Source organism: Meleagris gallopavo, chromosome 3 (genome assembly GCF_000146605.3).
Source record: "Meleagris gallopavo isolate NT-WF06-2002-E0010 breed Aviagen turkey brand Nicholas breeding stock chromosome 3, Turkey_5.1, whole genome shotgun sequence".
In the NCBI taxonomy this organism is placed as follows: Eukaryota; Metazoa; Chordata; class Aves; order Galliformes; family Phasianidae; genus Meleagris; species Meleagris gallopavo.
This window is the reverse complement of record NC_015013.2, coordinates 54,288,719-54,348,827: the sequence shown is the minus strand read 5'-3', so window position 1 is coordinate 54,348,827 and position 60,109 is coordinate 54,288,719. Positions and strand designations below refer to the sequence as shown.

General features: G+C 40.6%; 1 protein-coding gene across 1 annotated transcript; it reads left to right on the top strand.

Moving 5' to 3' along the window:
* Positions 1-6,682: 6,682 nt before the first annotated feature.
* KLHL14 (kelch like family member 14) lies at positions 6,683-31,785 on the top strand. The gene is made up of 7 exons (XM_019614016.2): positions 6,683-6,786; positions 14,527-14,616; positions 19,047-19,125; positions 25,013-25,203; positions 25,428-25,586; positions 28,244-28,401; positions 29,069-31,785. The coding sequence occupies exons 2-7, from the start codon at positions 14,529-14,531 to the stop codon at positions 29,207-29,209; spliced, it is 816 nt and encodes a 271-aa protein (XP_019469561.1). The 5' UTR covers positions 6,683-6,786; positions 14,527-14,528; the 3' UTR covers positions 29,210-31,785.
* The last annotated feature ends 28,324 nt before the right edge of the window (positions 31,786-60,109 follow it).

Below are 60,109 nucleotides of genomic sequence, written 5' to 3'. Positions count from 1 at the left end.
AAAAAAAGAAATCCTTCAGAGCTGGCCATTTAACCATATAACATCAGTTATTTGCCTCTGCTTCTGAAGTCACTAATTAATTTTTGCAGCCCACGAAGTTTGATCCCCAGAGCCCTGAGTTCATCCCTGGCATTTGGGAGAAGGCTCCAGCGGGCAGAATGTTCAGCAGGGTGCTGGAGCTGCCCATGGATGCTTGTGGGCTGGGATCCCACTTCTGGTTTAGCAAAGGACTGGAAAGTCTTTTCTTCATCATGGAAACATAGCTGTAGATGTGGCTCCAAACTACTGCAAGATTCATGAGTGCACATGCTCTGGGTACAGGGAATCTCCATTAAGAGTGCAAGTGTGATGAACTAGTCATTGACTGGTTGGTTTTCTGCTGCCCAAGGAAGGCGGACACCAGAGCCATCTTCTGAGTCCCCAGCTGGAACTGTTCTGGGTAGGCAGCAGGGACTGGTGCAAAATTACCAGGAACAAGCACAAGCTCAGGATAGTCTGAGCTTTTAGAGATAAGAAAAGTGAACTGCATGCATCAAATTGTGAAACCTGTGGATGAAATGTACTTAAAAATTATTTGGAGTGGCTCACAAACAGATACTAAAAATCTGGAGATGAGGATTTGATTTGACCATGTTGATTGTTCCTATGTGCCTTCATAGCATGTGGATACAGCACCTATTAATTAAACTCAGGCCCTGGACCCACTGGGACCTTTGAAACAAAGGAAAACCTGAGAGTACACTAGTTTGAGCTAAGTCACTGAATTTCTTCAGGTATCACTGACCTGTACTGCAGCAATCTCAGAACTCACAGTTCTACCCTGGGAGTGTTTCCACTCAGAGCAGCAATAATGCTGCCCTTTGTTATGAGCCTAAAGAAAGCCTGAATGCCTGATTCCGATTCTTTCAGGGAAGTTCCTGCTGAGTAAAGTTAGCAGCATTGCCAAGAGTTTTATCTCTGATCTTGCACATTTATGTATTAAGACAAAGCTTTGTGATTTGGCTGATTGTTTTTGAAATGGGAGGGTTGGATCTCACGGTTGAAAATTAAAAGTAAATTGAAAGTAAATTGAAGGAGCGTCAAGCATCTGTAGTATCCTGCAGTTAGTGGTATGGACTGCAGTTTTTAGAATTGTTTTGGGTTCTCAGCAACTTCTACCATGAATACATGTTCATGAGTACAGTGAAGTACGTTCCTTGAAATTGTGTGTATGAACCCTATGTATTGCAATAGAATTGAATGTCTTTTTGTAATTACTCGCAGGCTTCACCTATTACAGAGTACCAAAAAGTTATTATGTTTGAAAATAAAGCAAATAGAAGAACTTATGATTTGAAAGCCTACATATAGCTGATTATATGTACTGTCTTATCAGACTCGAAGTCTGAAGTTCAACTTTAAGAACTTTAGTAAAGGTATTTCTTTAGTAGAAACACAGCTCTGTTTCATGGGGTCTCTACAGTCAGTGCAAAATTTCAGTCGTACGGTGTGCAAATTAAGTATGCTGGCATGAAAAATAGGCTGATTTCAGCAGTTCATTTTGTAGGTATTTGCTATTACTGCTTGTTTGTTATCAGTGGATTTTTTGTTTGTTTTTTTGAGTCTAAAACCTTTGTAATTTGTTATAATCAAGGGATTGCAGGAGATCCAATTCACCTATTTTTCTTCAAGGCAGCAGCCACTAGCTGAGCCACAGCACATGCTAGTGCTCGTGTTCCTAGGTGGTTACAAATGTGATGTAAAAGGTGCTCTTCTGAACAATTCTAACCAGTGTTTGAGCCAGTGGCTTTTTTAATTCTTAGAGGCTACAAGCAGAAGCTACTGCCCAGCTGATATGTGGATGAAAATTTTTTGCATCATTTTTGTAAAAACACATTTATTTTAACCAGATGTGGACCAACAACGTCCATATGAATGCATATGAGCAGATGCACTGTATTTGGGATTATATTCTATCTTTCGTAATTTTATGCAAACTGTGAACACATCAAACCGAATCGGTCTGCGTTAATGTCCAATAATGATGCATGGAAGAAGAATTGGGAGTGTGGTTACTCTAGTCTGTGGTGCAGCTCTGTGGTGGGAATCCCCTCTGGTACGAGTGGCCTTTCATTGCAGAATGGGAGGAGAATGAAAAAGAAAAGACCAGCTTCAAAACGATCCTGTTTTTTTGCTCCTCTTCTCTTGACCGCTTAGAAAAGGATGAGGAGTTTGCAGGAGCTTGAAGGGCAGGTCTGGGACAGAGTACTACAGAAGTGATCTGAAATACCTGCCTATCATGGGAGGCTGGAAGAAAGCTGGATGTTGGGAAGGAGTGCTCAGTTATATTTGACTTGCAGCTTTGATAATAATTAGTTTTACTGGGATGGAGGATGCCATATACCTCTGTACATCACCTCTTTAGGAAGCTGAGATGATAGCTGTAATTATGGTTTACCTTGATGCAATCCAGTTTGGGATTAGCCTTGAAGACAGCCCCCTGTTTCCTCTGGAATAGAAGAAAGAACTATCTTGGGGAGGTTCTGTAGGTTAATTTTTTGTCTCTCAGAGCCTTTTTCCCCTTCCTACTCCTATAATGAGAAAGCACTCTTTGTCAAAAGCAAGCATGTTGCTTCCAGATCATTATTAGAAGAGAGAGAGGGTGAGAGATTTGGCAGTGTATTGGCAGGGAAGGGAACTGTGCCTGCTGTATTTCACTGGGACTGGTGTGTGGAGGAGAAAAGCAGATGTGAGTGGACTGCCAGCAAAATCACTGAGTGATTCTCACTGCATTCTGGGTTTGGGGAGCTAAATCAAGACAAGGCAAAGCAGGTATGACTGAAAGCAGAACCTGAGCACTCCCAGACCCATCATAGCTAGTGGAGATGGAGGGGCTCAGCATCCAGCAGGATCAATGCACAAAGCATTTTTGTTTTTTTGTCTGTACTGCGTGTGATTTCCTCCTTTTCACACTGAATGTGAGGAACAAACAGAAGTTAACTGCCTGGGAGGAAGCTGACTATGTCTTCTTTTGTGCTGCATTTCATCTCTTTGTTTTTGGTTGGCTGTGAAACGCAAAGCCAAAATATGATGGAAATGGTTTTCCAGGGGAGGGGGAAGGCGAGAACAGCGCACACCATCTAGTGGCTTAGCATACAACTACCGGCTGGAAGGGAGAAGGGCAAGGAAGAAATGCGACAGGATGAGGAGGACTCCTGCAACTCTTGCCATGAACTCGATGTGCTTTGGACTCTGCAGCCCCGAGATGGGTGATCCAGAAATGCTGGAGCATCTGTGGGGTAAAAAACCACTCAGCTATTTGTCAAACCAAGAGTGTATCATACACAGATGAGTTGCGCTGAGCACAGGTCACTTGAAACGAACATTACAAAGCTGGTGACATCAAGCCCTCTGAATCAGGAAATATGAGAATTAAGCTGCTTCTGCAACCTTAATTTGGCCTCTGTTTGCTTAAGCATTAAGATACAATCTCTACTGATAACACGTGCTATTCTTTGTCATGTCAGTGCACAGAAGGGACTGTGCTGAATTTCTGCTCACAGTATTCTTTCTCTGTTGTTCAGCAAGTAGATCCAGCCTATCATACATGACTAAAATCTTTTTCCGAAGATGGAATTTTTCCCCAAAGCTTCCTTCCCAGTGTTCACAACAACAGGGTCTGACTGCTTCATTGGCATTTGTTAGTGTGTTATGCCGCATTCCCTTTGTGAAGAGCATAGTCACTGTTAGAATTTTGCAGTTAAGGAAGAGAGGTGCAATGAGATCCAAGACAGAGGTATCCTTTACTTTGAGGGGCCCATTTCAGGACCCTTTCAGACTTTGCTTTCCTGAATGCCTCTCCAGTCTGCTTCAGTTACAACAGCACACACAGACTGCTCAGGCATGACTGACACAGGGATCAGACACACACAGTGACTGTTCTCAGAGTAGGTGAAGTGGATAGCTATGGACAGTTAGCTTTAGGGACTTGCCTAGCACTGCAGTAAGAGTGTGGCACAGGCAGGGATGAAGTCCTATTTCTTCAGAAGTGAAGCAGCCTATTGTAATCTGAAGTCTTTTTCAGCATTGTGTTTCATAGGGCAGCCCCATCCCCTCCATGGGGGCTGTGGTTACATGGTGTGTTAAGCTGTTGCTGTTTTTTGAAGTTCCTTTGGACCCAAACCCCATCCCATGTTCCTGTCTCCTTCATATCAGTGCTGAAACTTGTTCAACTCCCAAGTGAGCTGGCTTAGGGCATTAAATCAAAATGAAACTATCCTCTCTTGTTTTCTGTGTTATTTTTCTAACAGATTATTGCTTTGAAAGGGCTCACTGAGGAGTGCCAAGGAGTGTGCCAAGTGCTGGCATGAAGGGGGCCCTGGATTCCCTGGTCTGTGAGAGGGACAGGACCACAGCATTGAATGGTGTCCAATCAAATGGTTTTGTACCATGTGTGCTGGGACTGTGGTTAATGCAAGCCTGCACTGTTGCTGTTACATCAGTCCCTCCCTCATGGCCTCACGTTTTGCTCCATCACCCTTTGGTGTATAGGTCTCTGGTGTTATGACTGAGTCCTCAGCAAGATAGGCAACTGGAAAGTATCAGGGTTAGGCTGTATCAGCATAAATACAGAGGTACTGGAGGATCTGTGCACTGCCGCCTTTCATACTGGTAGTCCATAACCTAAGTGCCCCGCATCTGCTCATTGTTTATGTAGATATGAATGTAATCTTGCTTTTTCAAGGTGTGCTGAAAAACAGGCACATTGCTTAGGCTTTTTTTTTAGATATGCTGTAGACATCTCTGATTTTTGATTTAAGGCAGTTACTAAAGACAGTGGAGGCTGGCTGCTCTGGGAACCAGGGAGTGCAGAGAACACAAGCTTTCACCAAGATTTGCTGACAGCAAAGGGGTGTCAAAAGTCCAGGATTTGGGGCTGTGGGTCAGTATATGTTACTATATTTGTAGACGTGCCACCTCTTCTTCCAGTCCTGGTCCCTTTTGTCACATCTCCTTTGACATGACCCAACCTATCTCTGTTCTTTTGAATTTCATTCTCTTCTTGAATTTCATCCAGGCTCCACGAAGACCTTGTCCAAGCCATGGTTGCCAGCACAGTGGGTACTGGTTATATTTTTGTCTCATCCTCACTTTCCTTCACCAGACTAAGTTAAAGTCATGAACAATAGCTTGCAAATGAGCATCTTCAACAAAGATTACAAAACACTTGAGGATACTTAGCTATGTATTTTTTAGGTATTTGTGATTAATTATAACAATTATTTCTAATTTACTATAATGTACATGTCCAATCCCGAACAACGTAGTCAGTATTTAAATTAACCTGACCTTTGATCCTATTCATCAACAGTCCACAACCATATATGCATATGATTTGTGAATTATTGATGGTTTTGTGTGAACGTGGTTCACTCTGTGAATTTTGACACCGCTTGATTTGAATAGCAGTTGCTTGTGCTATTTAGCTCAGTATTTAACTTTAAGATATATTGTTTTGCTTCTGTTTCCTGTCTGGAAAATTTCAAAATTCACAAAGAGTTTTTTAAGGTGACAGAACAAAATATCTGGTATGAATGCGCATATTTAGTGAATTGTCCCTATCTTCATGATTAGGCATTAAAACACATTTTTAACAGCATTTTTTTTTTTCCTGAAAATATAAAGCAGTGCTGTTATTATAGAAAGAAAAAGAAATCTAACATTAATTTAGTCCAGATTTATTCCTGGATATTTTTTTAGTATACGTTCTCATTTCATTTTCTCTGTACAGATCTACAAAATAAGTGGTCTCAACCAATTTTATATAATTCGCTACACACACCAAATTTCTTTCTCTGAATTACTCATGGGTCTGCTATTTGCCTTCCTTGGAACTCCATCTGTGGGGAGGGGTCTAGGAAAACATTTTAAATCTAATTCTTTTTGGAGAAAACACTCCTCAGTTTGTATGCACTTATTCCATTGTGTCCTTCTGTGCTTAGTACATTTTACAGTAGGCTCTTTTGTCCGCCCTGAGCAAGATGAATGTTATTAATTATATTAATTTCTGTTGGACATGAAAATGAGTCAACACTAAAACATTTGATTTCCTGACATCCTGATTTTGATGATGATGATGAGAGCATTCATTTTTTCCAGGACAACTCTTAAGTACTGTTTTTCTTATGCTATTAGTAGGGATTTGTAGAAAAGGGAAAGTCTGGACTGCAGTCCTTGCTCAGACTGCAAGGGAACATTTTTGCCTACAGGTGTGTGTTAGAGTTCAACAAGGGCTGCTGGCCCCAAGAGGACAGGCCATAACAAATTCCATCCAGGAGATGAGGCCATAGGACTTGAGACAAGCTACCATGTACCTACATAGCATCCATCCAAGACACTGACTACCTGCAGCATAGATCTGAGATCAATCCAGGACTCAGGGCAAGAGGTGGGGTTGGAAGCAAGCACACCTACTGTATAACACAGTCCAGAACTGGGTGCCCAGGCTGAAATGGGGCTCCTTGGCCACGGGCAGCTGTACTGGCAGAGACCTCAAGCTGGTCAGTGCCAGTAAGTCCAACTGCGGCCCTCAGCACCAATTATCTGAGTGGCTTGTCCATTGAAGGTGAACTAGGAGCGTTCCTGTGACAATTGGCAAGGATTCCTGAATGGAATGTTTGTGGTTATTCTGGAATAATAGCTGCAGAGGGAACTAGGAGAATGTGCATGTTTTAGGGTCAGACAGAATCTGACTCTCAAATGGATGCATCTGGACACAAGCAGTTGGGCCTTAACCCACCACTCCTGGTGAAATACTTTTTTCCCGTAGTACTGCTGGAAGAAGGAGTGCATGTCCTTGAGCAGCTATCTTAGAGGATCTGAAAGTCTCCTTTGGGGCAAAATAGTATTTCTTTCTGGAGCTTTCTGGCAACTCTGCTGTGGTTTTATCCCATCAGGGACTGTTCATCATTTCCTCTATGAGGAGATTTTGTTGTGTGAAGTGTCACATATGAATGTTTCATCCTGAAACTATTATGATGTGACGAGATGTCATTCCCCAGTAATATATGTCGGGCTCTACTTTAGAGACCATAAATCCAGGCCCGAGTAGGTATACAGCACATTCTGTTGGGAAACAGCCGTCACTGAGGTAACAATGCATAACTCACCATGGTGGACAAAAAGTGTTGCATGATAATCTGTCTGACACCAGGCTAGGAGAGTCCTAGAGAGGACCTGGGTGGGCTTGGGCAGTGGGTTGGCACATGAGTAGGGGATAACAAAGCAATAGGAGCTGTTCATGGCTCCTAAAACTGTCATTTCTAATGTTCCCATGGGATCAAATATTAGATCCCACTGCTCTGCTTCATGACAAGTTGGGTGTATTCATTTAGATGGGCTTCTCAGGCACTGCATCAACAGCTCAGCTGAAAGGAGTTATTTTTATTAGGGAAGAGAATGGGGAAGCACTGCAGAGTGTGCATAGGTTTGCCATGCACAGTGAGGATTGTGCCAGGACTTTGGTACTGGTGCTGATGTGCAAATGCAGGATTTTCCTACTTGATCAAGACACTGTTGATCCAAATGGGCAGCCTTATTTTTATTATCCAAATGAAATACAAATATGCGTTTGCAGCTTTCAAAATATATGGGTAAAACTTTTGCAAATACTCAAATATGTGTGCTCCTGAAAACTCAGTTAAGCTTTCTGCCATAGGGTGAATTTTACTCATGGAAGTAGACAGGTCTATACTTAGAACTTGCATCTCAGTAACTTTAAAACAATTTATTTTGAGGAGAGCTGTGCATGCCAGCTGTTCCTGATGCTACATTTGCCTAGTCTGGTGCTTCAACATGGGTTTAAATGTCTTATTGTAGATGCTCACATAAGAAAAAATTTGTCTATCAAAACAATTAAAGTGAGAACCCTGCTGAAGAAGCCTGTCTCATGCTATTCCAAAGAATGTATCAAAATAATAACTCCTGACATTTAAATGAAAAATATTTTCATTAATGTGGAATACATTCAGAACATGAAATATCTTCATTAGTATGAAATATCTTCTGCTATGTTGTGAATTGTTCCAGGAATATGCATCTGCTCAGATCACTTTTTCTTTAGTACTTATATGAATACTTCCAATTGAAGGTAGATTTTAAATTTAGGTTTTCATTTTACCTTCGTTCCCTTGCAATCTCAGTTAAGTAGAGGCTGTCCTGAATGAACTCTGCTGGCCTCTGCCCATTGTATCTGTAATGGTTTGAATGGAGTTAATGCAGAACTAGTGTGGATATGAAGAGGTTGGGAAATGTCTAGCAGAGCTGGTGGTGTAGCTGGACCATAGCTATTCTAGGTGGTTGCCCTAGGAGGTGACTGAGGCACAGTGCTTTAGCCTCACATCTTAGGATTTCTGCTCTTAATGACTGCTGTTGGATTGTCCCAAGCTGACTATACTGAGTTAAGCTCAGGCTCCAGACTGGCACTGACATGTTACTGGGAAAAATACATAACAACTATTTGCTTGAATTTGAGATGACAAAGTACAGTTTGACTGCAGAGACGTTAACAGAGGTATTTGCCTTTTACTCTTCATTGTTCTCCTCTTTTAACATTTTTTTCATTATTTTTTGAGCTGAAGATACCAGTGGGTGAGAACCTGATGCCTTCAAAAGTCAGTTCAATGAGGCTAGAATTTCATGCTTATTGTGGTCAGTCTTTCCCCACAGTTATTAAATAGCTAACAGTTGAAGTGAACAATTCACAGAGGAATTCTAGCATTTATTTATATAACCTCTTGGTGAGTAATAACAAGTAACATGCAGTAGAAATGTATAGTCTTCATGCAAATGATTTATGAACCAAAGAAAAGGCAAACAGTAATACTTGCTCTCCTTACAGCAAGTAATTGAACCAACTGTCCTCTGGCTAACATTTCTGGGAGCGGATTGGAAACAAAATGTTATCTTTCTGCTATAAGCAAATCACATTCTCCTACAGTGAGTTTGCAGGTGCCTTCTGTATGGGAATGGAACATCTTCTCACATTACTCTGCCCTCTGGAGAGACGTGGAAAGACTCAGTTTTCAAGCAGCATTTGTTGAATATTATGCATCCAACAAGTTAGGCAGCTAATATTGTGGAAGGTCATTATTGCCTCCTTATATTTTCTGGTAATGATATCCTGGTCCTGGAAGCACTCTCTTCTCTTGCATCATCTGCACAGTTCATTAGAGATGATAACCATGACTTTTCAGTGTGTGCTGAGTCTTGAAAGGGCTATGCTTAAGCTATGCAGCATCTTAGGAAGAGATTTCTTGGCTTTCATCACAGTACCTCCTATATCCCAAGCAGCTGAACATTTCAGGGTTGTGAAAAATCTATGGATTTTTTTTTGTTAATCTTTGAATAGAAGAATCCAATGCAGTTTCTGAGAGTTTTTAGCAGAGCAGGGGCATGGCTGTAGGCTGTATCACAACTTTCAGATCACCTGGGACCAGAGCTTGTCTCTCTTTCTGTCTTTAGACATGGCATTCCTGTTCTCCCTTTTTTTTTTTCTGCTGGTTAGTATCGAAGTGAGGAATCAGTGTCCCTTGGATAATGTATTGAGAACAACCAAATATCATTTCCTAAATGTAGAAGGGCTGCTCTGAAAGTAATGCCTCCTCTTTTATTGTGCTGACCCGTAACACTAGAGGTTGGTAGTATGGCAATAGAGATTGAACCTTCCCACCAATATTCTGTTACACGTTGCTGTTGCCATGTGACAGATGACAGCAGAGGGGCAATCTGACAGAACAGCATCAGACATGGAAGTGCTTGTGAAGAAAGGATGTGTCATTGAATTGGCAAAAAATGTCATCCTTTGACAATCATCAATGCATATTGAAAGTTTATGGAGGCCAACAAGTGGATGTGAGCACAATGAAGAGTGGGAGGTGCATTTCAGCAGTGGCGACAGCACTGTGGAAGACAAGCCTCGTTCCAGACGGCTATGCATGTCACAAAATGAAGAGTGTCTCAGTCAGCTCATACATGTGAATCAGCAGACTGCAGTCAAGGAAATGCGTACAGAGCTGAATACTAGCTTCAGTGCATTGAAAACAATTGTGTCGATGTTAGAATATTGCAGAGTTTGTGCCAGGTAGATCCTATGACTGCTCATAAAGGAACAGAAAGAACACCATATGCAAGTTTTTCAGGACCTCTTGAACCAATCCAAGGCTGAAATTGGCAGTTTCCTGGACCACATTGTTACTGATTAAGAGATGTCATGTCATCACTGTGAGCTGGAGTCAAAACAGCAGCCCATGAAGTGGTGACATGTGAATTCACTATTCAAGACACAGCCCTCAGCGGGTAAAGTGATGTGCATGGTCTTTGGGGATAGGAAAGAGGTGATCCTTCTGGATTTCCTGAAGCCCAGACCAATCATCAGCTCTGATGACTACACTGTGATGCTGACTAAGCTGAAGGCTCGAACTTCCAGAGTCCATGCAGAGAAGAAGGCAACCTTTCTCTTGAATGCAGTAATGCTAGGGTCCATACCAGTTTGAAGATCACGAAGCACATGAATGGCGTGGGCAGCAATTTCATAGCAACAATACTGTCATAGCAGCTATAAAACAGTGGGTCACCTCCACTGGTGCAGATTTGTATGAGCTGGCATGCAGACTCTTGTTCATTGCTGGCAAAAATGCATAGCTTGTGATGGTGACAATGTTGAAAAATAGTGTTTTTATAGCTGAATATTTGCTCTGTCAAGTACAGTTACTGTACTCCTTGTATATGCTGTAGTTTCCATGGAAATAAACAGGAGGCACTACTTTTGGAGCAACCTACGTACAATTTTTGGCAGAAATGAAATAAAACTGGATAAGGCAAACAGCACACATTATTGTTTGTGGGCTACGTGAGAGATATCATTCAAATTCTCACCATTCAAAAGTTGGAGGTGCCTTTGGAGCATGATGGCATCTGGCTGACCATAGCTGATTGAGGGGGTTTTGATTAATGAGCATTATCTTCGTCTCTTCTGTCTTCTGGATCATTCTCAAGTGTAGATCTGTGGTTTAGTTTCAACCTGGAAAGTGTTTCCTTTGCATATATGTATATGAAAAATTCTTCTCACCTTAGGAAGGGTCTAAATTGCATGAGAAAAGGGCTGGTTGGGACATTGTCTTATCTACGACTGTTTGAACTTGTTTCTTCTCTTGGTCTGAGAATGCACAAAACTGCCAGAGTTTTGGAAAGTGTGAGGGGCAAGGGCTTAGGAGATATGTGTTCTGCTTGCTACTTCTAATCCACATATACTTGTCTCAAGTCATTCCCTGGCACCTATCACCTTGCTAGCTGAGCATGTTTCTCAGGTGACCATGGCTTTTTTTTTTTCATCTTTTCATCTGTTTAATAGCCTTATCTTCTTCTTTTAAAATCTTACTTTAATAAAGTTGAGAATTCTCACACAGGATTATAAACATGTGTTATTAAATTTTAAATCTGTTTTGAAAGTGCCTCTATCCTACTCCCTCCTAGTAAAGTGACCTTTTTAAATGGAGGGAAGTGGGTTTAGATGACAGTCATGATAAATGCGGTCATGTTCACTCAATAAAATAAGGCCCAGTGCATTTGAGGATAAATCAGTGAAATGTACAGCCCCACCTGTCTGTCTCCATCATTCATTTCCACTGTCACTTTCACAGTGGCTGATGGATCACAGTTGCTGTAAAATTAGACAGCCTTTAATCTCATTTCATCCTGATTAGCTTCTCCTTACCCTTTCCCTCTAACTCACTGACTGACACGCTAAAAACTCACACTGGGCTCTGTTTGAGCATGGCATACAAACTTCTCTTCAAATACCCTTTTTTGCGGGGCAGGCAGGTGTTCCACTGGCTGGAAATGGAAAAAAGGAGAGGATGTGATTTTCACACGATTAAAGCAAAACAGCAGACAAAGGCTTATGTAGAAGTAATGGAAGCAGCAGTATGGGCAGTGTGTGTGATGGGCCAAATTCTTCCTGTTACATCCTGGCAAGCTCAGGGAGTTTGTGAAGATCTGTCACTACCAGAAACTGAATTAGCAAGATCACTAGCGTGTAATTTTGACTGTATCTATGAAAGTTAGCTCCTGTACAGATGTGTGTTCATAAGGAATTATAGCTTATGACAGAAGTTTTCAGGTGCTTTCCTTTTATAGCAGTCTTGTTAATTGCCCTAGTTTTAATTTCTGTGTGTAATTCATGATTGTGAGGGACTCTGAAAAAGATCAAGGAGAAAGGCTGTGACGTTGATGATTTCCCCATTTCAGTGCAAAAACTCTCTCAGGTGCTGACAGCGTTGCCCAAATACCACTCTCCTGTCCTGAGAAAGCTTCCCTGGGGCTTTCCTGTGAGCTGCAGATGCTAGTTCAGGTCATTTGGGCCCAATCCCCCAACAATGGGAACATTGCCATTGAGTAAAGTGGGAGCTGGGATTAAGCCCTTAGTTTTTGAGGTTTAATTATCATCATAAGTGTGGAAGTCTTATTGCATAGTTTATATGCATGGAAACAGCAGAAAAGCTTAAAATATAATTTCTTCCTCTGCTGGCCCTGTTTGTGTCAATATGGAGGATAAATAAAGTATTTTCAAAAAATGGAAATACACTACATGAAAAATATGCACGTGTGCTGTCTGTACACAAGTCCTTGATAAATACCACATCTCTTCAAATTGACTGAAAGAAGAGCCTGACTCAACCTCTGTCTTGGACATGATTTGAAAATACTGTAGCTCACTGGGATAGGTGAGAACTAAAGACCCTGCAGACTGATCTTGGGAACCTCTTCTTGAGAGGAATGATCCCAGAGGCATCAAAGGGACACAGCTGACTTCTTGTGGGAAGTCAGATTCATTCTTTAGTACAAGTTTCCACAAAATCCAGGGAAGTTCAGTGGGTATGAGAGATTTTAAGATGGGAAAATGTTTGAGATTAATGAGTGGGAAACGCATGGTGTTGATACTAAGAAATAAAAATCTCTGTCATTCTTTCATCCCACTGTGGGGATCTGTAGGTAGTGTAAATTCTTAGGCATTGCCTAGTATAGGATTACATTCCAGTTTTGTTAAGTTTGCATGTAACAAATAACAACAGTTAGTGATCTTCCATGTATTTAGCTGCCCAATTTAAGAATTGCTTCACTTACATGACTTTTAAGAGCGCAGTCTATGAAAATGATATTTGACCTTTACTAAAAACGAACCTTACTTATTCATCATCGCCATGGCAAAAACTTCAGGAAGAAGCTTAAATGAGCCCACTTGATCTTTAAGAACGTGTGTCCTAAATAACAAAGCTGTGCGCATTTCTTATTATTTTTATTTGCATATGCTGTACTGCACAACCGCATTCTGAGAAAAATAAAAGATAATAAAACAAATGAAATGAGAGATATATCAACCAAAATAATCCAAGTGTGAGATAGGCTGCCTTTTTTTTTTTTGGCATTGGCAAAAGAGCACAAAGTAAGAGCTGGCCCTGAGTCATATTGATTTCCCACTGCACTGGTTTCCTAAGTGCTCTGTTGATCCGTGTCAAGCAATAAGTTCCCTGCCTGTACATGCACATCACCTCCCCATTTGTCCTCACCTAGATTTAAGGTACCCATATGATGAGCTGAACAAGGACATCATTTTTCCTACTGGTGTCACTGGGCCAAAACTACTGTATGTGGTATGATAACTAATGCTGCCTAAGTTTTCATTTACCATATAATATCAATGGTGCTGTATGCCACAGCACAATAATATATGCATATGGTGTATAGATGAGCCTTATTTTTGTGTTTTAATACTTACGATTGAAAATGTAAGTTGAAAAAAATAGAATATTGTGACTGTGTTTGGTCTATAGTAATTCCAGTGTCTCCAAAAAGAAAGGATACTGCAAACCTAATGCCACAGTTTTGATCTTTGTTAACAAAGGGCTTCCTGATTAGATGAATAGAAAATGTGTGATTGTGCTGCTAATGACATTGTACAGGAAATTAAGCGTATACATTTGGAAAAGGCATTAAATCAGCAGGACCTTAATTTAAAAACTTAAAACTGTATGGAAATGCAGCTTGTTCATTGCTGTGTAATAGAAAGCTACTGAACACACTGACTCTTCTTGTGGAAACATTACCAACAGAACAAAGCTGGGCTGAGGTTTTTATAATGTTTCCTAGCATACCAGGATCCCTAGCATCTGCTTATTCCAGGAAAATATCAGACAACTTCACTCATTTTAACATTCATTTTAGAGCAGCATATATATGTGGCGAAGGGGGGTGAGGGTGGGGAACCAAGGAGCCAGCATTCCTGCTTTATTCAATTATCTACGAGATCAAATAATGTGAAATTAATAATAAGCATCTGTTTCTGCTGTTAATTCATCAGACATACATGCTTGGGGTGGATGCTTTCTATTATTTTGTACAAATTCCATCACGGTGTTGCATTTTGTACCTTTGGAAGTTTTTATGGAACCCATGCCCTGAGCTGATAAAGAAATCTCTCTTTGCTTGCAGTTATGCCATATAACAGTGCGCATCATTGTGTAGTGGAAGTGGAAAACTTCTTGTTTGTACTCGGAGGAGAAGACCAATGGAACCCTAATGGTATGTACACAATATTAAAAGACACAGGCAGCATCTGCCTTCCTGTGTCTGTCTGTCTGTCAGGTCAGCTGATGTGGTCATTAGTAAGTTATTTTGAGGACTTGTAGCCAAATTGTTGAGCTACTAAAGGCTACTTTCAGATATTGATGTAATAAATATCTGGTACTTCAGCATTAGCATCTCTGTCATTCATCAGCTCCCACGTCCCTCGAGAAATGCCACAGGCAGCAGAACAGACTCTTTCAAGTGCATGCACCAGGCAGCAGCTGTTAAGAATTTTAACCTTCATTTCCAGTCTCCTTCCAGTCATAATATAATAATGCAATTGCAGTAGATGAATGCTTCCTTTCTATTGTCAAACCAGATACTCGCAGCTAAAGTTGTTAATGTGTTAATTATCTAGACTGAGATTCTTAAACTGGTCCCTTTTTTAGTCTTGTGCAAGAGCTTCTCATATAGATTATCTGCTGCTACCTTCTTTGATTTGATTACTTCATAAATTTACTGCAAAGAGAAATTAAACAATTTAACAGGCTTCTGAGCAATGCAAAAGGAGAGTACCATGCCTTGCAAAATTCACAAAATAGTCAAGACATTGTTAAAAAGCTTGCACATGAAGAAAGACTTGTAGTTGTAGCAGCCTGTGTAACAGAGATAATTATGACTGAGAAACCATAAAACAGCTTGCAGGTACACATTTTTACTTTAAAACACCAGAGGATCCAGCTGAAATTACATATACTGCATATATTTTATTGTGAATGCCCCATTTCAGCATCTGCACTAAACCAAATTATAGAAAATTGTTACATCTGTTCACTTCCTAAAACCTGAGACAAACAATCCAGACCACCCTAGAAACATATTTCCGGTGTAGTTAAAATATCACTAAGTGTTTTGGGAGAAGAGCCCTTCAGTTCTGCTGTTTGAATCTCCTTTATGTTATGCTATATTACGCAGGAAGTACAGGAGCATTATAAATGGTAATTATTATTAGGAGTATCAGCCATAGTCAACAACTGAGGGCCCCTGTTGTGCTTGGTGGTAAGCAGATAACATAAGGCAGACCTTGTACCAGGCAGTTTCTAATTAAATAGCCATGTCATATGAAGGACGAAAGAAAAGACGAATAATTATACAGAATTTAAAGATGTGGAAACTGAGTCACAAGCTAATAGAGAGTTCTAAGAAGGAGTGCGCGCCCTGTGACTGAGATAGGACTTGAACACATGGTTTGTGACATAGATAACACTCAAATTCTAAGACTGCCTCGATCATTTCTGAGCTGAAGACACGTGTAGCAGACATCCAACAGCTTCTTTGATCTGTGAGAATCAGAGAGCTGTGATTTGTCCGTAGTGAAGTTACAGTGAAGGAAGTGGGAACTTTATTGATACTGATCTCTTTACGAACTTACCCCAAGCAAAATGGATCCTATTTGTCTCAAAAAGTAGACCTAAAAATCATAAACTACATTCAGAGATATTTTTGGACTAGTTCTTTTTTGAAACTGATTTGCTCGAAGTATGCAGCTACATGGGAACTGCTCACACATACTCACTTTTGTGTAAAGACCTTTGCCTATTCTCATAGAACAGAAGGGTCTTCAAATGAACCTAACTTGAGCGTTCCTGCCAGTGCATTTCAAGGATTCCAATACAAATGGAAAGATGCCAAGTGTTGTTTCAGTGACTAGTGGCAATGGAAGGAGCATTATGCTTTTCTTTAGGCTTTGTGCCAATTCTTGGGAAGCAAGGTGTACCCCAAGGAGTGACCATGCACATTCTGTGCTGCTCCTCTGACTTCCTGACAACCTAGGAAGCGTGGTGATATTTATTCTCATTTTTTACATCCTCCTATGGCATCACCTTTCCAATCACAAGGGATCCTTGCATGAGTAAACGTTGATGAGAGCAGGTTGCAGAGCAATGGCATGGATTTAGGATAAACATTCATAATCTTCAGAGCCCTTCACCTTTTGGCATGGGTGCAGAAAGCTTGCTGTACAGAGCAGAGCAGCATCTGCCTCCTTTTCTCTCATTACCCCAATTTACTAGTCCTGATTTCTGTTTACTTCTCACAGTTTCTGCATTCTGACAAGTGCTTCATGGCATGTGCAACCCTACTGACTGATGAGCAAGACAAAAATAATAGATATAGTTGTCTTTCAAACTGAATTCCAAAATTAAATTGGAATGAAACCATTTATACCAGGCAGCTTAAGGAGGTTATCAAATCCTTTTCTTGCCATCACAGGCATCATATAGTCCCATTTTGTAAATTTTCTAAGCTCCATTTGAAAAGCAGTTGGATTTTTAGCTTGCTCTACTCCTGTTGGAAAGCTGTTACAAAATCCAATTGCTCTCAATGACTAGGAGCCTTATTCTAATTTCCAGTAAAATGTATTCTTTGACTGTCTAAATCACCTTGTTCTCGTGCCAGAGTTGGCCTTTAGCTTAATAGCTTTTCCCCTCCTGGAGATTTGTTCCTCTGATGTATTACAGGCAGCATTCCTCTTCCCTTTCAGCTTTTGTTTTGCTGGGTACAACAAGCCAAGTTCTGCTGGAGTTTATCTCCTGCCATAAGATAAATGTCTTGTTCTTCTTGTCATCCTTGTGGCTCTTCTTTGTGCCCCTTCCAGTTTGATTTCATCTTCTTTCCTATCAAGTGACCAGATCTGTATCCTGTATCCCACTCTGTTCCCAATAAAATCTCATTCTACTTCATGCTGCACAATCTTCTACATATGTGGTATTTGTACCAAATATGTGCATGACACACTATGTTAAGAGGCCAAGGTCTCCAGATCAGAACTTTGTGAGACACGAGTGAAAAAGCTGCCATATAGCCAATGACTTCTGAAGTCCCAAGCAACTCTGAAAGATGCAGTAAGAGCAGAAACCTCCTCACAGGACTTGAAACTTGTGATCAGTACTTACCTTGTATTGTAGTCTCACTTTTGTAGTAGAAATAGACGAATGCATGTCCTAAACAGTGAGACCTAGCTGGTCAGGTCCTGCTATTTTACTCTTGAATTGAATTTATAACTCTCAATATACTGTTCTTCTAAATTGTCATTGTAGACTAAAGGAATTCAGATAGGGACCAAGAGCAAAGTCTACCTTCTCTAAACCCAGTGGAAAAATGCCCATTTTCCTTTAGCATATTGGGCTCTCACCCTATACTCTGAGATGCATTTGAGCAGTGCTCAGCATGCAGCAAGTTTGGTCCTCAGTAGGCGCCATGCTGGATTTGGAACACGATTATATATGGCGAGAGGATGAGTTTGCTTCCAGATAGAGTAGTCAGTGCTTTCTTTCTCTGTAATCTGGTAGAACATGATCTTAAATGATTATGAATACAGATTCTAGCTGTATAATTTTTCTTCTCAACAGTCTCCTGATGGTCTATTTGCACATGCTGAACTAAGTGTAGAATGCAGCAAGTAAAGTGAACCAGTCCTACAGAGGCTTTTCAGATGCAAAAATATTCACCTTGTAGAATACCCAGTGACCATTTATAGAACTGTGACATACGCAGTTGGGTTATTCTGCTGTCCTTTGAAGCCTCTAATTCAATTTTTTAGTCACACTTACATAAACAAAGGTTTCTTTTTCAAAGGTCCTCATCTGTTGAAGTCTCAGGTGTTACAAGAAATTGCCGTACACTCTCTTGCTTCAGTTTTCTCGCTGTGATGTCAATCTGCATGTAAAATAAAATGAAATCTTAGTATCGTGAAGACATGCATACAGTTCTTGGGTTTGACAGCAAGGATAAGCTAGTTAGCCGGCGTATGTTGCTCATGTTTCACATTTTAGCTAACACATCTGGAGTAAGACTCTAAGAGTATATTCCCCCTTCGATGCACATGTGTAACTCCTCCTAACTTACACTGAAAGTACATGGTAGAATAAGCCATTTAGTGCAAATACTGCATGCTGATGGCTTATGTGACTTGTAGTTATTTGCTCGCTGTTTTTACTGTTCCACATAGAGGTGAAGTGAAGAGAAAGAAATGCACGTGTTCTCCCTATGATACCTGACACAAAACACTCTAACCATAAAATACTATAAAATACTATAGGGATATTCTCTTTTGGGCAGTAATTTTGTTTAGTGCTGTGATTTACTGTGGCTTTGAAACTACCACAGCATCTATAAGTAAATTTAAATCCACGTTTTCAAGATCTTATTACAGAGTGCAAGAATAATCTCTATCCACTTTTACTGCTAACAATTGCTAATTCAAACCTTGTAGTGCCCCATTTGTTGAATTATTACTGTACACATCGTGTAATCATACACTGTTGTAAACGGGGTAACCCTTCATAAAAGCTGGCAACTTGTGAAATATATGTAATTTATAATACAATCATGATGTTAAATACATGAAACAAACAGCTGAGTGTCAAAATAATCTATCTTCACAGGGAAGCACAGCACAAACTTTGTTAGCCGATACGATCCCAGGTTTAACAGCTGGATACAACTTCCACCCATGCAAGAGAGGTAAAAACCTACATGTTTTTCAATATATGTTTTATCATCCTAAGAGCAGTAGAAGTTTGGCTTAGTATGGGGAATAAGGATGCCTATTTTGCAAATTCAGAGATAAAACTGCAGCGTGCAGTTCCTTCCCATTTGTCTCCTAATTTTTTTTTTAAACATTTCCAGATTCAAAACTCCACATGCCAAACCCTGCAGTGCTAACTCGTGCAAAATAACCATGGACTTTGTGCAATTACTGGTTGTCCGAGTGCAGTCTGAAGGATTTTTCTGAAGTCTCTGTAGTATCCTGTCATGTTACCTGACTGAAGTGTTATGATGAGTTTGCAGTAAACAAGCAGTAATTATAGACAGATATCGTACAGAGAGCTGAAACCTTCATATGTTGACCCCATCCCGTCTCACCACACCAGCCATGGAGATCTCTCCTCAACATGACTTACCTTGTCAGAAGACTCAGAATCCTGGGTGGTCTTTGAACGAAGTTGCTGTCAGCCAATGCATATTAGAGTAGCATACATTTTAATCCTGCTGTGTACCAAAGAGCAGAGCTGCATGTGGACTTGAGCAAGGGTGTGTAAAAATGGCATAGACTTAATTCTGGATCCCAAATCCCAACCTAACAGGAAAAAAGTCCCCTAAACCTGATCTGAATCATGTGTGTTTCGTAGGAAGAGTATCAAAGGCAGAAGATCCGAATAATGCTTTTATGAAAAACTATTCCAAAGATGATCCATCTTTTAGATGAACACTCGTCTTTTCATAGAACTACTGTACAAGATATCTCACACCAGTCTCCTGGGACGCTCTCCGTATTCCCTGTGCCATCAGTATTACCATTTTTCAGTTGTCCACAGTGTTCAGGTGTCTGGCTCTCTGAGTGTCTGCAAACAAACTCCCAAGGGGCTCATGTGGCCGACTGAAGGGTTGGGTTTGTTTGTCTGACAAAGCTCAGAAAGCAGGTAGGTGATTGAAGGTTGGAGAGCAAAGAGAGGAGTTCTTTCACCTCCACAGTAGGCAGTTGTGTGCTACTGGTAAATGTGGTTGGTAATTCCAGGTGCTGAATACAACTTGTCTCATATTCTGCAGGGTGTTGCCACCTTCATCCAAGAGTTAGAAAGTCTGCTGAGCTTTATGATTGCTTAGCAGCTGCCTAGCAATCAATTGCAACATGTTAGTATCTTAGAATCTTATGATCCTATAATGGTTTAGGTTGGGAGGGACCTTAAAGACCATCCAGTTCCAGCCCCTCTGCCAGAGCCAGGAGCACCTCTCACTACATCAGGCTTCCCAGAGCCCCATCCAGCCTGTCCCTGAACACTTCCAGAGATAGGGCTTAGCACATTACAGTTTTAATTAAATGTAACGGTCTACTCATACATAGTTCCTTCAGCTAGGGACTATATTATGTCATCTCTTCTATTCAGGATATATAGCACGTAGGCTTGTCCATTATTTTTCTATAAAGTCTCCTTGGTGTAGGGGCTGTTGTTGGAAAACAGTGATTTTCGAGTTTCTGAAATGTTTTAAAAGTTAATTTGGTTATCCCTAATGACTTTCTCAGAGTTGTTTAGCCTTTAGAAGTAGGGCCTGGCCCAGACAGTTTTAGGTCATATAAACTACAGGGATCTTTTCTGCAGTCTCTTTCCCAGCTTCTTAGTCAGATAAAGTTCTCATTAAAGTCAATAGGCTACTTTTCTCCCTCTAGGAGTACAGGGTCACGCCCTGTATCTGCTGTTATAATGCAGGCACCGTTGACAAGACAGACTGTTTAATGGGTTCTTCTGAGTCATTATGGTCCATCAAGTCAAAACCCACTTAGGAATTTTAGTCTGAGAATAATTGGCTGGATAGACTGTAATAGCTCCTTTGAAATGATTGCCAGGTAAATGTGGGTCTCATTCACAGGCAGTATATTCTCAAGTTGAAAATCTGTATGAAATATTTGATGAGTAAACTTTTATCTCATATACTAAAATCCATATCTGATTGATTTTACTGTTTGAGCTATAAAGAAAAATCTAATCCCTGTATGGATTCAGAGCCTTCAGCATGTTTTGCTTTAACACCAAGTCTGGCTTCTTTTCATTTGTAGCATATCTCAAAAATAGTTGCCTTTGAAAAGTGGGCAGTGTTTTCAGGTGTGTGTTGCTGAGAAAAGCAGCAAATGACTCATCAGTTATTGAAATACTGATTGGCCCAACCATACAATGAGAGTGGGATACTGTTTGGAGAGCAGTCCAGTTACACTAACAAGTTTAATTGAGAACCAACTCTCTGAACTTGTAGAGTGAGTTGCAACTGAACACCTCTGTCCAGTGCTGTTCCAACCTACCAAATCAGCCCAGAGCAGGATAAGGGGTGGAGAACATCTATAACTTCCTGTTCTTCTTACATTCCAATTAGAAGATTTTATTTAAATAAAAAAGACTGTATTCTGCCAGGGCATGGAGAAGCAAGCACAAGTGGATCTGATCCAGGCTGCCTTCTCTAATTAAGCTGAGTGGAGTGATAGAAGAAGCTGCAAAAACAAAACAAAACAAAACAAAAAAACACAACCAAACAAACAAAAAAAAGACAGAAAATAATTTTATGTTTATTTTAGTCTCTGACTTTAATAATAGCATTAACCTTTGTTAAAATGGCTTTTGCTTTTTAAAAGCAAAAGCAAACACTCTAACAGTGACCATGTAGTAAGATCCAGATTCTGTTGTGATCACTCACAGTTTTACACCTCAGACTGGTATTTTGTGTTCCAGAGCATGAATTCATTTTTGGAAGTGTTAGAAATGTTTTCCTTTTTGTGTATTATGAGAAAAGTTAGTTAGGTTGCTTATTGAGGGAGAGGGTTGGAAGGAAAAGCATTTCATAGACCAGAAAATATCAGACACTTGCAAGCTCTGAAGAAAATCCCCAAATAATTGTCTTACTGTCCATATTCACATCCTAAGGTGCATTCCAGCTATTTAATTAGAGTGGGTAGTCTCTTCCCAGTTTTGTAGGAAAAGTTGTCTTGTGAAGACTGCTGCATTATGTTTTAATCTGAATTTACAGCAATTTAAAAAGCCTTCCCTTAACAGCACATCCCTCGTGTGCTCTATCACTGAGAAGTTAAAAACCAAAAACCTTAACATATTAGTGGCAGGAGCTACTGGGTAAATAAATATTCACCTCTAAGCAGAAGAGGGAAGGATGCTGACGCTCTCATTTTTGCTCCTTATAGTGACACTGTGTGGATGAAACCAGGAGTACACCTCCAGAGTGATGTTCACAAAATCTCAGTTAAAACAGTAGTGCCTACCAGTAATACCTACCTCTTTGTTGAATTTGAACTAAAAAAAAAAAAAAGAGAGAGAGAGAGAGAGAACCCACTATTCATATATAATAGTATATACCTACTAATTGCAGTAGAGTTTGGTTTTGAAAATTCATTCTGTTGCACATTTTATTAGGTTTGTTACTGAAAATCTGACTAAAGTATGTCAACAACTGTGAGAGCAGTTTGTGCATGGTTTGTCAAAGGAGATGGCTAAGGACAGAGAAATGGGCACAAGAGCACCCCGAGTATGGATGCTGGTAGCGCTGCAGCTTTTTGCCAACTACAGCAGGGCCAGAGGAGATGTGAGCTCTGGCTGAGCATTTCTCAGCACATGCTTGCCTGTGTAGGATGTCTAACTGGATGTGACCTCTGCAGCTTTTCCTGCTCCCAGGGGAGGAATGTGGGCTGTCTTGCCTGTCATATGCTCTCAGGAAGCATATAGGCACTCGGTTTCCTCTAATGCTTTTACCCGCTGTCAAATTAGAGTGAAATCAGCCAGCAGGTTTTTGGTGAGGAGACAACATTCAGACAGACATGGATACACGTACAGTGTAATCAAATAAGCTTTGTTTCCATAGAAAATCAGGCTAAAAACATAGATGCACAATTTGCTGCCCGACCATGCAGAGCAATACATGCCATCAGCTTCTATCTACCCATTGACAGATAAATTAAATGGTCTTATTTAATTCGTCAGTGTAGTTGAAGGCACTTAGTGACATTCATTTCCTCCTGTTTGCATCATTCCTTTCTCTAGGCACTTTCCTGAGGAAGTGCTTAGAAGCCAGAGAGCACCATGTTAGCTACAGAGGTAGGCTTGTGACCCAGCCTGGCCTGCCTGCAAGGTGCTGGGCTCACACACAGTGAAAGGGTGGTGAAGCACTGACACGAGCTGCCTAGAGAAGCTGTGGGTTCTCCATCTCTGGAGGTGCTCAAGGTCAGGTTGAATGGGGCCCTGGGCGGCCTAAGCTGGTGGGATGCGTCCACCTATGGCAAAGTTGGAACTGGCTTGCTTTAAGGTCCCTTCCAACCCAAGCCATTCTATGACTCTATGACTTGTTTAGTCCAGGAAATAATTTCAGGTTTGGAACCAACAATTTTGCTCAAATTCTGTGTTCAGTCTGGGGCTCCTCACTACGAGAAGGATGCAGAGTTGCTTGAGCGTGTGCAGAGAAGAACAAAGCTCCTGAGAAGACAAGAAAACAAGAATTATGAGGAGGGGCTGAGGGATTTGGGTTTGTGTAGTCTGGAGAAGAGGAGGCTGAAGTGAGACCTCATTACTCCCACAGCTGTCTGAAATGAGGCTGCAGCAGGGAGGATGTCCATCTCTTTTCTCAGGTGACAAGTGATAGCAAGGAAACATCCTCAAGTTGCACTACAAGGTGGTCGTTACATTGCATATCAGGAAGAATTTCTTCATGGAAAGGGTGGATAGGCATTGGAATAGGTTGACCAGGGAAGTGATGGAGTCTCCATCCCTGCAATTGTTTAAGAAATAGGTAGATGAAGTGCTAAGTGATGTGGTTTAGAGATGGACTTAGTAATGTTAGGTTATGGTTGGATTTGGTGATTTTAAGGATTGTTTTCAATCTTAATGCTTCTATTATTCAAATCTAGTTTTTGTGCTGTGCTTTTTCTTTTGTTCTTTTTTTTTCTTTTTTTTTGCCATTTTTTCTCATATCATTGTAACTTAGAATTAGAGACCTCTACCCTGGCAAAACTTCCTACCACTGAATAATCAGGGGAGCGTTCCCTGACCGTTGCTTACACCAAGTAAGGTCTCTCAAAATCATCTTCTGCACTATTTTTACTTCAGTAACAGACACAATTAACTTTAGAGTCACAAGAAAGACAAGCTAATATATGTCTAGTAGTCATAACCAGAAAAAAATAATGATTTCCCTGCATACCTGAGTTGCAAAACCAAACAGGTGGCTAAAACTTTTCTCAGAGTTAGGTGGATGGAGCCAGACCTTTTTTGGGTTAAAGGGTAGAAATGTAACACTGTGCCCAGCTTAAGGAAAGTTGTTCTATTTGCAGTACTGCAGAAAGAAGAAAAAAATGATAATTGAAGAAAAATTTTGATGATGTGGTTCTCTTAGTAAATTGGGAACAATGACCCTTGAAGGACCATAAAGAAAGTGAATGTCAAGATAATTTATTATTGTTACATTATCTACCTCATTTTTCACTGTGTCTTACTGAGTTGTTATATCCCTTACAAGGTAATGCCCCAAACATTAATGAGCACCTTTTTATCTTTCACGGGTGTGAAAAAGCAACAAACAGCTTTGAAAAAAATGTATTTTCTGTCAGACTTATGTGTGCTTGATTGTTTTGACACCAAAAATAAGGTGTAAGGTATTCATTTGACGTAGAACGTGTATTTGATTAGCAAAGCAGACAAAGTCTTTAGGATAAATGCAAGAATGCAAAGCTTCTGGGCACTTCATAAAGTACCATTTGGAATAGCAGCTATCTTAGTTGAGGGTGGCAGCTGGATTTTAAAAAATGATGGGAGTGGCTCATTGGTTGTTGGCTCGTGTTGTTTTCTTTTGTCCCATCCTTCAGGAGAGCCAGCTTCTATGCCTGCCGCCTGGACAAGAACTTATATGTAATTGGTGGAAGAAATGAAACTGGCTATTTGTCCAGCGTGGAGTGCTACAACCTGGAGACAAATGAGTGGCGTTACGTGTCTTCCTTACCACAACCTTTGGCAGCCCATGCAGGAGCCGTTCACAATGGCAAGATATATATTTCAGGCCAGTATCTTTTACAATTCCCATTATAGAAGTATTTTATGTATGTGTGTATATATATATACATATAAGTTGAGATACATACATATACATATACATACATATACACATATACATATATACATATATACATAAGAAGATATAAAAAACAAAACCCAGTGCTAAATTCCTGCTGCAGAACAGCGTCTTTATTTACAATAATCAACAGAGGTGCATTTATTTTGCAGGAGGTGTTCACAATGGAGAATATGTCCCCTGGCTGTACTGCTATGACCCTGTGATGGACGTCTGGGCCCGAAAACAGGACATGAACACAAAACGAGCGATCCACACTTTGGCTGTAATGAATGACCGACTGTATGCCATTGGAGGAAACCATTTGAAAGGTCACATTTCTAATAGCGAAAAAGCGTTTCAGTGTCACCCATCTCCTGATAAAGAGTATTTTTGTTAGATAGTCATTGTTAAATACATTAAAATACAGGCAACACAATTTAACAGGACACTTGAGCCAGCAATTTTAAAAACATTTTATGCAAATTATTTTAAAATTATAACAGTACATTAAATATATGAGTAATGAATGCTTTAGATAATAAAAATGGGAGCTTCCATTATTCAAAGGCATGGACAATTTGTCATTACCAAGAATTCAATGAAACAAACAGATTATTCTTTGACCCGAAAGTACCAGCAATATTTTCCTCTGTAAATCATTTTCCAAATTGTGCAGTTAGAGAAAGCTTTATTCAGAGCAACATACAAAAACAAGTTCCTGATTTAATGAGAGAAAAAAACCCAGCTATTAAATATGAGGACTAAGCTCTTTAGATCCCTTTTTAGTATTAAATATGGCTTGTTAATTATGATTCTTTTTAGAGATCTCTTGCTTTCATCTTCTGAAAAGGTCTCATGTTAAGCTAACTACTGCTTGGGCACCTCGTACTTTTGTCTTAATACTCACATGCCATAACTATTACTGTTGAAGTAGAGAGATTCTGTTATTCTGTTTAATCCAACCATTCAGACAAAAAACACAGCTCCTGTTCCTTGTTCTCTGAAAATATTTAACAGAGTATAATGGCTTTTCTTTTTTTCTTTTGCTTTCTTACTTAAGGAAAAGAAACAACTAGGAAAAAAAAAGAAAAAAAACAACAACAGCAAAAGAGAAAATTGTAATGCAAAAGGAATAGTAGGAATGGTGATGTTAACTGACAATTATACCATGCCATGTGCCTGAATGACTCTGGCACCCAAGTCCCAATGAGACTGTGAAATCTCATGCTGTTTTTCAAGATCTGAATGTCCATGGTGCATACAGGGGACAAAGTCTACATAGTTTCCAGTTAAGAGTACTGGGGCATAAACCCTTGCAACTGGGCTGATGTGCCTCTGTTCACCACACTCAGTTACAATGGGTCTTTCTGGGCTGAACTTCAAAAAGTAACAGGGGTAAAATCTGCCAACATCTGCAAAACTTGTAGAGGTTGCAGAGCTCCACAGTGTTGGCTTTGTTTCCTACTCAGTTAACCTATTTAACACATCCCAGTCCTTGTGCAAACCAAAGGAAGGTATAACACTTCCTTTGGTTTGCACAAGATTGAATTGTTTCCATTTCCCTTCTTTCTTCACCCAGTTTCACCTCTGGGAAAACAAGCATTGCATTTTTGCCTCTTTAGCTGCTGCCCTGCATTGCTGCCCTTTGAATTGCTTGCTGTTTGCTGTGAGAGGCAGTTACCATCTAGACTTCTGGAAAAGTTGGTCTCTGGAAGGAGGGCTGTTAGGGAATATATCTTCTTCTCTAAAGTGAAGCAAAGAGGAGGAAGGGGGCTGAAGTGCAGATGAAATGTAGTAAGTTCTCCACTGGGTCAGAACTGCAGGGCTCTGATAGCTCCATGGCCAAGCACTTCTTTGTAAAGCTAGATTGGTATGCCTCTGTCAGCAGTGCATTTGCTGCAACACAGCTAGACGTGTGTATGCTGCAGTTTATTACAGAGCTCTTTGACAGATTCTGGCACACAGCTGTGGCCTTTCTATGGCTCCTTGAAAACACTGACAGAAAAATCATTTCATTACAGCTATTCATTCCCTCCTACAAGAAACTTCATTTTGAAGTACCAATAACATCAGATGCCCTTTTCCAGAAAATCAGACTTCTCTTTTCTACTTTGCCTTGATGGAGAACATAGCAATGTCAAGTAAAGCATCCTAACAGGTTGAGAAGACCATAATCTTCTTGCAATGCTCTGATTAAAAAAAAAAAAAAGGAAGTTTGAGCTAGGGAAATATCTAAGTACTACAGCAGGAACCAGGACACTTGGGTTCTATGTCTGCATTCTGCTCACTTATTTGTTACTGAGCATCACAGCTTGAGAGTCTTGAGATGTATCTGCCCTTTGGTGATTACAAGCAGCTGTTGCTTGGAGCCATTTTCTCTGTCAGACATGGAAGAGTGACACCACAGTTCTTTTGGTGACGTCTCTGTTGCCTTGAAGATGTTGTCACGTCACACATACGTGCTTAGGCTACACCTTAAAACAACTTGCAACTGATTCTGAATACTACGTCCTTCTGGGACCAAGTGGCATCAACTGTCTAAGCTCCACCTTCACTTGGGAGACACTGATTCTTGAGCAAAACTTAACCTGTTGATTTTTTAATAGTTTACATCTGCTGACCTTTGGGAAAGACTGCCAGGATAGCCTTTTCCTACATGCTCAAATGTGCATTAGCACTGATAGATGAGGAGGAATATTGCTTGAATTTGCTTTGTTCATTTTTATTGAGTGTACTTGTGATTTGTAGAAGACTGTGGAATAATGGTAAAAGCTTTTAACAGATTCATTTGAACTGAAGTAATGGGATATTATCATTATAGAAGATGGCTTAGGTGTATATGGTAACATTTTCTAGAAGAAAATTTAATAGTGGTGTTGTGATAATGCAATTGCAACTATAAGTTAATACATTTAACAGTAAAAATATATATATCTAAAATAGTGTGCCATAATTCATGTTCTTCTTTCTCAATGCTGCTACCCAGGTTTCTCCCACCTCGACGTAATGCTTGTGGAATGCTATGACCCTAAAGGTGACCAGTGGAATATCCTCCAGACTCCTATCCTGGAGGGCCGCAGCGGTCCTGGCTGTGCAGTCCTTGATGACAGTATTTACCTTGTAGGAGGATACAGCTGGAGCATGGTGCGTACTTGCTTTCTGCAGTAATCCTTTCATTCCTGCTGAGCTCTTGCACCCAGAGGATATATTTGTCAGAGGGGACATAGAGGAAGAAAGGGATGAAGAACAGGCTGCCTAGAGAAATTGTAGATTCCCCATCCCTGGAGGTGTTGAAGGCGAGGTTCAATGGGGCCCTGAGCAGCCTGGTCTGGTTCCTGACTAGTGGTTGGCAACCCTACCTGCAGAAGGGGGGTTGGAAGTAGATGTTCTTTTAGGTCCCTTCCAGCCCAAGGCATTCTATAATTCTACAAAAGTAGCTGCAGAGACAAGTTTTGGTTTGGTTTTCAACTTGTGGAGAACATGTAGTGCTTTTTTACCTGTGTGCTTTTCTATTTCAATGAGTTATTATCAGATTATACTCACTAATAAGTAGTAATGTAAAAATAAGATGTAATTTGGTAGGGATTGCATGCATCTAGCTCTGCTTATAAGGAGCTTTGTAAAGGAGCCTTGTTTTCAGAAGCTGGATGCTCTGCTTGTAGGAAAACCAAACCTTCCTAAGGGTTCTTAAGTTAAGGCCCAAAATTGTGAGTCACTTTTGAAAAAAGAAGTAGCTTTTAATCTTTAATGCTTACAGGTAACTTAGACTTCACCTGGGACACTTTCAATACAACTTCTGGTTCTGTTACAGGGGGCCTACAAATCTTCTACTATTTGCTATAGCCCTGAGAAGGGGACTTGGACAGAGCTAGAAGGAGATGTTGCTGAGCCACTTGCAGGACCTGCTTGTTCAACTGTCATATTGCCAGCCTGTGTACCGTACAACAAGTGATAGTGGAGGAGCACTGACACGGACACTGATTGCATTTGGGAAAATTATGACGGGTGACGTAAATATTTTCTTAGAACAGGATTCCTGGTAAACAAATCTACTGTAATTGACCCTTTATTCCATACTTAAGCTTTAGGAGCAAACTAAAAGAGAACAAAAAGAAAGCGTTGTCCCATCTCAGATAGAAGCCAGTGTCTTATGAAGCAAGTAGCTAAAACACACCGAACATTACATGCTGACAGACTGCCATTTCAGACTGATTTTAACTTTTTCCTGCTGCAGAAAGATTCCTCACGTCAAATCTAACTTTAAAAGTATGAAGGCTAAATGTTCAGACACAGCCTGAAGAGAAAAGATCAGTATTGTGCATTGTATCTACCTGCATGTGATCTGTGTTGAAGTCATGAGGATGTTGTTTTCATGAATGCTTCAGAATTCAGATAGTGAAAAGCTCACTCTGCATTGCAGAATTGTCTCCTCCTGTAATCCTAACCTAGAGCTACTACACATGCTCTGCAAGCAACACAGGATCAGAAGATTATAGAAGGTAAAGAAATGTCATTCAGTTTTTGCACAGCTTGTCATCAAATACACTCTGCCTTCAACGTCCCCACATGTAAGTGTAGTGGAAACCAAGACTACACTGAAACCCATGCTTTACTGAGCACTTCTTTCAGTAGCCAGTCTGAGGATTAGGGTCAAATTCTCCTTGTCACATTTGTGTAAAGTCAGAGTCATTTCACTGAAATCACATGGAATGACTACTTTCATGTTAGAATAGCAGAAATTCGGTCCTATACCTTAAATTCTGGGTTCATAAAGTAAGTTATTTCTATAACCAAGTAATGAAGCACCAGAACCCTTCCTTAGCTTTTCTCACCCACCCATTAGGAGCATATGTGCTAGTTGCTTCCAAAGACAACAAGACTGCATTTAACTGTAAATGTATTACTTTGGACTATTAAATGATTGCACACAATTTTAGAAGGGGACTGCTGAGTAGTTAAAATACTCCCATGTGACTGGTCTTAAACGTAGCCAGAAAGATTTGTATTATTGACCCAAAGTAACATGAGGCTGGACTTTCCACTGCCTTGTAGCTCATGTAATTATTTACACAATGCAAAGCAAGTTCAGAGTGCTTTATTTCAGACTTGCTTTATGAACTCTTAGTTGCTTACACAAATCAGACTGTCCATGTTTTAAGCTTATATCTTTCTATCCTGGCATTGCAGAAGCAGTGACAAAATCTGAAGTCTGGTATTTAACATAATCGTCTGCACCTCAGCAAAATATATGCAGAATTCTTCTATTGTGGTTTACTGATGCTACATCCATTACTCTCAAGACCATCTTCCTCATTGATATAAAGTGATATTGCTCCATTGAAGCCAGTGTGCTTTGATGTGCTTCTGGCTTGTGTCAGATAAGAATCTGGCCTTTAATTTGCTTAGTTTTAACTGGCTGCACCACGTAAGAGGCAAAACAATCTCACATCTCGCATTTTCAAGCTTGTGCATATCTTTCATGATAGGTTGTAATGCTAATGCGTTAAGCAAGGAGCAGATGACTGCTGGAGGTTGGTTTCTACTGCAGAGGCAATAGACATGAGGAGGAACTCATTATTTGCTTTGCAAAATAGAAAGAGGACGAATGTATTCAGAAATTACACCATATATTGAAGCTTGAGAGCAATATAAATAATGGAGAGCAAATACTGCGGGACTGTTTCTTTCTGGCATCAGTCCAGTTTTATTGCAGTACAACTCCTGCAGAATTACGCAGATGTAAAATTGGAGTAATGCAGTGAAGACTGATAAGCATACAAATGCAATAAACCAATTGATGAAGTAGCTGCATGCCTGGAAAAAGAAAATGTTTAAACAAAATAATTATCTGAAGATGCTAATATTTGAATGTGTCGTTGGGGAATTTTCCAGTGAGCATCACTAAGGAACTCGTAAAGGTGGAGTGTATATCCTGAAATCTCAATCCATTTCTACTATATAGTGCAATCTTAGTTGGTTTTGTATTTATTTATATTGTTCAGATCCAAGGGATCCCTTGTAAAATATATTTGGTGCAATCATGACTTTTTTTTTTTTCCTGTTGAAAGTATATAAATATAAATATATATTAAAAGGAAACTGTCAAGATACTAAACGAGGAAACTTAGAACAACATTTAAGATCACGATAAGGTCTGCCACTAAACACTGACTGTCACTTGTCTTTACTGAAATGTACCATCTTAAAGGACATTTGTTGTCCTTTTAAGTGGTTCTTTTTTTTTACCAAGATAATTTAAAGATTTAAGAGGTCTCTATATAAATCTTTCTATCTTTCAGGAAGGCATGACCAAGGAAAGTGCTAACTGAATAAGTCACAAAGAGAATGTAAATTTTGTACAGTATTAGACTGTGTAAATGAAGCTTGCTCGTAGGGGGAAAACTTTAAATAAAACTTTATGTACTAATTCAACTGTCTGCCATATTCCTACTTATAAAGTGTATGTATAAATAATAACTACATTAAATTCTTTGGAACTTTTTTATCATGTAGATGTGTAAACTTCCTTTATTTTGTGGCCATACGTAACAGCCTTGTTGTCTCCAAGCGCGGTTGCTCAGTGTTTGTAAATGGCATAGTGACAATACAGTGAAGCAGCACCTTCCCCCGAGCGCAGTGCTTGGCCTCAACACTGAGCAGATGCAAGGCAGACTTGACCCCTTGGTTTCGAGCAAGTGAGAGCTGTGCTGGGGCATGGCTGAGGGTGTAATGGAGGAGTTACAATCACAGAGTCTTAGCATCATTATCATTGGAGAAGACCTCTAAGATGTCCAACCATCAGCCCATCCCCACCATGCCCACTAAGCATGTCCCTCAGTGCTACACCTCCATGTTTCTTGAACATTTCCAAGGACGGTGACTGCACCACCTCCCTGGGCAGCCTGTGCACCGCTGCCTCACTGCTCTTTCTGAGAATAAATTTTTCCTAATATCCAACCTTGGTGCAACTTAAGGCCATCACCTCTCATCCTATTACTGAATGAGATGACAGGAGGATCTGCACTGGTTTTCTGCCTGCCGTCTGCTCCTTCCGGGCACTCTTCTTGCCTCTCTAAGCAGGCGTTATTTGGATCGCAAAAGGTTAGGTTAGGAGAATACTTGGGTGCTACAGTGCTCAGGTTTACAATGAATGAGTGCCCTGCATTTCTGTGGTGCGTGGGCTGAGATGAGTGTCAAGCTGAAGCCCGCCTCTGTGACAATGGAGGAGAACTCTCACTGGCATTAAGGCACAAACAGAGCAGATGTGTCTCAGGTTCCGGCCCCGGCTGGGCCAAAGGGAATATCTTTTCCATTGCTGGTTCATAAATGAGCATCTTCTCCAGGAATTCCACACTGAGCCTGCTCCTCTGTTCTCCTCTTGCCCTGCCGCCCTTCCTGCCAAGCATGAACCTCCTCTTGCCCCTCAGGACAACACTCTTGCCTAAGCACTTCTGTGGAGCTGGGCATACATAACCCACAGAGCAGTGAATGGAGACATCCCTTCACTCCCAGCCTTGAACCCCATCCGTGACCCAAGCGGTGTGAGATGGCCAGATAGCTGCTGACATGCAACTCGTATGCCTGCCCTTAGGGAGGGCAGAAATTTAGAAATAGCTTTTCACTGATTATAGCATTGTCTTCAAAGGAGCTGTACCCCTTTCTCCCTGAAGCTGCCATTGTTTTCTGTCATATTTTTTCTCCTTCCTGCTTTTAATACAGTGATTTAGTAAGCTTAACTGCATTTGGGAGCCAGTTTATGAGAAAAATCCATACCAAGCCTCTTTATATGTCCTTCTTTATATTGTAATCAGTCACCAGTAAAGTACCGTAGTTGCTTTGTTTTAAGGAACAGACCATGTTTCAGCTCCCTATTTACATGGAGCTTTCCAGGTACAGACAAAGGCAGAAATCACAATAAGGTGATTGCTGGTGAGGGCAAGATAGTAATGCCCAGCAGGACTTAAAGATACACATTCTCATTTCTGTTGTTAATGCAGCAGCAGGAAGACATCAGAGCTTCAGTCTCTTGTGTTGAAGGCAGGGATGGAGTGACAGCAGTGCTGGAGGTCAGAGCAGGAAGGAAAAGTACACTAATGAATTCTGGTAGGTTTGTAATGCCATAAAAGATTCAGTTAATCTGCAGCATAGATGTTGATCAGCAAAACTGAACCTAACTCTCTGGACCTTGTCAGATGTATTCTGTGCATGTCAGTGTTCCACACCAATTACAGATTTTAGAAGATGCTCTCATGCAAAACTATATGCCCTAATATATAAGTCAGCTCATATGTAACTAAAATTAAAATCTGACTGTGGCAAATCTCTGTGATCCTGATATATGAAAATCCAAATAAATGATTTGTTCCCAGAAATGAAAAATAACTTCAGCAGGAAATTTCAAAATTACTTATGCAGGATTAATCCAGTTCAATGAATGCATCTTGCGTTGATTAATAAAGCATTCCTGAATTGCAAAGTAAAAAACGAGAGGAGACTTCTGGTGCTGCTATATTTGTGTATTTCTGAAGCTAGAGAGAAATCTGCTTTTACAAGAGATGTGGTCAACCAGTGTAAACAGAAATTAAATACAAATAGTGATTTTCTAATTGTCTGTTTTCTCCCTGCAGCAGAAAACTACCTTTGTGTCATTGATCCTTTTCTTGAAGAACACAGGTACTGTGTTACCTGCCACAATATTGGATGAGCATCTAACACGGTTCTACAATGACTCCAATTAGCATCCAAATGACGTCTGTGGGTTTATCTGGAAAAGAAAGGCAGAACTGGAGCTATTTTCCCCCAATTTCTTGCCACACAGAGTGTGGTCCCTCTGCCCAGAGCCCTGGTCAAGTAGCATTTGATTTTGTGACACGTTGCACTTGAATTTAGTTGTCCTTACAAGTGAACAGATAAGAGGGAATCTATTTAGAAATTTAAAACAAGGGAAGGAGATTTAAAAATGCAGCATTTTCCCAAGTATTTCTTTTCCGTCGGCATCTGCACACACACATAGAAAATCAGTTGGATTCATTTAAAGTGGTATCAGCACTTCATCTAAAAGACTCTTCTTCGATTTGGAAAATCTTTCAATCATTGCAGTGTTTTCTAAAGGCATTCATTGCAATTTGTGGTTTCAAAAGTTGTACTATGAAAAACTCCTTCAAAATCCTTCTGATTCCCTCTTTAACAAATGGTTCCTCATGGTTCTCCTAAACATCTTCCAGAAAAACACACTGGAGGAATTGGATTTGTGAATCTGCCTTTGTATCTCAGTCTCTTGTGTGGCATTCACTTTCTGTTTCTTTGCATTCTGCATTCCAGTTTTAAAAACTCTGTTTTCAAAACCCTTTGGCTGATGAAGAGCATTTTGTATGAATGGAGTAAGTCTACTTGAAGCACATTTCACTGTGAATACCTAAGCTGATGATCCATGGCATAGACAGTGACTAAAGATCTGTGCCTTCTCATGTATTCTAGGAGTCTGTAAGTCTTGAAAAAGGTGTGTAAATACACACGTGACCATTTGCACCCTGAAAGCATCCAATTCTTAGGCCGTAGTTAGGACTGCTGTGCCACTGTTTTCACTAAAGCTGTAAACATGGTAACAGCACTGAAACTTGGATTTTTTTTTTCAGAAGTTGTGTCCCATTAGTGACAGCAAGGAGTGTAACCAGGAGGACAGCTGGAACTATAGTGATGGAGTATATTGAACTCCAGGTCAGAACCACAACTGAATGGTTACTCAGGGTGGAAGTAAATCCCCAGACTGGCCAAAGCAATGGCAGGACAGCGGGGGCTTGCCAAGGTCGCCCCATGGCATGGCATGACCAGTGGTACCCCAGTCTCTTTTTTTTTCCCCAAAAATTCAAGTCTGCATCATTAAAACTTGCACAAATGGCACAACCTTCAAAGCTACTTTTTCTTCAGCTTCCAGTGAATGAGGAATCTGTCTATTCCAACTCCTTTCCAACTTTCTTCTCTGCCAGTACAGAGAAGATCAGGAGATTTCTGTCAGATGTACAGAACTGCAGCCTAGAGCTGCAATAGGTTGAAGCTTTGCAGTGGGGTCTTCCCTTCACCAACAAGCCTTACCCCAGTCAGGAACTGATGGAACTGATATTCTGGCACTGCTCAGGATGGAACGTACTCTTCTTAACAGTATTTAGAGGGTGAAAACCATCATCTGGTTATGCAGGATTTAGGTGTAAAGAGTACAGCATGATAAGCTTTACTGAATGGTTTTTACTTACAAGCTGCACAAAGATTCATCAACTCACTCAGGAAAGTAATAGAATCACAGAATCATTAAGGTTGGAAGAGACCACTGAGATCACATAGTCCAACCATCAGCCCATTCCCACCATGCTCACTATCCATGTCCCTCAGTGCCACATCTACAAAGTTCTTGAATACCTCCAGTGCAGTGCTTTTATCAGTGGCTGGGCACTTAGCAAAAAAAATCCTGTTGTCTTTTAAGCTCTTTTGCTTCTTTTAGTGGAAAGACATTAAATGCGTTTGTGAAAAACACATTTGGCTGGCACACTACTTCTTCCATGTCTTGTGAATTATTCTACAACAGTACACTTTTGCCACAATACATTTTCCATCAGTTTTATAAGCAACTGAGCACCGTCAGTAGCCAAAATGAAAAGACAGAAGATATTCCAGCTACGCTCTATTTTGGCTAGAACAAAGGTGTCATTCTCTGGACTCCCTCTTTTTATTTTCAGAATAGGCCTCAAGTGAGAATAAATCTGGGAGCTATCGGAATTTGTCCTTCTGATCATGAAAACACCAGCTCTTCCCTTTGCCCTGTGAGGACTGCAATCAGAGATGAGCCTTGGTTGATTCCAGCGTGGTTGTTTATTCTGATAGTGTTTACCATGTCTGTGCCCATCCCAAATTCATCCTATGAAATGTATAATGGGCAGCCTGGTCTAATGGTTGGCAACCCTGCCCATGGCAGGGGGTTTGAAACTAGATAATCTTTGAGGTCCTTTTCAGCCCAGGCCATTCTATGATTGATTGGTTGATAATACTGCCACGGTGCAAACAATGCCCCCAGCATAGCCCCTGCCAACACCTCATTTCACCAGGCCTGCTTCCCCTTCTCTGTTCCTCCCTTTTCTTAACATTGCCACTTCTTGATCTGGCAATGGCAAGACCAGATACTTCTGCCTCATTGCATGTTTTATGTTGGCAAATGTCAAACACTGGATCTATAGTTCAGAGTATAAATAGAGTGTTTTCAGACAGCTCAGTACCGTGTGGCTTCCCACTCTCTTCCCTCCTCCACTGCCTGCAGCTCACTCCCAGTGTTCCTGGGCCACAGGGCAGGTACTGACAGAGAGGACTCCGAGAATCATTTTTTAGATATGATGACACTCGATAGATGAAAAAGTCTTCATCCTCTACTCACTGGTTCCAATTAGAGGATGAACTGTCCTCTATTTTCCAAAGCATGTTATAATTTTGAATGGGTTTCTCATGGGCAGTGGGCTACCATAAGCAAATCTCATTTTGACAAGTACTAATTATGGACAAGCCAGTGGCAGACTGTAATCTCTGTCATGAGAGCTATCAACAGGGATGCAGCGAAGGCTTTAACAGTGGGTGGCAGTACTTTGGGTCAAATTAATCACTACCATAATGACAATGAAATCAGTAGAGCTTTGGGATGTTAAGTTTGATAAAAGAAGCCATTCTGTTCTCTGTCTGGCTATTTACATCACAGCCTGAGCTAATCTTTTGTTAGGCTTTTCAAGGCTGGGGCTTCTGGGGGGAGATGGAGGAGAGAACAAAGAACAGCCCCGCTTGCAAGAGCAATGCTTTCATGTCCAGATCTGAGCTGCTGCATGTGGATTAAGGAAATGTGAAGCAGACAGCCCCAGATTTGCACAGGCAATTATTCTAAGGCACACAAAAAAGACACAAAAATGTAAGTGGCACTTTTGGGGATGCAATCTCGGATGTGCTGATGTGCACGGTCAGCTCCATTTGGCCTCAGCTTTTGCCAGAGAGATTTAAGAACATCTCTTTCACCGCATTTGCATCCTTCAGCCATGCCGTAGGGCCTGAGGTCTGAACAAGAACCTCACTAGCACAGGGTATAGGCAACTGCCAGACACAGTGTGCAGATGCAGTGAGGGGCAGAGGTGTTGGGGAGCAGCCAGGTGAGCAGATTCTGTACGTAATGGTGCTACAATAAACTGTGTCATATTTTAACACGAATACAGCTATGAGCTCACTTGCTGGGAATGATTCATTCTGCTTTACTCTGCTTCAGACACACCTTTCATGCTCTGTTGCTAATGGCTTTTTCTGTAAAGCCAAGCCTTGGAACTTTCCTCAGTTCCCTGCATTCACGAGGATGCTCTATCAAGACCCTGGGGGACCCCAGGAAGGGCCCGTGCAGGGGCTGGGCAGGAGCTGCCAGCTCCAGCATCACCCAGTGCATCCCACCATATCTATGAGGACACAGACACAACAAGAGGCATTGCAGCTTGTGTGGGTCACAAGCACAAAACACGTCTGCTTCTTTCCACACAGGACTCCTCCATCCCCTCCCCTACTCCATTAGGGGATATCTCCCCATGTCCTCCGCATCTTCTGGCAAACTATCAAATACTGCCGTTGAAGACAGCAGCCCAGCCTTCTGTTCAGGGCTACAATGGATAGTTTTCATTTCTACATCTGTAGTCCCACTTAATAGGAAGAATCAAATGTAAAGCAATGTCGTTCCATCCACCTGCTTAAAACAAGAGCGGCCACAAAAACACCAAACAGTCCTAAAATCCATATAAATTGCTAGCCAGTGTTTGGGATCTATTTTGTAACTGTGCAGAATGATCTACTCTTTTATTAGAATGGTTAAAGGAGATTTAGAGGGAGGAAAGAGCATGGTGACTTCCAAGGGAAGAGTGAGTGATTCAGTGCAAAAAGGGTAAATTTCATCTGCACATTCTTAACGGCGAGGACATTCTGCACATCTCAGGAGTGCACTAAGTGGTGCAGTAAACCAGTAAATTAGAAGAATGTAAATTCTTTAGTAGGAATTGCACGCAAGGGAAAAATGCTTCCTCATGCTCATATTTGTTTTCATGAAAATAATGTACACTCTTCCTAAAATCAAACTGGTACAGCGCTGAGTAAGACATCAAAACCAGTAATAGATATTACACTGGACTAAGAAATGGCAATGACACAATTATCTTTCGTGTTTCTGATAATCACTGTGATAAAGCGAGGAGCTGGCATATTCAGAGCCTGGCACCGAGCAAGGAGCATTGTGGTTCCCTTCCCCTCTCACTCTGTCTGTCTTATTTATCTCTCATTAAACTAAATTGTATTCTTATTGGCTGACTGACCTCTGATATTGTTATTAATTGATTTATATAGTGCCTTTTGCAAGCCTCGAGGCACTTCAGAGAATTGCAAATATATACGGGGATCACTTCACCAGTCACCTAAGTGCAGCCACCTTTAGGGTGGAAACTGCAGACACTGCAATGGCACTGGAAATCTTTTGGGTTAGCAGGGAAGGAAGACTGATGGAGTCGACATTTCTGCAATCCTACTACCCAGGAGCTGCCTTGGAATCAGACTGGAGGTGAAGGAAATCGTTAAGAAAAATTACCAGTTCAAGCAAAGTTAACAGAGTGGATTTGAAAACAAGTGTGAGACATACAAAACCAGCCTGGTGAATTCAGTACCCAAAGGAGCTGTGGTGAGGCCTGTATTTTCTTCTCAGAGTCCTGACGGCCACATACACCTCACAAGTATCATTCCCTTAGAGTCTTTTGCATGCAGGTGCTGCCTCCTGTCTCCATGTCAGACACTTGGAAAGCTGGCACAGATTTCAGTCTGGACACCATGGACACCATGTTCAGTATAGGACCAAAGCATTACTAACAGAAAGTTGAGCATCCAACCTTTTGGCTTTCCTGGGCCACACTGAATGAAGAGGAACTGTCTTATGCCTCATGTAAAATACATAATATAGTTAATGTACATAATTAATAAAACTTATTTTATTTTCATTTTTTATTAAAACAAAAGAGAGCGACACAACATAAAACTAGTGAGATAGGTGACTGTTTTTGTGAAATTAACACATCATCCAGGTTCAGTGGTGGTGCCTGCAGTTCTTAGTGAGTCCTAAAGATGTTTGCCAGAGATTTTTGGTGAAATCTTACTTTTCCTGTGCTTCGTCTTTGAAAATAGTTTCAGACAGGAACCCCAAAGGCTTCAGTGAGGGGAAGGGCAAATTTCTTCATCTGAGGAGGAACAACCCGAGGCACCATGACATACTGGGGCTACTGAGCTGGAAAGGATCTAGCAGTCCTACTGGACACCAAGTTGAACTGAGCCAGCAATGAGTTCTGGAAACTAAGGCAAATGGTGTCTTGGGCTGCATGAGGCCAAGTGCTGATAGCATGTCTGGGACAGATCCTGTCCCTCTGCTCAGATCTGAGGAAACCACATCTAAAGTGCTGGGTCCAGGGCTGGGCTTTCCTGTGCAAGACTGACCTGGAGAGTGTCCAGAGGGCCACTAAGATGCTAAAGGGCCTGGAATACTTCTGTGCAGAGAGGCTGAGAGCTGGGACTGCTCAGCTTGAGATGAGGAGGCTGAAGGGGATACCATCCATACCCCTGAATACCAGAAGGGAGGAACAGAGAGGTTGGAGCCAGGATCTTGTCAGAGCACTGTGCTCTGGCTGGGGCTGCCTGAGCAGGCCATTTGGACGAAATGGACTCCAGATAAGACAAAGAATTTTGTCTCTGTACCTGTAGCTATAGGGGGGGGCTGGTACACAACCTGGCCCTGGGCTACCTGTGGAGTTGATAGAGACTTTGACCACTTATCACTGTAATAGTGAGGGTAGGGCACTGTGAAGAGGAAGCTTACAGAATCCTGCTTCACTGGAACAAGTTGCCCAGAGGCTATGCATTCTCTTTCTTGGAGATCTTCAGATCCTCCTGGATGCGGACCTAGGCACTATGTTTCCCTGACTGAGCAGGGGCTGGGCTTAATGGCCCCCTGCTGAGCTCACCATTCTGTGGTTCCTCGAGTGATGAAGAGAGAAACACTATAGTAGCTAACACACACATAGAAGGTGGCCACCAATTATGGCTGTATCTCACACAAAAAGCAGCACCAACCTCCATAAAAGGGCACTTTGTCCCATGGCAGTACCACATCTATGGTCCCTTCATACATCAGTGCTATATTTTCAAATGTAGGAGATGACAATCATGTAGTGTAAGTTCTTGAGCATTTGCAATAAACATTTCTAAGATTTTTTTCTTCAATTATAGATGAAAGGCTTTGAGGGTGTTTTGTTGTTTTTTTTTTTTAATATTACAATTTTGCCTTCATTTGAAACATTTGAATGCCTCTAATTAAAAAAATAAAAAATAAAAAATAAAAGAATTCTCCCCAAAGGTGCAAAGAAAATCAGAAATCAGAAATACCCAGCAAAGAATATCAGAAATACCTTGAAATGCTAGGTCATTCGAGATACATAGACCAGAGTGAAATGTACTGTATGTATCTGAAGGTTTCCTACCCTTTCTGTTAAAATGAACCCTGAATGAGAAAAAGTGCACCCCGCTTCAGAACAGCATTAATTTTACTGGCTACATTAACAAGCAGGTCTGCACTCGTCTTATCTTTCAAGAATTGTATGCCTGATTGCATTTATGTTCTCATTTAGCATCTCAAAATGGGCACTTTCTTTCAAGAAGGGTTAGTGCATGACTCACCCGCTTAGTTAATCTGACTAATTAGCATACTGTCGCCCATTAACAGCATTAGAACAACAACTGTAGCTCTCACTACCTCGCAGGCTGGAAAACAGATCTCTCCTACTTCGCAAGGACATTTGTTGCTCCCTGTCTTTTGTTAACCATGAGGTTATTTATCACACCAACGCAGGATTTGCAGATAACGTTGGAAAGGGCAATATAATTCTTAATACCCTGCAAAACCTCACAGCCCATAATCTTTTCCAGTGACTTACTGGAAATTATTCTAAAATTAAGTCCTTAACTCTGCAAGAAAGCTCTCTGGAATCCAAGCTGCTCTCATGCATCTCTTCAAACTTCATTGAATTAAAAAATGATGTTGGAAATCAAAGAAGTTATTCTTATGTAGGGTGATTTCCAGTAAGAGTATTGCTATTAAAAACTTCTGCATTTCAACCAGCCACTGTGGTCTTCAACTTACTTCCCACTGATATTCCTTGCTCAGAAGCATTCATGCTTGGATGGAAGTTAGTGGGATGGTGGTGATGGGTTGGCAGTTGGACTACATGATCTGAGAGGTCTTTTCCAACCTTAATGGTTCTGTAATTCTATGACTCTAAGATCTGTGTGTCTTTAGATGAGCAGCTCTTGAGGAAGCCGCACTGCATGCCAGCAATGGTTTTATTTCCAGAAGTGATGCTGAGAACAGCAATTTAAAAGACTGAGCTAGGGAAGCCAAGGTAGCAACTTCCAGAGCTCCTGAAGGCAATTGGCAATTGCTCAAAGCACTCAAGGAGATTTACACACCTAATTTCCCACTCTCACATTAAGCCTGCCTCCAAATAGGCTGAAAAAAAAACTGCAGGAGCAAGATTGGTGTAAATTTCTATTATTTATCTTCAAGGTCTGTTCTCAGAAAGCCTAATTATGACCACCTAAATGCCAGGACATTTAATCATTCCATTGCAGTACCCCAAGAGTGCCTAACTAGCACATATCCCCAGCGTCACCAGCAGGCAAGAGAAAGGCGCAGGTACCACATGGGAAATACTTAACCTCCCTTGATCTAAGTATGAAACTGTTGGATGCTCATATTTGGATACATTCTGCTTCGCATTACTCAGGAATTGCACAGAGCCAAAAGGATGGGCTGATGCTAGCCCTACTCAGTGCCTTGGAGCCAGTGCTGGAGGGGTGAGCTCCAGAGGTTTCCCAAGTACCCCACCTCCTCCTTACCAGCTCAGATACAATACATGAAAACATGGATGTAGGTAATGATGCAGGCTTTAGCGACCTGAAATGTTAAGGAGATCTGCAGGTTTTTCCTGAGACACTCCACTACTTAGGGAGGCCTTTGTTCATAGAATCACAGAGTAGCTCAGGTTGCAAGGGACCTCAAAGATCACCTAGCTGGACAATGATGGAGCTCACACTGAGCAAAGCTTCCTCCTGCTCTGGGCAGAAGCTAAGCAATAAATTCACTGACCAAATGCCTCCTGCAGAGTACAGGTTTCTGCAGCACATGGCTGGGTCTCAGCTCACTCCCCTGCCATGGCCCTGCCATAGGTGCTGCTGGGCAGTGAGAGCTCCTAGCAGAGACAGAAGCACCTGTTCAACTCAGGATCTCCAGCCTGGCTTCCAGAGTGTCCCTGTGAGACTGACAATGATTTTACATTAGCAGCTAAACTAGTTTCAGGACCAGCGGAGGGCAATATTACTTTGGCGTCCTATAATAGGAGGGCCCAGGCAACAGCTCTGGTGCAAGGCAAAGTCCTTGCTTTGGGCACAGACTGACACTTTTCGCTCTAAAAAAAGCAGCCCCCAAGGGGTACAGCCTTCTGAGCACCATCACCATCTTGGAAAATGCCTGGCTCCTCTGAAACCAGCTTGCTGTACAAACTGATGCTTTTGTGCTATGACCCAGAACAGCGCACAGGGAACAAACATCAGGGGTGGAAGCAGCTCCAGAATGAAATAGTTCTGTATGCACCAGCTGCAGTCCACATACAGACTCACCACAGAACAGCAGTGCCGCGTCCGCTTTACAATTTACCCCCTGTCCTTACTGTAAGGGGTCTTACCACAAAAGGAACCATAGGGAGGACTCTTCCTCTTACGGCTTTTGTTATTTTCCTCATTATGAATTTGACTCAGCAATGAAAATTTTCCCACTTCTGCATTTAGCACAAGTTCAAGTCTGACTAAATTTAGAAAAGAGGTCAAAAAAGGGACATGTAGACTGTATTTTTGTGGAAATAAAGTCTGCTTAATGCAGGACCTGAAGTGCTTCTTCTGGCCAGAGTGAAGGATAAAGAAGGAAAAGTATAAGCAGTGGAAGCAGGAACAGGTGGCCTAGGAAGAATATAGAGATATTGTTGGGGTGTGCAGGGATGGGATCAGTAAAGCCAAGGTGCAGATGGAATTAAATTTGACAAGAAATGTGAAAAGCACCAAGAAGGGTTTCTTTAGATACATTGTGCAGAAGAGACAGGCAAAGGAGAGTGCACCCCCTCTGATAAATAAAAAGTGAGACCTGATCTCCTCAGACATGGAGAAGGCTGAGATTCCTAATGAGTTCGTTTTTCCTCAGTCTTCATCACACATCTTGTGCCCCTGAAGCAGGTGAAAATCGTTCCTAGTGTAAGAGTGGAACAAGTTTGAGACGATGTCATGAGTCTGAATGCATACAGGTCTATGGGTCCAAATGGCATGCATTCCCAGGTTCTGAAGGAACTGGCTGATGCAGTTGCCTAGCTATTGTCCATCATATTTGAAGAATCGTGTCTATCAGCTGAAGTCCCTGGTGACTGAAAAAGAGAAACATAATTCCCATATTCAAGAAAGGGAGAAATGAAGACCCGGAGAACTAAAGGCTGGTGATCCTCACCTCTGTGCCTGGGAAGATCATGGAGCAGAACCTCCTGGAAGAGGTATCAAGGCACGTGTAAGATTAGGAGGTGATCCAAGACAGCCAGCACAGCTTCAACAAGGGCAGATCATGTCTGACAGATCTGGTGCACTTCTACATTTGAGTGTTGGGCTTGTTTAGCTTAGAGAAAAGAAGGATCCAGAGAGACCTTCCAGTACCTGAGGGGAGGTACTGCAGGATGGAGAGCAATTTTTTACACGGTCTGATAGTGATAAGACAAGAGAGAATGGCTTTAAATTAAAAGAGGGGAGATTTAGGCTAGATGTTAGGAAGAAATTCCTTACTCAGAAAATGGTGAAGCACTGGAACACTTTGCCCAGAGAGGTTGTGGATGCCCCACCTCTGAAGATATTCAAGGCCAGGTTGGATGGGATCCTGGACAATCTGATCTACTGACTGGCAACATTGCCCATGGCAGAGGGGTTGGAACTAGATGATCTGTAAGATCTCCTCCAACCTAAGCCATTCTATGATTCTATGATTCTATGACTTGAGCTATATGTTCAGAAGGTGGAAGCACAGAACACTCAAAGGTAGCAGGGAACTTAAAACCAACTGCAAGATTAGTTCAAAATTACAAAGTAACATAAAATTTGAAATTGTGCCTGAAAACTGGGCTATTTTTCCAGATTTCTCAGTAATTATTATCATTTTTTTCCAAAAAGGTATTACTTCTTCCAGAAGCCTGTGTCTGTGTGGTTTAACCCTGCAGGTGACTAAGGACCACACAATTGTTCGCTCATTCCCCATCTTCCAGGGGGTGGGGGAAGAAGATAAAAAAAAAAATCCAAAGTAGAACTCATGGGATAAAACTAGGATATAGAAAAGAAAAAGGATAATAGTTATAACTGTATATATATATATATGTATATAAACATACATAACAAGTGGTGCACAAGCAATTGCTCACCCCTCCCTGACTGATGCCACCTAGCCCCCGGTGAGCAGAAGAGAGCCATGAGAACTCCCACCCCCTTCAAAACTCTTCTTGCACGATAGTATAAGGCATGGAACGTCCCTTTGTAAGTCAGCTGTCCTAATTCAGTACCCCTCCCAGCCTTTTGTTAGTATGAACTGAGAAACTGGAACTGCCTTGGCTCAGTACAACACTACTTAGCAGTAACTACAAACATCAGTATGTTATCAGCATACTGTTATCAGTTTTTCTCCTATAAACAAAACATAGCAACATAACAGACACTCTGAAGAAAACAATTCCATCCTAGCCAAAATTTAGTCTGTCATATCTGTAGACCATCACAGCTTCAGCACTGCTACTATTTAGCACATGTCCTTAACGTGGCAGACCTGTGTCTACTGTAGGGAATATTCTTCAAGAGTCCAAAAGTTGGGTATGAAGGATGCACCTCAGATCATTTTTGAATTGTGGCCTGTATGTGTTCAACTTTGTATTTTGGTGAGTAGAATCTGTTTATACGGCACAGAAAAAGACAGAAGATGGGAACTGAATACTGGGGAGCCTTAACATGCATTTGGGGTACTTTTTGCATGAGAGAAGCATCTATGTTATTTATATTTAATTATTAATGATAGGACAGCAGCAAAGTGACTCGGTGAAGGCCAAGTAGTTTCTCAAAAGAAATGTTTTGATAGAAGATATCTCCACTTCATCTTTAACATGTGACTGCAAAGCTCATTCCTCTTATAGATCCATAACAAATCAGTCTTTCTCAGAGAGTTTTGATGTTAGAAATATTATCCAAAATTTTAGTAAAGACCTAAAATCTTTAATCACCAGATAAGTCCCTCAGAAACCTAAAATCAATCCGGCCTTTCAACTTTTTGTTTGTGCACCAGGGACACACAAGAACCATAAGGCTTCAGCAGTTTTTCAGTCCCTCACTGCAATATCTGGCACAAGGAGTACTGTATGATTGCATTACAAACATGAACCATGTTTGTGGCTACGAGACAAGAAAGAAGTCTGTTGAAAAGTCTTCACCTTATTTAGAGATGAGAGGTGCTAGGGTGACTGCTTAGTGGTACCAGCCTTCAAGCAAGTTTATTGTATGCATGAGGACTGGCATCTCTGATCAAAATGGGGAGTGCAAAGGGGCTATACAGTTATATTACTGTTGGAACACTACAGGTCATGAGCATGTGTTTTTCTTGCTGTACTGAAACCTGACAGTAACTCCATGCCTGTCCATCCACCTAAGCTCACATACTTGCCAACAGCCTGGCAGAAGTCAGGTTGAGCATACATAGGTATGAGTTTGCAGGGCTAGTTTAACTCTGTGAAAAGCTAAGAAGGAAGATATTATTCTCTTCTATTACATTTACTGTAACATTACCAAAAATATTGAATTAGGACTTTATTTAGATAGAATTATTAATTGTCATATGGGTTTTCAACTCATTATATCAGTGCATCCAATTATCTTCAATTCACAATCCAGTTGGCTTATAACAGATGATCACAAGGACTTCATTATACATCCTCAAATTCTCTCTTGAGATGTCTGTATTCCCTAGACAAAGGTGACTAGCCAAAGAATTGCTGAATTTGTACTGCTGAGATAATCACGGAAGGTTTACTAAGAACAGTATCTCTCATTTCTATAAGGATGGCACAGGCTTCTCAACAGTGAGCATAATACAAGCACATTTCTAATCCTGGCTCAGGAATAGGAAAGAAAAGGACAGTGCTGGATTGGAGCCAAGGTTCTGTTACTCCTTCTTCTTCCAGAAGACAGAGATGGTGGTTCTGGGAAGGGTCCTTCAACAACACAAGCTGGCTAGCTATCTTGCCCTCTCCAAACTTACTTTCCAGGAGTAAGCAGCAGAGAACAGGACTGGGCTGTTTTGCTGGGCTTGGTGTCCTAGAGCTATTATAAACAGGAAGGGATTTGGAAAGGCCATCAATTCACTCACCAGCTATACCTAATCATTCCTGAGAAATCTTTTCCAACCAGATCCTAACCCCAACAGTGAAGAAGTCAGTATCTTCCTAGATGACCTATGATACTGTCTCAAAGCTGTTGCTTTCAGATATTTCTCAATATTAAAACTGTATCTCCCATAATGCAGGTAGACAACTTACTGCTTGTTGACTTTTTTTTTGCCCTGTTTTAGGTTTTTTCCTGCCGTCTTTGCCAGTTATAATGGTTTATGTACTTTTAAAGATGATTTATGTGCTTGCTTCAGTTCCTCTCTTCTTTAGACAGAACAAACCAAGTTCCTTTAACCATGCCGTAGAGTCGAGACAAAAAACAAGAAAAAGGCTGGACCTAGCTCACTTCACCTGCATGGGCTCAAAGTGTTCAAAACCAGACACTGTTCTCCAGTTGACACCACATCTGCATTGAGCAGAGGGAGAAAACATTATATATATTGCAAACAAAGAGCTCTTTTTTATATACAGACCGGTACAGTGTTTACCTTTTTGCTGTAACATGTATCTTTAACTTCAAGATCTTCTCCATAGCTTTTGTGTTTTATCAGTAATTCCCAGTTTTGTGGGTTCTGGAGGGCAGATTTTCCTTGAAAAGTGTGGAGATTTTCCTTACGACCCTGCAGAATATTTTGTTCTCATCCCCTTCTCCAAGACACCAGTATAGTCTGGGTCCTAATTCTGACTTTCAGAGTGTTTGAGTTCTCTCAGCTTGTGGTCTTCTGCAAGTTTAATAAGAGCTCTTTATTTCATCAGCAATGTGGTTGTTGAAATTTATTCTACACAAATATTCAACACTCAATATTACCAGGTTTGTGACAGACCACTGGGTCATTCCTCCCTGAAACAGGCTCCAGTTTGGCAGTGAACCACTATCAACCACTCTTGCTGGTTTTCAGAATGGTTTTGAACTCTCTTATCTAGACTATATTTTCCTTATTTACTCAAGGGGATTCAGTATGTAGCAATGACAAAAGTCCCCAGTGCTGTGATTTATGGACTCAATTCCTTCTTCCCTAATCCCCAAGTCCTGTTATCCTGTCATAGAAGGAAATTAGGCTGGTTTAATGCAATTTGTACTTGACAAATCCAATTTGACCTTGCAGCTAGTTTGATTATTTGTTCTATAAGTCTTTTCCTTTCCCTGCTTTCCAAAGAGAAGCATTATATTTATCATTTTCCAGGCTTATCCCATGTTACTTATCTATCACACATTTCCATACTTGTTTTCATCCCTGGCTCATTATGAAGGTGAGATTTGGTTAACATCTCCTCAGCACTCTTTTAAATTGGAACTCTCTTATATGCTTTGAAATGCAGGTGATCAATAGCTCCATAAGAGCTTTGGAGGTCTCTCTCCAATAGTTAGTGTTAACTACAATTATTTCAGAGAAAATACTGCGGATAAGCAGCTCATTTGCCTCAGTCTCCACAAACCACATCTCCACCATCAGCTTGTCAGCACTGCTTTGGTTAGCCACAACCAGCAGTAATCTGAGGTACTTCTGTTTCTCAACCTAAAGAGCCACAATTTTGAAGTCATCTTTGTCTCAGATCTCGATTTAATTCGTGAAAATCATGCACTCAGCACAGTGCAAATGCCCAGTCCTACCTCAGCCTTGCGTAGCACGATGTGGAGAGACAAGCAGGGTAGATGTTCCAGGAGGGGTGTGAAAGATGACAGATGAGGCAGCTGTGAAAACAGCGTAAGCAGAGTTGCATAGAGCGGCAAAGAGAGGAAATGCATGCAACTGAGCAGCACTACATCAGCTCCCTTGTCCATTCTCCTTTAAACAGTGACTCTGAAATTCCTAATCACCAAAGGCATGAAAAATTGAATGGTTTTCCCTCCGAAAGCATCAGTTTGATACTTTTGGAATATTCTGTGGCAATATTAAAAATGTCCAGGTGAATTGCAAGTGGAAATATTTTTGAAATGTAAACTTAATTATTTGCTTTATGTTGGAAAGGGAAGTGAGTATGTCACACAGTTGCACAATCTGTGTGACCCACTGTAGGATTCTGTTTTGCAGAATAATCCACACAGGCCTTTGTCAACATTTTTTTTTTTTTGCCTTCTCTCCAAACAGCATTCAATTGTTTGTTCAATATTTCAAATGATGTGCCAAATCACTCTTCTACTTCTTTTTTTTTTTTTGTGGGTGTGTGTAGACCTGGATGGTATTTTGATTTGTTTTGACTGTAAATCAAAGCAAACGTTCTTGATTTAAAACAGAGCTTCTACTTGTGAGAGGCATGTCTTCAAGATGATGAAGTTGAGTTAGAACTGAGCATTGATCACTTCATACCTTTGTGACACAAATGCATCCCTGTTATGTCTGTCTCTTCAATGGGTACTAAATGTTCAAGTTCATATAATTTTCTTCCCCTCTGCACTTTCCCCCAAGGTTTTTTTACTTTTTTTTTAGTAGGGGAAGGGGAAGATAACAACTGTGTTTCTTAAGAAGCTGTAGAAACCAAAAGACTGTATATTTATTCCTGCTTGTTCTACAGTTACAGTTCAAATAGCTCATCAGAGGGTGTGAGATCCTTAATTACATTTCACCTTCACAAAGTCATTTTATTTCAAAGAACAGTATGAGAATGTTGATACCCAAAGTAAGGCTAACCAGCCTGTGAATCAATGTTACAAAAAAATACGACATGAGATGAACATCTTCATCTTCCACCTGCTCCCAAAGAATATTTCAGGCACTCTTACTCCAGATTCCCAAGAAAAGGTAACCAGACTCCCAGAATTTGAGACTTTGGAACTGAGGAAATCTGGGAGACTATGGAAGTCTGGATACTAGAACTGCCTAGCCAAATTTCCACATTGTTCAGTTCCAAAGTTTCCTGTAGTCCTTTCCTGGCTATTTGAACAATCATCAAAAAGTCATCTACAGCAAATCCTGGCTTGAAAATCTTTTTGTGGAAGAGGTCTGCCCCAACCCACCTGGGGTTCAGCCCTTTTCTGTAAGGCTGCACTTAACACAGTTGGTGCAATCCAGCTCCTTGCCTCCAGTTGGTTGTCTACCCACCTCCTGTGCTCCCTCTGACAGCATGCCATTGATCAAACCCCTCAGAACACTGTGTCATACAGGAATGCTCCCTCAATTTGCCCTGCCTACTGCAACAGTCCCTGCAGCAGTAACACCACATCATGACTGAGAGCTGCCTTTCTGTGGGGTTGTATTTCATGACCTGAAGAACATTGAGGATTCTGCACAGTCCCCAAAATCAGGTCATGGCAGCTCAATTCCCTTCGCTGACAGAACCCTGCAGTTACTGCCATAGTCTTGCTCTTAACTCTGGCAGCGTTACCATGTACATTCTGCTCACTCCCATTTGGCAACCTGATGAGGTATCCAAATGGTCTTGGGAACAGAATCAGAATGCAGATATTTGACATGGATGCATGTGAGCAACATTATTGTATTTCACCAGGGCAAGATGGAGGCAATCCTCTATCCCAGGCACTGGCTCTAGCAAACCTACAACTGCATAAAGGACAGCAAGAACAAAAGATGCTGGGACCTGTGACCCTCCCAACTGTTATTGGAGCACCACAGTAGCTCAGCAACCTGCATAGGAACCAGAGCCCGAGGCCTGTAACCCCGACAGAATTCCAAACACAAGGAGATCCCTGCACTTGCATTGCTGATTGCAAGCAACATATTGTTATGTGACATACAGAAAGCTACATCCATTTTTTAAAAATGCTCAGCATACCTACATTATTTTTTTTAAACTTGCAATTTTATGTCATTCTGTAAATTAAAAAAAAAAATCTAAGACAATAGATTAACATTTAGAAATTATCAATAGATATTTTACAGTTTTGCGAAGCTTAGTAATTTGTTCTATCTGCTTCTACAGGTAGCTTTAAATAAAAATTACCTAGGAACTGAATAATGACTTTAAAATCAATAATGGCTCCCTGGGAAATACTTGTGACTCAAAGTTGTTTCAATGGAAATATTATCATACATGAAATAAAGAGATTGCATTTGTTCTCACTAACAAGGCACTGTCTCAGAAATACCAATTGTCCAAATGGTGCAAGTGGTGATTACAGAGGAAAAAAGAATCTCAAACAGCCAAACCTAACTAGAAAAGAAGGGAGATAATACCAGAACAAAAACAAAAGAGGTGAGGAATTAAATATGTTCAACACAAATCCTGTATTTCAAAGGCGGAAGTTCTCACACCTAGGACCTCTGTTTCAGACCAGTGAGGAATGACTGAGGGATATAACTGGGGGGTTCCAGAAGAGTTAATTTCTATCTTTCTATCAGATTATAATTTCATTTTTACAGAACTGTCAATTTTTTCAAATTCTTCTGTGATGACAAAATGCATTTCTGTTTAGCTGAATCATGCAGAACAATCCCAATACGTCTTCTTTCCAGGGCTGGTTTTTGCAGCCAGTGCTTTTATGGGACTTAGATGAGTTTTTGGTGATTCATAGTACTTAAACTGCTCAAGAGCACTTTTTCAATTGGAAAATTCACTTGAAGTAAATGCATCATCAGCATGATTGTCCATGCGTGAAAGAACTACAAGCAAAACAATGAGCATCATTTTTTAAAACCTACACTTAAACCAAGAAAAACAGTTATCATGAACTATTAAAAGACCTTATTTTTCAGTTTTCATGAATCTCTCATGGAAAACGTGGGTTATCCTTGTCTTTGCATCTCTTATGCTGAGAATTCTAAATTGCAAATGAAAAAAAATATAATGTGCACATTGTTTTAGAGTCATTAACATGATACATAGCAACATAAATTATATTATCTACAACAGATTTAGCTGCTACTGATTCAGCCTTATTTTTACAGAAGCCTTTTCTAGGAAGAACCTTACACTGTTCTTTTTAGAATGCTAAATAAACTGCTATTTTATTTTTTAAGGATTAATGGAAGATGCTTTGGTGTCTGCCAAGCGCACTGTGGATTTGAAGAACATGTCATATACTTATGTGAAAGCAGACTTCTGCATTCTTGACATTTATCTGAAGAAAAAAACTGCGAGAGTACTGTGTGTGCATGTGCCTATATGGCATTTTCACAGATGACTGGGTAGTGGTACTTCCAAAACATTTTTACTTCAAATACCATCAGTGCAATCTTTCACTCTTAATCCATTGTGGCAGTGTTTATTTATTTATTCACTTAAATAGATTTATATGGTATGTTAAAAAAGTCTAACCACAAATGTGTGCTTTTGATATATAGGAAAATACAGTCCGACTGGTGAACACAGGCGTAAAAACAGCAGCCCATATTAAATCAGAGAACAGTCACCTCAAAATAAAATGAAAACTACTCCATGCTCCAGACAGCCATTCAGACAGCCTGCACTGATCAAGACCACTATAACAATTTGAGAAGGTGACTTCAAATCGCACAAGCTTTTGAAAAAGAAGCCCAGAAAATGCCAGCTTTGAATGCACTCTGTCCAATCCCCACTTTCCTCCTTCCCTCTCCACAACTGTCAAGGACTGGAGATGGGTGCAGCTGCTCAGACAGTTGGTGGAACCTGTCCATTTCACCTTTGTGTGGTGCAGACCTAATGTGAGGGCTCTTTGACAGCATCATTTCTTTCTGGCCAAAAGTGAAGGGATGCGTGTTTATGTTGCACTCTGGGTAAAGTCTGGGGGCGGCTGTATGCTCTCAGACCCAGAAAGATTACCTTCTTGCCACATGCTGACCTGCTTGTTACATGAGGGCCAGAGAAAGGCATCTCCAGCAGATACAGGCATCACTGTTAGAAAAATGCTGCTCCACAACTGACAACAAAGCTGCGGCCTGCCACAGCAAAAGAGTCACCTTGAGACTGGAGTGACGATCCATCTCAAGCATCACACTGAGAGGACAAGGACCTGGTTGGCCTTTCACGCAGCCTCGGTTTAGAAGTTGGCTCATCCTGACCATGGCTTACCCATCTCAGCTAGGCATCTCACCAGTAGCTGCCACTTGGCAGCACTATTGGGAGGGGACCTGGGCAGAGTATATGCTGCTGAGGAAGGGGACCACCAGACATGGCAGCTGGCAGGACTGGTCACAGCAGGGCATACATACTATAGCAAGCTGGTGAGTTTGGTTTCACTCCTGCCAAAATCCAAGTGACAGAAACTGAAGGTTAGGTAACACTGATGGGTTAGATGAGAATCTGTAAAGATTCATTTGTCAAAGCAGCTTGCTTGGTGAACCTGAACAGAAATATGGGTGTTTCCACTACAGGTGGCTCAGATGGACGATGCTGTGTGTCTCACAGTCTGCTTGTCTACAAGCAGACTGCCTGCATTATTTTCCCCCTATTTTTTTCCCATGAGATAAAAAATGATACTTTTAACAGTATGTGAAAGCTTTATTTCAAAGCTATGTTTCTCATAGCTCCTTAGCCTTTGGTTATGTGACCTTTCTAAACCACACACACCATTTTGATCTTCTGAAAGTGTTGTAGCAAATTATTTCCATGAAACTGCCTACAGACCCCTGAGACGATGAGTTCAGTCCTTTGCCCCTAGGTCCACTGTAATTTTCAACTCCTCATCCCCCTGATTTGGAAATTAATCATCTTCTTCAGTCTACATTGCTCCTGACATTAAAGGTGCTAAGAAAAATCAGAATACACACATCTTCTTAGTGTCCCTCTCTTAGTTTCTATGACATGATAACAACTTTCTACCTGGAATTCAGACACTAGACATTTGAAGAAAAAAACCTGAGAATGGGCAGGAAGAGAGGTAGTGATGCTGTTTATCAAGATACCTTTCCTTAAGAAGACAGGAAGTAAATATGTGATGAAACTTGCAATGTAAGAACCAAGATAAAGCACCATTTCAGCCCTAAATGAGCTTGTATGATACATGCACACATCAGCACAAACTCAAAATAAATTCAATTTTGCTGTGGTTGTTCGAATCCTAGAGTTTCACATGGCTATAGAACATTCACACAGCACTTTAAATAACCTTTCTGTTTTTAAATGTCCATGAAACCTAACTGGGGCAACTTGAAGTTGTAAAAATTTAGAGTACAGCCATAAAAGTGGTAATGTACAGTTTTATAAGTATTATTAAATAATTATATTTTAGTTTTCTCTTTTGTAAGTTCCTTTATTAACCATTTTGAAGCTGAAGATGATCCTGAAAATACACAAAATAAGCTCTGCATCAAATAATCATTTTAATATTTCCATCTGAAAAGATGTTTACTCCCACAAAACTAATACAAACCTAGTTTTTAAGGTCTAATTGTTCTAAATGAATTTTGTTGTTATTACAGTATGTTTCAAGTTTTGTTTCAAAGAAACACAAAATGCTTACTTTTTATTAAATAAAGACAAGAGACTGCAGGCCTTCAGAGGGGTAATCCAATTTCCTTAGAAACTCAGAGAAAACAGAAGCAGCTAACTTGCATCTCACAAATGAGAAAAGTATGTATCTAAAAAAGAAAAAAAAGCTAAAAGTGAAACTGCAAAATTAAAGACAATTAGTCAATTTCAACACTCCAAAAGATTGGCATTTAAATTTTTTTTTTTTATTTTTTTTTAAGAAAACACATAGAGATAAAAACCTAGTTTTGGCAAGGACATATCAAACCTGATTTCCTACAGAGTACCTTGAATAGGAAAGCACCCTAGACTATACTCTGCATTTCTGTGTACCTTCTTTGATTATACTCCCAGTGGCAAATGAAATTCAAATATAATATACACAAGAGGTACACCTGAAATACTTTGTTCTGTGGTATGGCATGGAAAGTCCCAAGAGTGTGATTAGAGGTGCACACTGGGGCTGTGCAGTGGCTCCTGCAAGAGCTTATCCTGATTATGGACAGCTGGCTGCCCCAAGGCACTGATCCTGCTGCTCAAAGAAGCATCTGCACATAGGCAATTATTGGTAACCTCATGTATAGAACATTTCCAATGTTTCTGATAAAAATATGTTACAGCGATTTCTATGAAATATATAGAGGGTAAACACATTTTCTAAAGAATCAGCTTCTAATATGCAATTTTCTAAAGCTGAAAGTAGGCAGCAAAATTAATTTCAGAATTTCTGAGGATCCAGCTGCTTCCATTTAGCATCTGTGCAGCTGGATAACCTTTTAGATTCCTAAAATTAATTTAGAAATGAAACATTAAATAATGATTTTGAAATTTTTTTCATAGCTAACTAATGGCCCCCAAAAAGCACGGTTTAGAGTTCAGGGAAGTCCACGTGACTCTGGAAGAAGAGTGAGTATTTGAAGTTCATACTTCTTAGGATGCTCAGTAAGCAAGGCTGGCAGTGGATGACTGACAGCTGTCCATCACTGAGATACCAGGGCTACTGATACTTCAGTATTAGAGATGATGTAGGTGCACGCTAACGAAGAAAATAACATTTGTGCCCCTGCCACAATGTTGTGATTTTTTCTGAGTGAACTTCAGGTATAATCAGGATTATATTACCTATACAGATGGCAGATATGATACTCCCCTAAAATAGCTATTCCTTCTGCTGCTTCAGATTCAGAAAAAAAAATCGTACAACACAAGAAGAGATGCAGAAGAAAGACCAACTTTTCCATCATAAAAAATGTAATACTTTTGTTGAAGAGAGGTGTTCTTGAAGCTGCTGACAGCATCTTGTAGCTAGCAACCATTGTGGGCCCAAGAGCAATGATGCTGAGACAGATCTGAGTGCAACATTCTTTGGTTTCAGTACTGAGTTTTTGAAGCAGACAGAACTCCTAATGTAAGGCTTACAAGATTTTATTTTGTTCTGCTAATATTTGACCTTCTTATCACTAGGCAAGAAATGTCACTTTGAACCAATAGGTACCAAAAGTTAAAAGCCCATACAACTCCAAAAAGGGTCACGAACAACTAAAAAGAATATGTATCTTATTGAAATAATTTCTTCAACAAAGAGTTTTCATCTGCAATCTCACACCTGAATTATTCCAATTCAGAGAAATGCACTGTTCTCTTCTAACATTCTTAAAATTACACTCCAATTATACTCCAGTTTAACACAGAATCCTGTCTCTTAAATAACGAAAATACTTTATAGTTGGCCTAGAAATTCATTTAGGGATTAGTGAACCCTGTTTTGCCTAACATGAATGATTTGCCTCACTTCTGTCCACTCAGAAGTAATTTTATCTTAACACTAATGAAACCAAAGAGTTTAACTTTTGTCACTTAACAGAATCTATTCAGTGAGTAATTTTGGCATGAGGAGTGACTTATAACTGAGAATTTAAAACCCATATTAAGCCTTACTCTTTCTGCTCATTACCATTTTCAGCTTATACCCTTCAGTTCAGGAAAATGTAAATGAAGATGCTACTAACAGTTTTAACTTAATTAGTATTGTAATATTTCACCAAAATAATTTCAAATGGAATTATATTTAACCCCTTTGCAATATTTGGTAAGATTTATTTCATTAATTCATAAGAATTATTTCATCATGTCTGTGGCATCTATAATGTATTCATCATGTTTCAGAATCAGTGCTTTACTTGAAAGCTGCAGTTAGGCTTGGTTTGTAGTTATTTTGGTCTCTTTCACTGTTTGTTTGTTGTTTTTTTTTTTAAATGGTCATTTGCAAGAATATCCAAAGCAAGCTCAGAGACAAGATTATGCTGAATGACTGGCATGAAATATACTGCTGAAGAATATTTCCAATTTCTTAATGCATTCAGAGTAATTTACAGTACTTTTCATGACTGCAGTGAAGAGTTTGAGCCCACTTTTTGCAGGGATTTGGTGATATGAAAAATCAGCTGCTGTAACAATTCATTGACGCATCATCAGAGTTTGGTGCTGAATTTCAGCATGGTCTGTCTTCCATTATATTCTCATAGGCAAGCTTGAAGTGTCGACTGGATGAGTGTACAGACAGGTTTAAGAACTGGCTGGCTGGCAGAGCTCAGAGTGTTACGATTAGTGGCACAGAGTCTGGTTGGAGGCCTGTAGCTTGTGGTGTCCCCCAGGGGTCAATACTTGGACTAGTACTGTTTAACTTATTCATCACTGATGTGGGTGAAATGATAGAGTGCTTCTTCAGCAAGTTTGCTGATGATACAAAACTGAGAGGGAGTGACTGATACCCTGGAGTGCTGTGCTGCCATTCAGAAGCATCTTGACAGTCTGGGGAGATGGGAAGAGACGAACATCTTGAAATTCAACAAAGGTAAGAGAAGGTCCTACACCCAGGGAAGAATAACCGCATGTATCAGTACAGTTTAGGGGCTGATATGCTGGAAAGGAACAGTGAAGAGAAGGACCTGGGTGTCTGGTGAACAGCAGGCTGGCCATGAGCCAGCAGTGTGCCCTTGTGGCCAAGAAGGCCAATGGGACACTGCGGTGCATGGCCAGCAAGTCAAGGGAGGTGATTCCCCCCTTTACTCTGCCACATCTGGAAGGCCATATAGAGACTATAGTGCTCAATTTGGGGCTCGTCAGTTAAAGAGAGATGTGAGGCTACTGAAGAGAGTCCAGTGATGGATTACTAAAATGATGAAAGAACTGAAGCTCCACTCCTTTGAGGAAAGATTGAAGGAGCTGGGCTTGTCCAGCCTGGAGAAGGTTTGGAGGGAACTGATCAATGTCCGTAAGGATCTGAATGGCAGGTGGCAAGAGGAAGGCCAGAAGCTGTGGAGTCTCTTTCACTGGGGTTATTCAAAAGCTGCCTGGACAATCCTCAGTAATGTGTTGTAGGGGACTCTGCTTGAGCAGGGTGTTGGGCTAGGTAATCTCCAAAGGCCCCTTCCAACCTCAAGCAGTCTGCGATTCAGTGATTCTGCAATTAGTGCACATTCTGTCTAATAGGAGCTGAATTCCAAAACTTGTGTAAGCATTCTGAGAAAAAATGCCAGAAAACTGCTGTTCCTGTAAGAGTAAACTAAGAGACTCCTAAACTGTACGTTTCATATAAGAAAAAACGTAAGTATTGTACATACAAAAGTAATACTAACCGTTCACAAGTACTCAATGAAAACAAACACAATGTCATAATAATCTCTTTATAAAACTAATTTCTAGTAATTCTAGTCATTTTTCTGTGTTGAAATGAAAAGATCTCCCATTAAAATACAATTAGAACTCTGTTGATGATATTATTATTACTATTTATCATGTTACTGAAAAGAGAGAGACAAAGAAATGTAAACAGCTGATATTAAAAAAAAAAGATAAATAAGAAGCAAAGACACCTTTTCCCAAGACTATCTCAATGTACATGATGGTAACTTTATTTTGTGTTTTGCACTGATTTTCTCGTAGCCACACACTCATTATTTTCAAGCAGTCGGCTTCATTAACCTAACTTTATTTAGTTCTATCAATTCAGTAACTTCATATAGGTTAGAAAGATGGGGAATTTTTTGCAATCATGAAATGTGTGTCTTAAAACAAGTGAAATTTCATTCATTGAATGGTAGCATTTCAAGGAGCTAATTTTTAAATTGCTGTAGTCAGTGGTAACAGATGGAAACACTGTCCCCTTGTGGATAGGAATATGAGGAAAGTGATATCGTATCCTACTGATAGCAACAGTAACCTTGGGCATTAGGAGCTTCATTAAGAAATTAATTAGAATTCTGCCTTATATACTGCTCATGAATTAAAAAAAATGAATGTACAAAATATCTGGAGGTCCTTTTAATTTAAATTGGTTTGGCCCGACAGAAAACACAGGGTAAAAGACTGTGCTAATGTAATATCTCTGATAATACCATCAGTCCGCACTGTCATCTAAACCTAACTGCTCTAGGCAGCTGCAGCATTGCCCTCATTTGAAGAAGGCAGTTTTGTGAAAAACATATTCAGAGTAGAGAACTGGAGAGAGCTTCAGTGACTGGAGGGATATTGATTCATAGCTGACTGGAGACATAGCTGTTGTTTCAAATGTTAAATTATCCATAAATATTACAGATTGTCCATATGCATCATCATCTCTGATCCATAAGAACTACCAGAAGATGCTAGAACTTTCAAAGCTCAGTTCTGGGATAATCAACAGCAGCTTCAAATTTCTGCATGAGGAAGCAGAACTTTCTAGAACTGCTTAGAAATTAGGGGACATTTCTCATAGGAAGTATTCTGGTTTACAAAGTCAGTCCTTCCCTGCAGCAGGCAGTCAGTCATAGCTTCCCTAACCAATTCATCATGTTATGTCTTTATCAAGATTTGTCTCTTGATTGTCTCAACTGAATGAACATTCTGAAATGCCATTAGAAACCTCGTAATTCATAGCTCAGACATATTCACGGTCACTGTATATCATTCTTTCCCTTATCCTTTTGTTTCAATACCTGTTTTCTTCTCATTGTTTAATCCGCGATAGACAGTAATGCTGTTCCCTCTGAGCCTTCATTCTGTTGAAGTAAGCGAGCACACACTTGCAGCTTCATTGTACAGGAAGACCTCCCCAAGTGCTTCCATAAAATTAATGTTTCTAGTCTTATCAATGCACAGTATTTCTTTGTCCCCAGTGGGAATACTTTGACCGATATCTTCTTTGGCAGTAGTGTAATGTCTCACAGATATCGTGAGAAGACCAGCTAACCCACTAGATGATCTCACCCTTCATTTATAGTAATTATTCCCCAATTTATAGTAGATTTTTTTTTCCCCATCAATGAAGGAAGCTACACTGATTTAGAAACAAGCTGTGGCTATCCTTCGGAAATCTGCCATCACAAAGTCCTTAAGGTTTGTGGCTAACCAGTTTCATATTGAGATGCAGGTTTGTATGTGGCTGAGAGGGGAGTGATGGGGCATCTGATAAGAGGACTTCCCTAACTGTGATAAGTGCAACTTGCAGGGTTATCCACATAGTGTGTTAAATCCGCTGCTCCGTGTATATGAATTGATTGAAGAGTTGTTTGAAGGGTTGAAGATGGAAATATCGGGAGAGTCATTGCAGACTTAGACTAAGACAAACATTTGTAAATATCTATTCCTACTTTGAATTTACGTCCTATTCCTAAATCCCTCATGTCAGATGAGTTCAGAGTGCACATCAACAGATGGCTAGGGGATTCCACTCTGGGATTCCACTAAAAACACCAGATATGGCAGATGCACATTCGTTTGGTTTTCATGCCACAGGTCACCGTGACAGTCAATTACAAATCAAAAGTGAAAAAGAGGAAATTCTTCAAGCTCTGTCTCCTCTGTCTCGGTCTTTAGCGCTAGGAAGTAAAGAAGAAGCTGACTCCGTATTTCTGTCCTTCTGTGGCCTCCAGCCACTC

Bases quoted from the DNA above. Each gene is read 5' to 3' on its own strand.
- KLHL14 (XM_019614016.2), top strand. From the start codon at position 14,529: ATGCCATATAACAGTGCGCATCATTGTGTAGTGGAAGTGGAAAACTTC. The intron at 19,126-25,012 runs GTAAAAACCTAC...CCCATCCTTCAG, and splicing joins CTTCCACCCATGCAAGAGAG to GAGAGCCAGCTTCTATGCCT. The intron at 28,402-29,068 runs GTGCGTACTTGC...GTTCTGTTACAG, and splicing joins GAGGATACAGCTGGAGCATG to GGGGCCTACAAATCTTCTAC.